The following is a 72,089-nucleotide window of genomic DNA, read 5'->3' as shown; positions in this document are numbered from 1 at the left end:
AACTTCCTTTTGATCCAACAATTCCATTTCTGGGTATTTAACCGAAGAAAAGAAAAACATTAGTTCAAAAAGATATATGCATCCCCATGTTCACTGCAGCATTATTTACAATAGCCAGGTTATGGAACCAACCTAAGTATCAATGCATGAATGGATAAAGACATTATGGTACACACACACACACACATACACACATACTGGAATATTATACAGCCACAAAAAAGAAGGAAATCTTGCCATTTGTGACAACATAGATGGGCCTTGAAGGTGCTATGCTAAGTGAAATAAGTCAGAGAAAGATAAATACTGTATGATCTTACTTATATGTAGAATCAAAAAAAAAAAAAAGCTGAGCTCATAGAAACAGAGAAGATGGCGGTTGCCAGAGACAGGGAGGTTGGGGTGGGCAAAATGGGTGAAGGGGGTCTAAAGGTACAAACTTCCAGTTAGAAAATAAATAGGCTATAGGGATGTAATGTACAGCAGGGTGACTATAATTAATAATACTGTTTTGCAGGGTGCCTGGGTGGCTCAGTCAGTTAAGTGTCTGCCTTCGGCTCAGGTCATGATCCCAGGGTCCTGGAATCAAGTCCCGCATTGGGCTCCCTGCTCAGTGGGGAGCCTGCTTCTCCCTCTCCCACTCCCCCTGCTTGTGCTCTCTCTCTCTGTCAAATAAGTAAAATCTTTTTAAAATTAAATAAAAATAATAATACTGTTTTGTGTATTTGAAAGTTGCTAAAAGAGTAAATCTTAAAAATTCTCATCACAAGAAAAAATTTGTAACTATGTATGGTGACAGATGTTCATGTTAATTATTATGTTGATTATTTTGCAATATATAGAAATAACAATTCATTTACATTGTACACCTGAAACTAATATAATGTTATCCATCATTATACCTCAGTTTTTTTTAAAAAAAAGTTGCCTTAATAAAGCATTTATTAGTGGCTTATGCTGAGGCCAATGGTCTAGAGACCAGTGGTATGCTGCTAAACGTTTACTAATGTTGGCTCTCTGGAAAAACAAAAACAAAAACAAAATCCCTGATTTAGAGCGTTTGTCAATTTCCATGGTATAAACATTCCCATCATGGCCAATTTCAAGCTATCAGTGCGACATCACTAAAGGTGGACTAGGAAAGAGATATACCCAACTGGCTTTCGTGGAGCTGGCTCCAGCACATTCCTGTGCCAAACCCGCTGGATTGCCCTGCTCACCCCTCAGTTCACATTCAGTTCCTGAGCAGTAAGAACATCACAAGGAAAAACAGCTCCAGGTATCAGGATACTTTATATTTTCAGCTTCAGTTTAGGACACAGACATAAATAAACCCTTGTTTACCACACAAAATGTACCACTAAATTCACCATCAGTTTGGAAAAAAAGGTTTTGGAGACGAAATACTGCACTGCAAACTCAATCTCCTTTTCTTACACTCCATTTTAATTCTTCGCCTACTTTAAAACATTCCTTAATCTCAGACTATAAAAGCCACACATGACTTCTAAAGGTTCTAAGTGAGAAAATTAGCAAAAGCAAATTCTGTCTTTTCAATTCCTTAATTCCCATAAGAATGAAATTTGTCAATCAATCATCAATTTAATCGTGGATGAACTCTGAATACAGTGTTCCCATAGATGCTGAAGTTTAGAGTGCCCCAGGGTTCAGAGCAGGGCTACAAATGAGAACCAAGCATGAGCCTGCTTTAACACCTGATACATCTTCTATCAATTGCCAAAGCGTTAAAGCCCTGTAATCCATTCTAGGAGAAAACTCTCAGGACATAATTCACACTGTATTTTCTCACAAGCCTGACATCTTTGATCATCAGACTTTTCCGACCTCAGAGATTTGACGTTGAAGAAACTTTCAAAACCCAGTGTGCTAGTAGGAGTAATGTCAGCTGATATCTGACCGCCCTGCCTTGTACAGTAGCTCCCAAAATTCACCTAAAGATTTAGAAAGGAAGCTCCTACTGACTTGCACCCCAGAAAAGCGTTTAAGGTTCCTAAATTGTCACCCTGAGTCATCATGGAAAGACCATTTTGATCTTATTATCTTCTGTGTGATGTAAAGAAAATATTTATTTTAGAAACATTCTCATCAAGAAGTTTTAGGGGCACCTGGGTGGCTCAGTAGGTTAAGCATCTGCCTTTGGCTCAGGTCATGATCCCGGGGTCCTGGGATTGAGCCAAGTGTCGTGTCGGGCTCTCTGCTCAGCAGGGAGCCTGCTTCTCCCTCTCCCTCTGCCTGCCACTCCCCCTGCTTGTGCTCTCATTCTCCCCCCACCCCACTCTATCAAATAAATAAATAAATAAAATTTTAAAAAGTTTTTAAAAGTACAGTCTTTAATAGCTAAAAAATTTAGGGGTGCCTGGGTGGCTCAGTTGGTTAAGTGTCTGACTTTGGCTCAAATCATGATCTCAGGGTCCTGGGATCTGCCCCGTGTCAGGCTCCCTGCTCAGCGAGGAGTCTGCTTATCCCTCTCTCTCTGCCTCTGCCCCTCCCCCTGCTCGTGCTCTCTTTCTCTCTCTCAAATAAATAAATAAAATCTTTTAAAAAATAAATAATAAATTAAAAATTAAAAATTAAAAATAAATTAAAAATTACTCATATGAAATAATTTATTCCTTGGAAATGTGGTATTGCTGTAGTTCTATACATTAAGGTACTAACATATAGAATGCCTATTGGAGTACAAGGCATTTTGGAGATAAAGACTCATAAAACAATATAGGGAATGTTGCTGTTGTTCTTCCCAGAACCCTTTACTCAGTCCATATATCCAACCCCCACACACCAGTGAGTGTTGGCTGTTAATAGCTTGCAGCTGCCTCCTTCTCTAAAAAAACTGTCATTGTCTAACTGGGAGTCATGTCACTGGGGAGGTCATTCCCTGCAAGAAGCAGCTTATTCCCATTAACTTAGTGACAAGGATGTACAAAAGTCCTCCCATGCCCACATTTGCCTAAAGGTGGAACCAACTTTGTGGTGCAATTTGTGCTCTAGAGCTCCCCAAAGGATCAGACTGAGAGAGTCTCCAGCTGAGATCACAACCTTGCTTGATTCCTTCCCTTGCCCTGTACTGCTCCCCTCAATTCCCTTCTGAGAAAATTTCCCCAATACAGTATTTGCAAAAAAGTCCACATCTCAGGTTCTACTTCTGAAGTATCCAACTTAAAACAGACTTGCACCCTTTTTTTCAAGACTATAAGCCATATCTAAAAGTTAGCTCAACTATTAATTGGCCACTGATTGCATGTAGAGGATTAAAAATAAAAGGGGATTTAGAGGATATGTCCATTCCCAACTAAGACAGAATAATAGGTGCCAGATGTAATTTCTTGACAGATACACCAAAAAAAAAAAAAAAAAAAGGACAAAATGTATGGAAAATGGTTTTATGACATTAATACCAGGTAACAAAAGACAATGATCTCTAAAAGACAAAACAAACAAACAAATGAGATGTACCCTAAGGTTGCTCAAGCTTACTACATGAAGAAAAAAACCCCAGGACTGTCCTGGCAGACTCCCAAGTTGAGAGTATAGAGCTGGGAGGCCATGGAAGCCAAGGCCAGAGTTACTAAAGAAGAAAAGGCTACACAGAAAGAGAACTCTGGAGATCTGCAGAGGGTCCCCCCTGACTATTCAACTGAGTATAGGTCAGTACATACACATGAGGAAAGGAACACCAGAGAAGTTTAAAGGGAGAAATCCCTGAAGATCACACAGGACCAGGAATAGTGCTCATTCCTAGCTGGCTGTGTGGAAAACTTATAATTCACAAGGCATTGGGTAGAATACTAAAAAGGGTTTTGCCTCAGTAGTAGCAGAAAAACAGCACTAGACTACTCAACAATGCTCTGATCTCACCTAACAACACTTAAAATCAATACTCAAAAGTATCAAACTATTTCTAAGTGACTTAACTGCACCCCAGAACAAAGCTCAAGAATATTTATAGGAATCCGAAAATATATAGCACTCTACAAGGTAAAATTTACAATGTTTGACATCTAGTAAAAAATTACCAAGCATGAAAAGAAATGACCCTCCCACCAAAAAAAAAAAAAAAAAAAAATCAATCAATTAAAACTGATTCAGAAATAATACAAACACAAGGATTAAAAAAATTTATAACTGTATTCCATATGTTCAAAATATAGAGGAAAGATTGAATGTGTTAAACAGAGATATGGAAGACTGCAAAAAGACCCAGTCCAAATCCCTAAAGATTAAAATTATACTGTCTGAGATGAAAAATACACTTGATGGAATTAATGGCAGGTTAGCTACTGCAGAAGAAAATATTAGTAAACTTGAATACTTAGGAACAATCCAAAATGAAAAACCCAGAGTTAGAGATTGGGGGGGCAGGGGGACAGAGAATCAGTGGTCTGTGAAACAACTTCAAATGGACAAATATAGGGGCGCCTGGGTGGCTCAGTTGTTAAGTGTCTGCTTTTGGCTCAGGTCATGATCCCAGGGTCCTGGGATCGAGCCCTACATCGGGCTCTCTGCTCGGAGGAGAGCCTGCTTCTCCCTCTCCCACTCCCCCTGCTTGTGTTCCCTCTCTCGCTGTCTCTCTCTCTCTGTCAAATAAATAAAAAAATCTTAAAAAAAAAAAAAGGACAAATATATATATGTAATTGTCATCTCCAAAAGAGAAGGGGAATGGACAAGACAAAACATCTGAAGAAATAATGGACAAAAATTTTCAAATTTGATGGACTTTAAGCTGACAGATTCAAGAAGCTAAACAAACCCCCAAGTGCAAAAATGAATAAAACCACACAAGACACATTATAATCAAAATTTTAAAAATCAGTGATAAAAAGAAAATATTAAAAGCAGCCGGAGTAAAAAATACATTTTAAGTACAGGAGAACAAAGATAACAATGATAACAGTTTTCTCATCATAAACAATGCAAGCTGGAGGACACTGAAATGCTATTTCTGAAGTTCTGAAAGAAAAAACTGTCAACCTAGAATTCTATACCCAGCAAAGTATCTTTAAAAAAATGGAGGCAAAAATAAAGATTTTTTTCAGGCATACAAAAGATGAAAGAAATCATTACAAGTAGGCCTTGTATATAAGAAATAGTAAATAAGAAAAATAATAATAGATGAAAATCTTGATCTACACACATAAAAAAGAGTACTGGAAAAGGTAACCATATGGGTAAATTAAAAGTAATTTTGTCATTATGTAAGTCTGTTTAAAAGATAATCAGCCATTTAAAGCAAAAATAATAAAAATGTATTTGGGGTTCATATAATATGTAGAAGTAAAATATAAGAAAACAATAGCATGAAAGTCAGGAGGGGACAAATGGTACATTGTAGTAAGGTCTTTAACTATATAGGAAGTAGTATAATATCACTTGAAAGCAGACTGGGGTAACATTTTGTGTTACCCCTATGGGTAACTTTTTGTTATTATAAATTATTACAAAGTTTGTGTTATTATAAATAACACAAAAAGTTAAAAGACAAAAAGCCCCAAAAGAGACAAAATGGAATCATAAAAATTACTCAATTAATCCAAAAGATGAGAGAAGAAGAGAAAAAAGGAGCAGATAAAAGATGGTAAAAATAGAAAATAAATAAGAAGATGGTAGATATAGGGGCGCCTGGGTGGCTTAGTTGTTAAGCGTCTGCCTTCGGCTCAGGTCATGATCCCAGGGTCCTGGGATCGAGCCCCGTATCGGGCTCCCTGCTCTGCGGGAAGCCTGCTTCTCCCTCTCCCACTCCCCCTGCTTGTGTTCCCTCTCTCGCTGTGTCTCTCTCTGTCAAGTAAATAAATTATTAAAAAAAAAAAAGTATAAAAAAAAAGATGGTAGATATGAGTGCAACCATATCTATAATCACATATGTGGTGGTAAGACTCTAAGATGGCCCCCAATTATCCCCGTTTCCTTGTATTTATGCCCTGTGCAATAGCCTCCTCTTGTGTGTAGATGGAACTTGTGATTCGCTTCTAACCAAGGGAATATGGGATGTTACCCTCATGATTGTTATATAAGACTAGAACTTCCATCTTGTAAGCAGATTCTCTCTATTGACTATTCCCTTTGCTAGCTTTGATGAAGTAAACCATCATATGAAGAAGTCCATGTGGCAAGGAACTGAAATTGACAGCATGCAAGGAACTGAATTCTGCCAGCAACAATCACATTTGTTTGGAAATAGACTCTTCTTCAGTTGAGTCTCAGATGAGACCCCAGCCCTGCCCAACACTTCGACTGCAACCTTGTGAGATATCCTGAAGTAGAGGACTCTGCTAGGCTATGGCTGAATTTCTGACTCACAGAAACAGTGAGATAATAAATGTGTTTTGTTTCAAGCTGCTAAGTTTGTGACAATATTATTCTGCAGCAATAAATAATAAAACATTAAATGTAAATGGTTTAAACACCCAATTAAAATGGAGATCGTCAAATTGGATTAAGAAAAAAAAGACCCACTATACGCTACTTTTAAGAAATGTACTTTAAATATAGACACAAGTAGATTAAAAATTAAAAGATGGAGAAAGATATACCATGCTATTTTGATCTAAAAAAAAAAAGCAGGAGTTGCTACATTAATATAAGGCAAAGTAGATTTCAGAGTAAATATTAACAGGAATAGAGGGTCATTTCATAAAGAGGATTCAATTCAGCAAGAGGACATGACAATCTTAAATTTGTATGCACCTAATAACAGAATTATTACATGAATTAAAAACTGACAGAAGTATAAGGAGAAATAGACAAATCCATAATTATACTCAGAGATTTACCTTTTCTCAATAATTGAAAGAACAAATAGACAGAAAACAAATAAGGATATAGAAGAGTTGAACACCACTATCAACCAAATGCCTAATTAACATTTGTACAACACCTCAAAATATTGCAAAATACACATTTTTTTTTCAAGTGCACAGAGAACATTTACCAAAACAGAGCATATTCTGGCCCACCAAACAAATCTTTTGTCTCTTTCTTGGTGGTATTCTTAAATTATAGGTGCTAAAATTTCTATCTCTATCCTTAAACTTAATCACTGAAATTGTCAATGGGATTTCATGGGCAGGATGATGAGCCGGGCAAATCTCTAATATAAAGTGTGCCAGATGCTTGCTTTGGGAAAGGAAGACTTTCAAGAGGCAGATAAGATGGAGGTTGAGGGGATACTAGTTCACCTTCCTCAGAGTTCTAAGAGTCAGCTGAGTTAGAGGCTTTAAACATGGTGTGTTCTGAATAGAACTCCAAGTGGTCTGGACTAATCTATGCTCATAACAGATTAAGTCTTCTGTTACCAAAAAGGTTGAAGCCTAGTTACTTTTGGCTCAAAGACATTATGTATATTCCAAAAGTTTGTTCATATAAGATGGCATTTAGATCATCAGTAATACTGTAAGAGTAATAAACAAAAACCTCCAAGAAACCCAATATCTCACTGGGAGAGATATTTCTATCAGTATCTTTCACAGTGACATTACTGTGTCCAGGGGTGGGAAAATAATTTGGCCTGCAAGAGAATTTAAGATGATGCTATATAATTTTACTTGCTCACCCTATGTGAAATCAATCAATAGTCCAATTCAATACTGCTACAATGTTGAATTGATGACTAGCTATAAAACCAAAGCTATTAATGGGAAGATAATTCACACAAAGTCACACCGATAGTGAACAAATGAGAAACTCCATAAAAAGGGAAAACGATGTGTAGAGGCTGCTTTTGGGCAACCGGCTTGAGCGACGGAGACCTGAGTAAGGTTAAAGGGCCCACAGCGGCCACTGGGCTGAATGCAAACAGGCTCATTAGGCGACCCACCTTGAAATAACCATAGACCCTCGCTGACCAATGGGCTATTTACAACCAGGCACAGGTACCAAAAAAGGAAAATTCCATATGTTCCCATATCTCCCTACCTGCCCCCCCCCTTAAATACAGCCCCTTACCACTGCCTCCTGGCAGACAGTCTCTCCTCTGCAGTCCTGCCCCCCACTCCCTTGCCATGTATCCAATAAACTTCTATCCCCTTTGTTCTGCCTCTGGCAAATTATTTTACCACCCATGCCGCCGGCCTCCACCCGATCAGGTTGCTCCAAACGATATTTCTCTTTTGGGTGGCTACAGAAAATCCTCAGGTATGTGCAAAGCATAATCGATTTCTGGAAGTTTCTGGAACAGGTTACAACAATCCTAAAAAGCTTCAGGTTATTCAAATTCACTTTAGTGCTCAGTAACTTTGGGCAATTTTGCAAAGAAAAGAGTAAGATCTGGGTAACTATAGCACAGATTATTTTTTTAAGAGAGAAATCTTTTGCAAATTGGCCATTCTGGAGGACAGTATTTATCCAAATGTAAAATGTGTGTACCTTTTAGCCCCCATATACTCACTGCTCAGATATGTCTCCAAAAATGATTTCTCAGATAGGCTCACGAAAAGATATGTATTGTTAGAACCCTTTTCTAGCAAGTAACACAAAATCAATGCACTCCAGCTTAAACAATAAAGGGGGGTTGTTGGCTCACAGGCTTGGAAAATTTGAGCGCAACATGGTTCATAGCTTGGGCTGTTTTTTGGGAGGTGAAGGAAACACCAATAGAAACACCAGTAGAGAAGTAAGACCAGTGAGTAGAGAGCCAATACAGGGTACAGTATCAAGCTAATTTCCAATGTGGACAACTAGAGTTTAATTCCACTGAGGAGAGGCGCCTGGGTGGCTCAGTCGGTTAAGAGGCTGCCTTCGGCCCAGGTCATGATCCCAGGGTCCTGGGATCAAGCCCCGCATTGGGCTCCCTGCTCAGCAGAGAGCCTGTTTCTCCCTTTCCCTCTGCCTGCTGCTCTGCCTACCTGTGCTCTCTCTCTGTCAAATAAATAAATTAAAAAAAAAATCTTTAATTCCACTGAGGAAACCCTGAGAGCCAGCATAAAACATATGTCTCAGAGGTAATCCACCCTACAGGGGAGAGGTACTTAGTGAGTCACTGGTTGAGAGTCGTCCTTGAGGGACATCCATTCCATTCTGCTGAGTGGATGGCAAAGGGGACTCCAGTAGTAAGAGAAACCCCTCAGGCAGAGAATTCAGTACTGACAGTTAGAAGTCAGGCCAGTGTGCACTGAAGTGGTAAAGACAAGTGGATATGGCTAGGGCACCGATAACATCTGCCTCCGATGGACTTCAGGGTTGGGTGATCCAGCAGCTCAACAACATCATAAAGATTCTCTCCGCTCTGATTTCCAGGGTTAATTTTATCCAACCAATGTTTTCCATAGTGTTCATTAAATGATTATCAGTCCCAATTGGGGCTAAAGATATTGTAGGATATAGAAAGCACTTCAGTGTCCATGTTCGAAGAAACAATGCTTATGTTTAGCCCAAAAGGGCTGAATTAAGGCACAGGCATACCTCTGATTTTGCTACATGATTTAAATCGATCAGAATCAACCCCCAAAGATAAGGATGGGCTGTCTTCCCTAGATAGAAAAGAAAAGCTGGGTACTATTGAGAAGGGAGAAGCTGGAAGTGGATGCTGGGTAGTTCAACCACAAATGTATAGTGATATGTGCGTCAAGATATGTGTGTTAATTGCAACCTTTTTTACAATAGCAAAAATCTAGGAATATCTGAAGTATATGTCAATACGTGATGAATTTAAGCAAATTTTAAATTTGTAAGATATGGGTAACTATAGCACAGATTATTTTTTTAAGAGAGAAATCTTTTGCAAATTGGTACAGCCATTCTGGAGGACAGTATTTATTATGGACAGTATTCTTATTATGGATCCTTTGCAGTGGTGAATCTTTATGCTTCTGATGTAGATGGGCCTCCAAAATATATCATTAAACAAAAAAAGGCATGTGTAATACAGTGTGGAAGGTAAATCACTTATGTAAATTAAAAAGCAGGTAGACAAATACAAAATTTGTTATGTTAAAGCCTAATCAGCCAAAGACTACTAAGGAAGGATAAGCTTAAAATATGACAAGGTTCGATTTATTCTGCCTATGCAGTGAGGGAGGGCCCTCCAGGAGAACTATGGAGTGCTGCTCAGCAACAAGAGGGAAGAGAGAAACATCTTTTATAAGGTTTGGGTTCTCACTGAAGGATTATGAGGAGGGCTTAAGAGAGTGGAGATCAGTTCTGGGTTGGTTGTTTCACCGAGGCAGTGTTGGGAGTTCAGCTAGGGATTGAGTGCTGTCTTGAAGTTAGGGGACTTTAGCAGGATTGGGTCTCTTGATAACAGATGAATGTAGTGAAGTGGGGCTGGGGGCTATCATCAGTAAGAAAGCAGGAGTCACTCACAGGGGGCACCATTATGGCATTTTATAGCTGCTGCACAATCATTGGAGAAAGAATGTTTTCTATTAACTTTGCATCTCATTTCATGTGTCTATCCCCCTAGCTTTAATGATAGAAGGGCTTGCTTTTTTTCCTCCCAAGTCTGAGCTGATTTTTCACTCTTTCAATCCCAGATAGGTTTTTACTCTTTCTTAAGGAATAGTAAGAAACTGTTAACAGTAGTCACCTCTGGAAAAATAAATTGGGTTGGGAAAGTGAGCAGTAAAAGATGCCTGTGCTATTTGTTTGTATCATTCCTTTTTACTTAAATTTTCTAAATGTGTACGGATGTGAATTTTGGTACATTTTAAGTGTTAACATGGATTCTCTGAGCAGTGAGAATATGACCTTTTTTAAAAACAAAAGATTTTATTTATTATTTTGAGAGAGAAAGAGAGGGAGAGAGTGAGCACGAACAGGGAGGAGCAGCAGAGGGAGCGGGAGAAGCAGACTCCCTGCTGAACAGGGAGCCCGATGCAGGGCTCGATCCCAGGACCCTGAGATCATGACCTGAGCTGAAGGCAGACGCTTAACTGACTGAGCCACCCAGGTGCCCCGAGAATATGATCTTTTTTGTTTGTGTTTTTTTCCCCTTCTTTTTATTTGTCTGTGTTTTCTCAAGAATTAGTGTTATTTTAAAATAACAACAAATAGACACTCCCTGCCTCCCAAAAAGTCAACTGTTGCCACAGTCTAAACCTGGAGCTCAGAAATGAACCTGGTCAACCAATCCCCCTACCCCCTTGCCTTCTAATGCTGCTACTTCCTGCTTCTCTTGGGTCATTCGCTCTATGTCTAATCCTTGTTCCACCAGCTCTACCCCTAACAAAGGGTAGCAAATTTGGAGTGAGACCAGTGAGAGAGTGAGCCTATCACGTCACAAAGTGCCTAGATACTGCAATGAGACTAGAGAGCACGGTTCCAACAATAAACCTCAACATTAAGATCTTGCATCTCTTTTTCCCCTAACTCAGCCTTCTCCAAAGACCATACACCAATCAGTACCAGCAAATGATGTGTTATTGTTGCATCCTCCCCCTGCTAAAGACAAACACTTGTAAAATTCCAATAGAAATGTAGACGAGAAAAAAAAAAGAAAAGAAATATAGCTGAGGAGCAGGTATGCTCATTTTGTAATACACCATGAGGTGACTAATAGTATAGATAACTTAGGGGAGAAACCAAAAGACATAAAGATACTTGCACTTTGTTGCCCAAAAGTTCAATAAAGTGTCTCACCCAAGTGCCTTCCCTAAGTGCTTCCCCCATTCACAAAGGGATTCTTTCATTTTAGAAGATTGGCTGAGAATGTTATAATTTGGGGGACTTGCCACAAAAGTATAATGCTTGTAGTCATATGTCTAGGATGAAGAACCAATGGCATGACAAAAGAGAATAACTTTCTTGTTGAGCCATTATAACAAAGCCAATGACAAATATGGGGAGCCCTCTGCGGCAGCATACATTGTGTGGTTTTATGACATTCCCACCAGACCGTTATTTTTAAAGGGACTGATTCAGAAAATTTGCTAGTGATATACAAGGAGCATTATCTACTCAAAAACTGCATGAGCTTTTCCAGAGCCAAGTACAACTATTGTTTATAAACAAACAGAAAAATCTACTATAATATTGAGTCCCTGATATCAAATTTCAACTATTTTGCAAACAGTTGAGAAATAATGACTTCAGTTGTTTTCCTGTCTTTGCTGTTAATAAGGACCCAAATTATCAGCACCTCCCACAATCTGTGACCTTTTAGGCTAGTGTAATGATGTTCTAAAGACAGTAAAGAGTATACACACTGTCATTCTGCCAACTCATAGCTACAAACTTGTTAATTGAAAAATCTCTGTATACTAATGCAAAAAAAGTTCAAGCCATTAAAAGTAAACAAAACAAACTTTTATTTTCCAATGTGCCATTTTCAGTAAACACACCAAATATTTTGAAAGATACTCTGAAGAAGTGAAAATCGTTTCCAAGGAAATGGTTCTTTCACAGATTATCTGTTTCTTCTTTAGTTAATGGGGATATTATCCCAAGGAATTTTTTTTTTAAAGACTTTATTTATTTGACAGAGACAGAGATAGTGAGAGCAGGGACACAAGCAGGAGGAGTGGGAGAGGGAGAAGCAGGCCTCCCGCAGAGCAGGGAACCCGATGTGGGGCTCGATCCCAGGACCCTGGGGTCATGACCTGAGCCAAAGGCAGATGCCCAATGACTGAGCCACCCAGGCACCCCCCAAGGAAATATTTTAATGGGACTCAAAGAAGTACAAGAAATATACAATATATTATTGCATGGTCAGTTTTCAATCATACACTATTGAGTTATTAACAGAAAGGCTTGGGGCACCTGGGTGGCTCAGTCGTTAAGCATCTGCCTTTGGCTCAGGTTATGATCCCAGGGTCCTGGGATGGAGCCCCGCATCGGGCTTCCTGCTCCGCGGGAAGCCTGCTTCTCCCTCTCCCACTCCCCTTACTTGTGTTCCCTCTCTCACTGTCAAAAAAATAAAAAAATTAAAAACAAACAAACAAACAGAAAGGCTTATTCTCAAGTGTTTTTTTGACATAATTGGTTGAAAACCACTATCAAACAGTAGGAGTTATTGTAGTCAGAAGACCTGAGCTAATCTCAGGCCATCATTTTATAACTGTGTAAGTGGGTCTGTCATTCGTTGTATCTGAGCCTCCTCTGAAAAACAGAGACAGTATTTATTTATTTATTTATTTATTTATTTATTTATTTTCAGAGAGAGAGAGCATGAGCAGGAGGGGCAGAGGGAGAGGGAGAGAGAATTCCGAGCAGACTCTGCACTGGGTGTGGAGACTGATGCGGGGCTCAATCTCATGACCCTGAGATCATGACCTGAGTCAAAATCAAGAGTTGGATACCCAACTGACTGAGCCACCCAGGCGCCCCCTAGTGACTTGCTTCTAATGAGTAGAATGGTACAAGTGACAGTCTATGACATCTGAACTTAAGATATAAAAGGCACTGTGACTTCCTTCTTGCTCTCTTCCTTTGATCAACCCCTCTGAGAAGCCATGTCATGTAGATACTCAAGCAGTCCCATGAAGAATCCCACATGGCAAGAAACTGGGACCTTCAACCAACAACCAGCAAGGAACTGAGGCCTTCTTCCTACAGTCATTGCATGACCTTGGCAATGGATTCTCCCACCCTAGTCAAGCCTTCACATGACTGTAGCGCATGTCTTAACTGTAACTTCATGAGCCAATCTGAGCCAAACACATCCAGCTAAACCATTTTTAAATTTCTGACCCACAGAAACTGTGGAGTGATAAACTTTTGTTGTTTTAGGCCAGTAAGTTTTGGGGTAATTGTTATACAGAAATAGATAGATAATACTCTGGCCTAACAGGAAAAATACAGCTGCAAAGACAAGTACAATATGATTCTCTTTTAAGTATACATGGGAAATTTTCAAAGAAATTTAAAAAGAAATGAGAGATTTGACTTAGAAGCTTACAATAACATTCTTTTAAAGCTTCCACATTTTCTGGGTTATAATGCAGTGAGAAGAAGCTGTAATTTTCTGCCAGTCACAATAAAAAAAGCTCTGTAGCCATTAGAAGACCCTGTGAGGAGTGAGAAAACATCTCTCTCAGTGGAGAGTAATCTTCCATGTGGGAGAATGTCACAAGCATCCTTAAACTCAGGCTCTATATTCATCATTTCAGACCAAAAAAAAATCTTAGGCAAGCCTACAGTTATTAAAAATCTATATTATAAATATCCTGTCCCCTCCACACACACACAAAAAAATCCATGTTTACCAAAATGATTTAAGAGAACCAAAACTGCAGAAGAATGGAGTTAAGACTATAGCATGAGCAGTCTTCAAACTGGGATTATACAAAGACTTTTCAAGACATACATGGGCGTAAATAGTTTTGAGGAAATCAATTTCAACTCAACTTCTACATTTATGCAATACTTCCTAAAGTGATCTGCCTGAGATACACATGATATGTGGTCTTCTTTCTTACCTCTCCTTTCACAAGCATCCTTTTCCATGTTTCAGACAAAGGCATAGTTCTATGAATTCCCAAATCTTACCATTACGCCTTATCCCAGAGTGTGAAAACTTCAGGGGCACACAAACAAAGGAATAGTTTAAATATTGGTGTTTGCAAACTTCATTTATTTAAATCACCATAAACTCACAGTAGGATTTGTCTCTTTCTTATACATATTTTTATTGAATGAGAAGGACAGTAAGACTCATGTTGGGATGTTCTATATTAAAAAAATATTGTAGTGTGGGTAAGGGATTGTGGCATTGATAGCAATTTTCATTTAGCAACCTCGCCTCTCAATTCTGTCAACTGTTGTAAAATAATGCATTGCTCCTGAGGATAAGTTCTGTTGAGACTTGAAATCACTGTTTTATGATTACCATTTATAGACAAAAGATCCAGACTGAAAAAAACATCCAACTTTCTTAAATGATGAAAATTCAGAGTATCAGGGAAAAGGTACTGTCATTAGAGCTGGTTTTGGAACGCTTCTACATATTAGTTTTTCTCTCTTGAAAATACTACATGATTTAGACAAGGTTGTGAATCTAGGAGCACAGTTCATTCTTTATACAAATTATTTATTGAGTAGCTTCTATTTATCAGGTACTGTTTTAGATTCCCAGATGCAATGGGACAAAAAATAAGCAAAAATCTATGCTCTCTTAGAGCTTATAGAAAGGAGAGACAAACAATAAACAAAATAAGTAAATGGCATAGCACATTAGAAAGTCATAAGTGTATAGAGAACAAGAGAAAAGGAAAGAAGGTCAGAGAGTGCCAGGGGACATTGGGGATTTTTTTTTTTTTTTTTTTTTTTTTAAAGTAGGCTCCATGCTCAGCATGGAGCCCAGTTCGGGGCTTGAACTCACAACCTTGAGATCAAGATCTGAGTGAGATCAAGCGTCGGATGCTTAACCGACTGAGCCACCCAGGTGCCCTTGGGAATTTTAAATTAGGTGGTCAGGGATGGCTCCATTTAGAAGATGACATTTGCAAAAGACTTAAAGATGAGGGGAAAAGACTTGTGGATATTTAGGTGGGATGTGTCCTGAGGGGGTGGGGGGCATGTGTAAAGGCTCTGGGGCAAAGTATGCTCAGCCTGCTGAAGGAACAGAAAAGAGGCCAGTGTGGAGAGGAGTAACCGAGAGGGAGAGTAGAAGAATGAGAGGTGATGGGGTAATGTAGTGTCAGGCCTCGTGAAATCTTATAGGCTACTGTGAGGATTTTAACTTTTACTCTGGGTGGGGGTTTTGCGGAGTGACACAATCCGACACACTAGCTGCTGTATAGAAAATAGACTATAGGGAGCAAGGGCAGAAGCAACAAATCCAGCAAAGCAGTCATCACAGTAATCCAGAAAGAGGCCATAGATGCTCGGTCGAAGAGCGTAGCCAAGGACGTGGTAAAAAGTGAGATCCTGCATATATTCTGAAGGTCAATAGGAGTTGTTGATGGACTGGATGTAGGGTGTAAAAGAGAATAGCTCCATATTTATTAGAAAAATTAAATTCCTAGTTAAACAGATTTCTGAAAAGGAAACTTCAAGCTCATTTGGTTTCATTTGTAAATTATATCATATTTATGGAAGAAATCACACCACTCTTACCAAAACTTTCAGAAAACAAAGGATGAAAGAATCCTGCCCAATTCATTTTGTGTGGTCAGCACCACCCTCATTCTAAAACCTGATAAAGGCAGTCCAAAAAAGAAGTTTATAGACCAATAACCCTTCATGAACATAGATGCAAAAATGTCCTTAACAAAATATTAGCAAATGGAATCTAACAGTATATCAAAAGGATAATACACGATGACCAAGTAGGGTTTATCGCAGGAATACAAGGTTGTTTAACATTTAATGTCAAGGCAATCCACCATATTAACAGAATAAGGGAGAAAAACTATACCAATTTGAATAGATGCGGAAAAAAAAATCCATTCATACAAACTCGTAGCAAACTAGGAATAAAAAGGAATTTATTCAACCTGATAAAAAATAACTTAAAAACCTGCAACTAACTTCATATTTAATGGTGAAAGTCTGAATTTTTTTCCTCAAGACTAAGAAAAGGAAGGCTGTTCACTGTCATCACTTCTACCCCATATTGTACAGGAAGTTTCAGTCAATTCAATATGGCAAAATTTAAAAATTAAAAGAAACAAGAGGTAGAAAGATTGGAAAGGAATATATTGGCTGATGACAAAACTATGTACAAAAGCCCAAGGAATCACAAAATAAATGCTAGAACAAATACATGAATTTAGTGAAGTCACAGGATATAATGTTAATTTAGAAAGCCTGTTAGTGTCACAAACAGTTGGGAAATGATACTTAAAAATTGATTCCAGGGCGCCTGGGTGGCTCAGTTGGTTAAGTGTCTGCCTTCAGCTCAGGTCATGAGCCCAGGGTTCTGGGATCGAGCCCCTCATGGGGCTTCCTGCTCAGTGGGGAGCCTGCTTCTCCCTCTGCCTCTGCCACACACACCCCCAACCCCCCGCCGCTGCTTGTGATCTCGGGCTCTCTTTCTGTCAAATGAATAAATAAAATCTTTAAAAAAAATGGTTGAAATTAGAAAGAGCCCAGGTGTCCATCAATAAGAGAATGGATAAGCAAACTATGATATATTCATATAATGGAATACAACTCAGCAATAGAAGGATTGAGCTACCAATACACATTACAATATGCACGAATCCCAAAGACATTATGCTGAGTGAAAGAAGCCTTACACAAAGGAATACATATTGTATGATTCCATTTATATAAAGTTCTAGAACAGGCAAATCTTATCTATAGGGAAAATAATCAGGACAGTGGTTTCCTGGCAGAGAAGTAGGTATAAGGTGGGATTGGTGTTTTCCTAGGAAAAGGCATGAAGGAACTTTTTGGAGTGATGACAGTGTTCTATACCTTGATGGGGGTCTGTATGCATCAAAAACTCAGTGGATGTATGCTTACAATTTGTGCATTTCATTGCATGTAAAATTTACATCAAAAGGAAAACTTTAGACAAATACCGAACTCTAATTGTTAGTATGAACACTGCAGGAGATGGAGGGAGTGCACAGATGTTTTCAATTTACTTTGAAAAGCATCAACAAATAAGATGACTTCATACAGGTGATAAAACAATTTAAGTGGTATGATCTAGGTGACAGTATACAAATCATCACCATAAAATTCTTTCAACTTTGCAGTATGTTTGAAAATTTTCAAAATAAAATCATTTTAAAAATTAAGAGCCTATACATAGCAATGCTAATATTCCTTCAAGATAATTAAGGTTTTTTTCCCAAAAAGTACAGTAGTTGTATATTGATCTGGAGTTTGATATAAAATAATTCAGCAGGTCTGATTTATCAGGAACTCATTAATTCAGTCAAACATTAAACAGTTATTTATTGAGCACCTACTAGGTGCCAGGCACCTGAAAGAAAGTGAAAATGCAGAACAGTCCACTCAACTAAATAATTACCTACTTTTATCCACAGTAACCTACTTGTAAAGGAATGCTTTGGGGAAATGAGCTGTGACAAGAAAACCCTTCATTCACAGCTATTCTCTTATGTTACATTTTGCCCATCAGAGAAGCTATTTTCAACATGGAAAATCAATACTGTTAAATAGAAAATAATAGCACAAATGCGGGTGTCAATTTTAAACTGTTCCTTGAACATATTTTCAAACTTGGAAGCAGAAAAATTGAAACTTAAAGAAAGAGAGGGCCTCACAAACATATGATTTTTATTTTTATTTTTTTTAAAGATTTTATTTATTTGTTTGAGAGAGAGAGACACAGCGAGAGAGGGAACACAAGCAGGGGGAGTGGGAGAGGGAGAAGCAGGCCCCCCGCGGAGCAGGGAGCCCGATGTGGGACTCGATCCCAGGACTCTGGGATCATGACCTGAGCTGAAGGCAGACGCTTAACGACTGAGCCACCCAGGCGCCCAACATATGATTTTTAAAGTGTGGGTATTATGCTGACAGATCAAGAGCTCTAAATGTCATTTCCTCACCAGAAGCTATCACGCACAGTGCTTGCACAGGGCTGGAGGACCTAGCAACAGGGGGGAGAAAGGTTTCCAAGGCAAGAGCGCTGTTTGTTTCAGAGCTAAACTTTCAATTGCCGTGCCTGGAGATCTAGACCAGGAAAATGAATAGCCAGCCAGTGCCTCAGCCTAATAACAGGTCTTGTTTCCCTGAATGACACTGGATTTATTAGATACATATTTTAAAATACATGATTTTCCACTGTGGGTCAAGTTACATCTTGAGGCGGAGCTCAAACACTGATGGACGTTTTTGTAGCAAAATAATTCTGGTCTCTGAATCCACTGCTTCTCTCAGATGCAAAAGCAAAGTTTTAAGTCGGGAATCAGAAATAATGCCAGGTACGCACTGCTCTAATTCACATCACAACACCAAACGTGACTCCGAGCAATTTAGATGCTAAGGATCATGGCTGAAGAGACAGAAGTGACAATTTGCCAACCAGAGAATTTGAAGCCCTTGCTTGACACTCACTCTCAAGCAGCACCGGGTGCTCTGAAATGTATTTAGGCTTCATGACTCATTTTCCTCTTCTTTTTCCTTGGGGATGGTCTTACTCCCTGTTTTGCCCAAATTAGCCCTCAAAGCTTCTATTATTCCAAAACCTGACTAAAACATTTCTTTTTCCTTCAAGGGCCTGGAGGAGAAGTGCCTTGAATTTTATCTTTATCATCTTTCCTTTAATTTCTTCTCTCTCCCCTAAGAATCAGGGTAGCTTTGAAGGGGGGAAAATGTGACAAAAAGGGTTATTTTATAGGTAGAAATGGAACTGGGGAGAGATACTTGTCAATGTTTGCTTCAGAGGTGAACATAGGTGGGGCAAGCAATATTTGTGGCTTCTCTAAATTCAAATTTTGAATATTTTCATCTCCTAGGCAATGAAGCCAACCTTCTCTGCTGCTTCTCTGAAACACTACCTGGTGTCTATGGTATGAGCCCAGCAACCAGCTTCTCCCTCTCTCCCTCAATTCACTAAAGTGCCCTCCAACAGACAAAGAGAATGATAACTAAAGTACAATATAGACAGTTCTTAACCCCTGATAAAATACAACACACACAAACACACACACACACCCCCCCCACACAGATGCTTTTCCTATGTTTGTCCGGAGGGTTTCTCCACATCACTGGCTCTAACATATGAGCAGAGACCATAAATAAGGAGATGTTGCTCCATGAGACAAAGGAAAAATCAGGCTCAGAACTCAAACTTTCCTTTTATATTAGTCTGATTCTTTTATCTCTATCTGGCCTGCCAGGTCACAGAATCTTGAGACTTGGTGTCTCAAGTCATAGGACAATAAGACATAGGACAAAGTCATAGGACAAATGCCCTTTATCCCTACCAAACCCCACACTACAATTCACATCCTAAAACTGACCAGGCAACAGGTCCTTATCTTATCCACTGCTCTCATTTCTCCAAATGGCTGTCTTAAAATTCTGTTAACAGAAGAAAATATCTCTCCTATTTAGTCTTGCCTCAAAGCATCTGTGGGCTAAAATCACTAGCTTTCCCCTTGCTCTTAATTCAGCCATTGAGCCAATCCAAACCTCTTTATATTACCAATAGTCTTTGTTTACTCCACCGTGTTTTCCCAATTTTTAGGTATAATATTATTTGTATTATTTTTGTAGCAACTCAAAAAGCCATACTAAGGACTTAGTTTGTTTTTTCTTGGCCACTCTTCAATGAAAAACACAATCAAATTCTTTCCTCAAGAGGTAACATTTGTTTTTATAAACAATACTTTCATCTCATAATTGCTGCTATAATAAGGATCTTTTTGCTCTCAAGTGATCAAAACTCAGTTCAAATTTACTTAAGCACAGGAAGAGGGAATTTGGGGGCTTATTTCATCAACAAATCCAAGAGTCATCTGGCAAGAGCCCAGGAGAGTCTCTTTCCATTTCTTGCCCCTTTCTTCTTCTGTGTTGGTTTTATTTTCTAACAGTTCTCCCCAAGTGGTGACAAACATGACCACCCACAGCTCTGAGACCAAATCCTACCTCCTTAACCCTACCATCAGAGAGAGAGAGAGAGATGCATTCCCAATAGCCCATGGAATCCCAAGGAAAGTAATGGAGATCAGCAGGCAAGGGTTTTCCTCACTGGGTCCCAGCAGAACAGCTGCGCTTCAGGTCAGAGAGAGGAGAACACTGCCGCTAGAAAGACAAGAGGTTCAAGGACATCAGCTCTGATTTCCTGTGGGACACACTTTATCCTACCAGCCTGCTTTTAGGAAAGTACAAGAAGATCCTGTCCGTCTGGCAATTGGGTTCCAAATCAGGAGTCCAGGGATGAACTTACACACCAGTGAGACACAAAATGTGCAAACAATACCTTCTGAAAACAATGCCCTCTCCTTTGTTCTCTGACCCAGAAGAGTGCATAGCCACGAAGATCCCAGACAAAATAAAAATGGTCATGTGCAGACCTCTGGGGACTTGGAGTTCAAGGTTAAGAGACAAGGGACCCGCACAAAGATTATCTGGAATGAGATTTGGTGGTAGTGGCAGCTATTCATTTATTTCAAATCCCTTTTAAAATTATTATGAAATAGATTCTAGAAACTTTCATACTTTAAATTCTATAGTTTTAAATCAAGTTTCTGTGATTTTTATTTAAGCATAGGATGATGGTGGTTTTAAAATAACTATCCCTGAAGTTTTATTAAAATAACACAGCTGTAAGTAAAGAGTATTACTTTCCAGATCTCAATTTGAAATGAAATGTAGACCTTCTAGATTTTAATGCATCATAAGCCACCAATTTCATAAAATGGCATCCACTTTGCAAAGCTCATATCACCCCATGGAAGTAGCCCTCTGGAAAGGGATGAAGTATTTGATTCTCTAATATTCCCATTTAGCCAATTATAGGTAGGTTTTCATATATTGTTTCCTTAAAAATATTACAAAAGCACTTTCTACTATGGTTCTAGTATAGATGGAAAATGTTTTGTTTTTTTTTTTAAAGATTTATTTATTTATTTATTTGACAGGGGCGGGGGGGAGCTAAGGGAGAGAGTCTTAAGCAGACCCTGCACTGAGCACAGAGCCAGGGCTTGATCTCTTGACCCTAAGAGCAGGACCCTGAGATCAGGACCTGAGCCAAAACCAAGAGTGGGATGCTTAACTGTGCCATCCAGGCACCCCTGGATGGAAAATATTAGGCATTAATTGCATGGAAATTAGAGGAAATTTTTCAGAAAATTTCAGATTAGAAGATGATAAAAAGGTTAAAAAAAGAAAACATTTTCCTTATACTTAATGTGGCCTCAATTGCATGAAAACAGCTAAAATGTTGACAGAATGGATAACCTCTAACTTTAGGAAAAGCTACATATAAAAAGAAGATAATTGTTGTAGGGGTGGAAGGCAGTTTTCACTTCAAATGAGACATACATGTATTGAGATATTCATGCCAGAGTGACCAGATAACCTCAGAGTAACCTTATTATTTCTACACAATAAGAATGGACAAACCTCTAAATTTTACCAGTTTCCATAACTTTTAAGAGCTCCAGGCTTAATAAATCTACAAAAGGTAGGAATTAAGGAAAAGTCAAATGTTGATTTAAATAAAAAATGCCATTATGTAAGATAGAAAAAAATGAAAGTAGGGATAAAATTCTGAATTATTGCCTAAAACCCCTTTCCAAACACTAGTTTGATATCTATATCTGAGAATGTGATTGCCAACCTCCAAAATGATCCCCTAGGAATCCCTGTCTCCTTGTTCATGTTCTTATATAGTCCCCACCCACTCTGAATAGGGCTGACCTACATAATCAACAAGATATGAAAATAATAGAGCATGACATCGAAAGTCGGGTCATAAAGACATTGTAGCTTCTGTCTTGCTCTCTCTTAGATCACTCACTCTGATGGAAGCCAGCTGCCATGCATCATGACACTCAAGCAGCAATTGGAGAGGCCCATGTGGCAAGGAACTGAGGCCTTCTGCCAACAGCCATATGCGTGTGCCATCTTGGAAGTGAATCCTCCAGTCACAGTTACGCTCTTGGATGAAATCTTGAGAGGTCCTGAGCCAGAACTGCACAGCTAAGATGCTCTCAAATTCTCAACCCACAGAAACTATGAGATAATAAATGTTGTTTTAAGCCATTAAGTTTTGGAGTAACTTATGATGCAAAACAGAAAACTAATACAGAGGATTTTAGTATACTTTAAGTCTATAAATATCTTAGAACTCACTTATTAAAATCAATTGATGAATCATTAACTTAATGGATAATGTTCTTTCTGTCCAAGGATTTTTGATGATTGTCACGTAAAGCTCTGGCTTGTGAAACTCCTTTTAATAATGACCACAAACTCACAAAATTTAAGATTATTTGATAATCCTTCACAGAACATTCAAATTATTTTATTACCACAACTAACACGTCAGTGGGTGGTTTTCCATACAGCTGGGCTAAGCATTCCTAGTTCTAGAAGATAAAATTGAAGAGGTTTATTTTCTGTTTATGGAAGAAACACCATTTTCTGAATTGTCTGGAAAAGACTTGAGGTACTTGGTAATGATGGCATTGTCCTTAAAGATCTAGTATTTGGAACTGCCAAAGAGGTTTTCATTTTCTCTAATTATCATGAGTTTGATCAGAAGAGACTTGGTAAAACAGTTAAATCCAAGCATAGACTTTCAAACCCCTAATATAAGCATGGCTCTATAGCAAATAAAAAAAGATAAATATAAAACACAGTCTCAATGAATAGGTAGATGGAGCACAGGGGATTTTTAGGGAAGTGAAACTATTCTTCTGTATGATACTATGATGATGGATACTTTTGTTAAAACCTATAGAATATACAACACCAAGTGACCCCTAAGGTAAACTACGGACTTTGAATGATAATTATGTGTCAATGTTGGTTCACTGATTGTAACAGATGTGCTACTCTGGTGGGCCGTGTTGGTGGTGGGGTAGACTATAGGAAGGGAGGGAGGGGGTATGTGGGAACTCTCCATACTTTAGACTCACTTTTGCTATGAATCTACAACTGCTCTAAAAAATGAAGTCTTAATAAGAGGAAAAAAACCAGTTTCTGCCATCCAGAAGCTTTAATTATTTGTTCAACAAATAGTCACTTAGTTTTTCTTTTTCTATCCTTTTGCATTCCACCTTTCTGTGTCTTTATGCTTTACATGTGTCTCTTATAAACAGAACATGGTTAGATTTGGGGTTTATTTACTCTAAGAAACTCTGTCTTTTTTTTTTTTTTTTAAGATTTTATTTATTTATTTTGAGAGAGAGAGAATGAGAGAGAACACATGAGAGGGGATCGGGTCAGAGGGAGAAGCAGGCTCCCCGCCGAGCAGGGAGCCCGATGCGGGACTCGATCCCGGGACTCCAGGATCATGACCTGAGCCGAAGGCAGTCGCTTAACCAACTGAGCCACCCAGGCGCCCAGAAGCTCTGTCTTTAATGAGGGATGTTGAACCATTTATGTGTGTTGTTACTACAAATATATGTAATTTCTTTTTATTGAGTGTTCTATCTATCTAGAGTCTTCTTTGCTTCTTTTTTTCCTCTGTTTTCCATTTACTTGGGAGATGTGCATATTATTTCTATTATTTTAGTAAAAAGATTTAATATACTTACTTGACCTTAAAATTTTGACTATAATCTCATGTTTAGACTCCTCCTGACGACAATTCAAGGTACTTAGACCCCTTTTACTCCATATGGACACATCCCCATTGTTCCATGCTAGGTCATAAAATATTTAATTCCACTTTATTTTGAACCTTCCCTTCCCCCCATAGTCATTATTGCTCTTATGATTGTGGGTGTTTTTTTTTTTTAAACAGTCCTCAGTTATTTAAAATCACCAACATGTTTGGGGTGCCTGGGTGGCTTAGTCGGTTAAGCATCTGGCTCCTGATTTCAGCTCAAGTCATGATCTTGGGGTCCTGGGATGGAGCCCGGGGTTGGGCTCTGTGCTCAGGGAGAAGGTGGGAGGGGCTGCTTGGGGATTCTCTCCCTCTTCCGCTGCTCCTCCTCCCGCTCTCTCTCTCTCTCTAAAATAAATAAATCTTTAAAAAATTTTTAAAAATAAAATAAAATCACCAACATGTTTGCCAATTTATTTGCTCAACATGACTTCTTAGATATTGATCCTTCTTTCTAGGTTCTATTTCCTTCTTCCAGAAGTACATCCTTTAATATTAAGGGTTTGTGAATGGTCAACTCTCTCAGACTTCATTAGGAAAAATCTTTATTTCACCTTTAGTTTCAGTAAATAGTAGTATTTTTTTTTAAAGATTTATTTATTTATTTATTTATTTATTTATTATTTATTTATTTATTATTTATTTATTAATTATTTGAGAGAGAGTGAGAGAGACAGAGCATGCAAGTGCAGGGAGGGGCAGAGGGAGAAGGAGAGAGAATCCCTAGTGGACTCCTTGCTGATCATGGAGCCCAACGCAGGGCTCAATCCCATGACCCTAAGATCATGACCTGAGCTGAAATCAAGATCAGGCACTTAACCAGCTGAACCACCCAGGCACCCCAACAGTAGTATGATTTTTTAAAAATGTTCCTGCTAGCCATTTGATTGTTCTTCCTTAGTCTACATTATCTGACACTTAATTCTCCCTCATTCTTTTATTTATCTCTTTTCTAAACTCACATTAGCATATGTTGAGCATTCTTTTTCTATCCTTCATGTCCCTTTAACCTCTATTTCACAATTTCTCTTCTTTTTATCTATGTAAGCTGAATTCTGGGTAAATATTTAAATCTATATTCCAATTCCCTAAGTATTTCTTTAGTTGTCTTTTCAGTGGTTCAATCTGGCTCAGCTACAAATAGCATTTATATAGTCAAATTATTGAGCTAACTAAAATTATAATGAAACTATGCTGGGGAAAGAGGTTATAAGAAATATTCATGTGTGGGGCGCCTGGATGGCTCAGTTGTTAAGTGTCTGCCTTCGGCTCAGGTCATGATCCCAGGGTCCTGGATCGAGCCCCACATCGGGGTCCCTGCTCCACAGGAAGCCTTCTTCTCCCTCTCCCACTCCCCCTGCTTGTGTTCCCTCTCTCGCTCTGTCTCTGTCAAATAAATAAATAAAAATCTTAAAAAAAAAAAAAAGAAATGTTTGTGTGTAGTGGGGGTGAAGAGATCTGAAAGAGCTAAGTCCTGATCTAGGGGTAGTGGAAAATAATCAGATAATTCCTACAAATTAAAAAAAAAAGTTGAAATATAAGCATGTTATGTAAAGCTATAGAGATAAACACCAAAAAAGCAAAAATTAAGAAGTTGAAAATGTTGCCTCTAAAGCAGGAAAAGGGGTAAAGTGAGGGGTGGGGAGAAGAAACTGATATTTAGTCATAATAAATCTTGGAAAGTATTTGACTCTTTACACACAAAAAAATAACCAATAAAAAAGAAAAATTAAGCTTAAAAGAAGGTGGCTGAGAAACGAAATTATTGAGAAGAGTCATGCAGATTTAAAAATCAAATAAGAGAAATGAGTAGACAGGGCACAGAGGATTTTTAGGGCAAACTATTCTGTACAATACTATAATGATGGATACATGTCATTACACCTTTGTCCAAACCCACAGAATGTATAACTCTAAGAGTGAACCATAATGTGAACTATGGACTCTGGGTGAGAATGATGTGTCAGTGTAGGTTGTCAACTATAATATACCACTCTGGTAAGGGATGTTGACAATGGGGGAGGCTGTGCATATTAGAGATAGGAGAGACTGGGGAGTATATAAGAAATCTCTGTACCTTCTACTCAATTTCAGTATGAACTTAAAACTGCTCTAAAAACTAAAATCTATTTTGGGGCGTCTGGGTGGCTCAGTTTGTTAAGTGTCTGATTCTTGGTTTCGGCTCAGGTCATGATCTCAGGGTCATGGGATCAAGCCCCGTGTTGGGCTCCATGCTCAGTGCAGAGTCTGTTTGAAATTCTTTCCCCTCCTTCTCCCTCTTCTCCTCCCCCTGCTCATGCACGCTCGCTCTCTCTTTCTCAAATCAATCAATAAGTAAAATAAAATAAAAAATAAAGTCTAGGGGTGCCAGGGTGGCTCAGTCGTTAAGGGTCTGCCTTCGGCTTGGGTCATGGTCCTGGGGTCCTGGGATCGAGCCCCGCATTGGGCCCCCTGCTCAGCGGGAGGCCTGCTTCTCCCTCTCCCACTCCCCCTGCTTGTGTTCTCTCTCTCGCTGTGTCTCTCTCTGTCAAATAAATAAATAAAATCTTTAAAAAAAATAGTCTATTTTTTTTATATTAGCATGTTACACCAATTGTGATTTGAAAGTACAATAGCAAGGTAAAATGACATTCTCTAGGTACTTGCAGTAAATTCTAAATTTTTGCTAACTACAAATCTTTTACCATTAATTTGCCATGTTGAAGTTTGTAAAAAGAACCCCCTAACCTACATTTGTTTCTATATCCCATGCTATAATTTATAAAGTTCACAAAATACACAAATGCCAGGGGGAAAACTCACGTTGATAAAATGGTTTGATATTTTTAACTGATGCAATTTTGAAAATGGTTTTGTTAAACACTTTTCATTCTTTAGAAAAATAACATTTTTCAAACTACAGCAGTACATAACAAATTTTACCAGTAACTCAACAAATTTGGAAATACTTGTCCACCATTAAATAGTTCTTTCTACCCGCCTGGTTAAGAAGACAACTTTCTGCCCAAAGTGTCAGAAATGGCTTATGGAAAAACAAGAAGGTGGTAAACTCTGAGAAAGCACCTGTTACGGTTTTTCTATTGACTTGATAGAGGTTTGTTTGCTAATGGAAAACTGGTTCAGTTATAAGATGAATACATTCTGGAGATCTAAGGCACAGCAATGATGACTATAATTAACAGTACCGTACTGTATACTTGAAATTTGCTAAGAGAGTAGATCTTAAATGTTTTCACACACAAAAATGGTAACTATATGAAGTGATAGATGTGTTAACTAACCTCATTTCACAACACATACATATCAAATCATCACATTGCATACTTTAAACTTCCACAATGTTATTTGTCAATTATATCTCAGTAAAGCTGGAAAAAATAAAATGCAAATTTTACCAAAAGAAAGAAAATTCTATTTCCAGGGGCGGTGAGGAGGGAGGGAAGAAGCAAAAGGATTCAAACCAGCCCTGTCCAAAAGGAATAAAACGTGAGCTATATGTGTAATTTTAATTTTTCTAATAGCCACATTAAAAAGTCAGAAAAAGCAGGTGAAATTCATTTTAATAATATATTTAATTTAATCTAATATGTCCTAAATATTGTCATTTCAACGGATAATCAATATAAAAATATTAATGAGAGATTTTACATTTCTTTTGTACTGATTCTTCAAAAATCTGGTATATATTTTACACTAAGAACACATCTCAATTTGCACTGGCCACATTTCAAGTGCGCATAGCCACGTGTGGCTAGTATCTATCATATCTGATAGCTCAGGTCCAAACCATCACCTTTTACGTCCAAGCAAGACTGAAGATTGCAGGAAGAGAATTTACTATGAAAAATGGCAGAAAAGCAGGAAAGACTGATCAGACATGCCCAAGTTAGCCTTTCAGACAAGAGGGCTTCCCTTTCTCTCTCTCTGTCCAAAAGGCCTCTTGATCAGGATTGAGCTAGAGCATCAGCAAACTTTTCTGTAAAGGACCAGATAGTAAATATTTTAGGCACTGCTGGCCATACAGTCTCTGTTGCAACCACCCAACTCTGCTGATGCAGCATGAAAGCAGCCATAGGCACATTCAACAAGTGGGTATGGTTATATTCTAATAACACTTTATTTAGGGGCACTAAAATTTGAATTTCATGTAATTTTCACATGTCATAAAATTTTTTTTTCAAACAGTTCAAAATGGAAAAACCATTCTTGGCTCATGAGCCCTATCAAACCAGGTGGTAGGCCAGATCTGGCCCACTGGCTATAGTTTTCCAACCCCTGACCTACAGGATGGGGATGAAGGAAGGGAGTGCTAAGAGGTTGTTTTACTTACAGATATTTGTTGAAAACTAAAAACTAGAACTTTGGAAGCTAGATAAAAAGAATGTAAAAAGAACATAGAACTTAGTGGCCAGCCATCCCTGTTTTGACCCTAATTCTGACATGGATAAGTTCTTGTACCTTGGTCATATCATTGATCTTCTCTGGTCCTCAGCTTCTTCCTGCCAGCTAAATAATTACCATGGCAACCTTAAGCAGTCCAACAATAGCTCATGTACTCACACTGTGTTAAATCAAAATTGGTAATATTTTGAACCGAGTCTGCACAAATTTACCATTTAAAATACAAAAGGAATGGCTCTGTTGAGAAATGTATAGGATTGCAGAGACTAATAAATAGGTTTAACACTGCTATACTAATTTGGAAACAATTCGTACTATAACTAAGTCAATAATCATTATTGTTTATGCATTGTAATAAAAAGAAATTCTGTGTGACAACCCTGGAGCCTAATTCTAATTGTTATTCATATTTTAAAGAACTAATAGATGAGTGTTTTGAAATATTCAAATTTTCAGACTCTCAACTATACTTAGTCCAAATATGTGTAGTTGTGCAGTAGTTCACACTATTTCTTATTTTGCCTTTTTTTTACAGATCCTCCATTAAATCTCAAGAAGGCAAGCTCAGCCAAACCCTTAACCTAATGTAAAATAACTGCTCAGCCATAAAAACTGAGTTTTCCTTACTGCATTAGATTTCAGAATTAAAGTGCAAATAGAAAGGTAATTTGTTGATCCTATTTCCCTATTAAACATTAAGATGATGATTTTTTTTCATAATGATCTATGCCAAGAATTTCAATAACAACAAAAAAGCAACAGAATTAGCTACAAGTTGCAAGTTAAAGGAGATAGTATGGATTGGCCTCCCACAAACTGTTCTCACCTCTATCCCATCTCCCTTGACTTTCTCTATCATAAAGACTAAAAAGCTAAAGTTGATTTAACTTCGAATGTTGTTCAAGTTGGCCATATGATGTGGTTCTGGCCGTGAGATGTGGCAGAAATCCCTGAGCAGAGTTACTTTACCTGAATAAAAATAGGAGAAGCCCTTTGTCCTTCCTTCTTCTCCCTGCCTGGAACATAGAAGTAATGCCTGGACGCATTGCAGCCATCTTGCAACCCTGGTGACAAAAGCCACTTGCTAAGTGTGGCAGAATAGGAAGCTAGAAAGAGCCTGGATCCTTAGACAGTATCCTTGAGCCCTGGATAACAACCTGGACTGTCTCCCTTGGTATTTCTTGTTTTGTGAGAATATAAATTCTTACTTACACAGCCACTATTTGCTAGGTTTTCTAGGTTTGGGGGGCAGTTTTTGGCAGCTAATTGTATTTGTAACTGATAAACAAGTAAAACAAGGCAGCATTTACACACTGTTAGACGTTAGTGACTCTCGAACTAGAGCATAGATCAGAATCATCTGGAAGACTTATTAAAATTCAGATTTGGGGTGCCTGGGTGGCTCAGTCAGTTAAGTGTCCAACTCTTGGTTTCAGCTCAGGTCTTGATCTCAGGGTTCTGAGTTTGAGCCCCGCATTGGAGCGTACTTAAAAAAATAACCAAATAAATTAAATTAAAGTAAAATTCAGATTTCTGGGCTCCAGCCCCAGGGTTTCTAATTCAGTAGGTCTTGAATGGCACAAGAAATTGCATTTCTAACAAGTGTCCACGTGATGCAGCTGCTGCATCGGGAGCGACACTTTAAGAACCACTGGATTACACAACAGCATTTTGTAACATAACACAACGTAACTTAATGTCGGATCCTACTTTCTGAGTTCTTGTTTCCCCATTGCTTTGCTTTTTAAAAAATAAATTTCTGCCTGATCTCCAGACCAAATACTCCTTAGTAATCTGCACTCCAAGTGTAAAATAAGTCACAAAAAGATCAGCAGATATTACAGTTCTGCTCCTGCCTGAAGCTAGAAGATAGGGAAAGAGCCGTCTAGCACTTGCCAGGCTACACTATTTGCCATGTCATTTCCTGGCTTGCTGACAACTATTCTACTTTCTGTCCTTCCGTAAATTGTAAATGACAGTTTGGAAGCTGTTGGCTGAAAATTCTGAAAAAGAAATCTTTACAAGGAGAGGCAAGGATCAAAATCACGGTCAATTTAGAGTGGTTGCTTATAAGCTGGCCCTGAGAAGCAGCCTCAAGTTAGATCGCTTTGAAAGAAATGGAATTTCCTGTCCTTTCCTCTTCCTCACCTCCACTCCTACCACTTAGAGTCTCAAAGCATGTGATCCACTCAACAATCCAAATTTCACCAGAAAGAGTTCAAAAGTCTCATGCTTGGAAGCCTCCTGCTGCCTGCTAGAATAACACCCGGTTGAATTTTATACTTAGGGTAGAAAGAAAAACTCCTTCCATGTCAATGCATTGCCCTATGCCCACAGCCTGCCCCCCTCCCCATATGACATGTTTCAAAAGTCCACTGCAAAGAGTCATCCTTTGAGAAAAGCAGTTCAGCCATTTTCCAGGTCTAATATTTGGTCAGCTTTAGCTCTCCTCCCTGGAACTGGTCAAAGTAATTTGACCTCACAGCTACATTTTTTTTTTTTTTTAAGCCATGCTTTGTTAACCAACTAGGGGAGAGGGAGCCATCTAATTCATGCATTGCTCATCCACTCCCCATTGTGTTCAGGGTATCAGTGAGTGGGACAAAATAACTAGCCTATGTTAAGTAACTAAGCCTGGCCAGGCTTCATAGAAACACAGAATTCAGGGACCAGAGCAAAGCTCATTAATCTTCCTAGGAATGACATCTAAGACCCTGACCTTCTTTACTACTCAGTAGACTGCCCAGTCTACTGAGCTAACAATTCATAGATTCCCGGAACAGACTTTCATGACTGCCTATATTCCTTCAAACATTTGCAGGCCCTAGCACCAGGTATTGCTGGTTTTAAACCCTTCCCAGTACCTACTTTAGCCTTTCAACAAGGTTTGATTCCTTGCCATTTCCCATGAGAAGCCTGAGAATAAGGAACAGCGTATAGAGCCATCTCTTACTGCGCACCTTCTTGTTCTAACATAGCTTTTCAACTGCAGCCAAAGCTCCTAAGTTTCCCTCTGCACCAACCCCCGCCACCACATCTAGCGCCATCCCTCAGTGTGGTTCAGTGAAGACAGAACATCTCACCTTTCCAGTGAGCTACTTAGGGTACAAAACAGCAGTTCCAGAAAACTTGGGGATATATGGAGAATATATTTCAGATGCGTCTGCTCTTCAGAGCTTGCAAAGTATGCCTAACAGCTGAGTAAACTGGAAAGCTAAAGATGGAGTTTTAAAACAAATTCATGGTAAGGTTCCAATGCCTTTAATGAGGTGATAGAATACACATATTCAGTGTGTCAAGAACATAAAGAAATGATAAATGCACAATGGAACAACACACCAAAGGTAGGTGACTAAACATGAATCATTCCAACTAATCCATAAATAAAAAACATATGCCAATATATTAGTCCCTGCAGGACAACTGGGTATGTCATGTGTTAAAAAAAATTCTAGGTAAAAGTCTGAGGCTTAATGAAAGTTGGATCTTTAGTACCACTAATAAGAAAGACTCTCTTTGGGGCACCTGGGTGGCTCAGTCGTTAAGCGTCTGCCTTCAGCTCAGGTCATGATCTCAGGGTCCTGGGATCGAGTCCCGCATCGGGCTCCCTGCTCAGCGGGGCGTCTGCTTCTCCCTCTGACCCTCCCCCCTCTCATGTACACTCTTTCTCTCTCATTCTCGCTCTCTCAAATAAATAAATAAATCTTTTAAAAAAATAAAAGAAAAAATAAAAGAAATTGACTCTCTTTGTAGGAGTGTTTACTAAGTGCTACAAATCTCCCACTTGCTTTGCATGGATTAATTCGTTCAATCTTCACAACAACTTGTGTGTCAATATTATCACCATTTTACAAATGAGGTAAGTGAAACACAACAATTTAATAAATCATCCAAGGCCTTCTAACTAGTAAGGGCAAGATCTGAGATTCAAACCCAAGCAGTCTTTCTGGAGAAACTGAACTTCATTATTGTTTTTGGCCTCCTATATAAATGTACTATATCTGAGATTCTGCAGAGCTACTAAAACTTTCTGAGGGGCCCCTCAAAACTTGAAGGTGCACCCTAGGCCCAGTATGTTGTGAAGCTCACTCTAGTGCCATCGTGCTCCCCAGCATCTGGCCTGGAAACACTTCCCAGCCTTTAGGTATCACCTTTCACAAAACTCCTAATATAGCTATTTGGCCTCTACCTGAATCAGACTCTGGGAGAGACCGGAAGAGGTCTAAGAAGAATCAGACTGCCCTGCTAACCTTGGGCAACTATCAATAGAAATAAAAATATCACAGACACTGTGAATTAACAGACTTGGGTTCTAGTCCTGACTATGTACTTGTCTGGCTATGTAAAACAAACAAAGCCACCAATATTTATTGAGCATTGTTCTGGCTATCTACTTCTTAGTAACAAAGTACCCCAAAATTAGTGTCTTAAGAGAGCAACAATCATTTTGTTATATCTCATGATTTTGTGAGGCAGAAGTTTGGTCAGGACTCCACTGAGTGATTCTTCTGATCCCCATGTTATCAATTGGGATTCCTCAGTGGTATTCAGCTGGTGGATGGGCAGATCTGGAGAGTCCAAGATGGCTTTTTTCACATGTCTGCAGTGATGGCTGCGAGGCTAGCCTCAGTTAAGACTTTTGAGTAGAGTGCCTGTAGCTGGCTCCTCTAGCATGGTGGAGTCAAAATTCTTAGCAGGTGGCTGGTTTCCCTCAAGGTGAGCATTCTAAGAGGCTTGGTAAGCTGCAAGGTGTATTATGTCCTAGCCTCGGAGCTCCCGAATATCACTTTTGCCATAAGCTATTGATTAAGCAAGTCACTAAGTCTAGTCCCAAACCAAGGGGAGGAGAAATAGATTTCACCTCTCAATGGGAGGAGTCACAAAGAAAGAAGCCATGTTTGATCAACTGCAAGCACCTACCTTGTGCCATGCACTGTTCTAGTTGGTGGGAATTCTATAGAGACAAAGACGTACAAGGCCCCTGTTCTCCTGGGTTAGATGTGCACTTTTCAATATAAAATGGAACATTTTTCTTATGAGACTGTCTTTTCTTTGACTGTTCATTTAAGATAGGGCCCTTCTTGATCCCCCCAGGAGGATAAACTGGTGCTATAAAGAGCCAGATAGTAAGTATCTCTGGCTTTGCAAACCATACCATCTGTTGCAACTACTCAACTCTACTGTTTATAGCCCTAAAGTAGCTATAGACCATTCATAAATAAATGGGCATGACTGTGTTCCAATAAAATTTTATTTACAAAAACAGGCATTGGTCCTGATTTGGCTTGTAGACCATAGGTTGCCAACCCCTGGCCTAGCAGATAATAGATGCTCAAATAAATACTGGTTGAACGGGTATATTTTTTAAAGATTTATTTATTTATTTTAGAGGGAGAGGGCTAGAGCATGAGCAGGGGAGAGGGGCAGAGGGAGAGGAGGAGAGAGAATCTCAAACAGACTCCCTGATGACTGCAGAGCCCAACAAGGGGCTCAATCCCACGACCCTAAGATCATGACCTGAGCCAAAATCAAGAGTCAGACACCCAGCAGACTGAGGCACCCAGGCACCCCAAATGGATGAATTTTTAAAGCCTGGAATTTGAAGAAGAAACTATAAATGAATACTTGTATGAGCTTTCATTCCCTCAAATGCTCATCTGTTCCTTTCCACACAGATTTAGAGAAGCTCAAACTGACATTCAGGTCAGCCCCACAGATCTCATGGACATCAAGAATTGAGGTACAAAGAGATCAGGCCATGAGACCCATAATCTAAGCCTGGATTAGGAAAAGCAGTTAAAAAAGTTCCAAGTAGGGCGCCTGGGTGGCTCAGTTGGTTAAGCGACTGCCTTCGGCTCAGGTCATGATCCTGGAGTCCCTGGATCGAGTCCCACATCCGGCTCCCTGCTTGGCAGGGAGTCTGCTTCTCCCTCTGACCCTCCCCCCTCTCATGTGCTCTCTCTCTCATTCTCTCTCTCTCAAATAAATAAATAAAATCTCTAAAAAAAAAAAAGTTCCAAGTATACACATCAGAATTTGTGAGAGATCAGGAATTCAGGTTAAGAACTCAGGAACAGGGACGCCTGGGTGGCTCAGTCGGTTAAGCATCTGCCTTCGGCTCAGGTCATGATCTCCAGGTCCTGGGATAGAGCGCTGCATTGGGCTCCCTTCTCAGTGGGGAGTCTGCTTCTCCTTCTTCCTCTGCCCCTCACTGCTACTCATGTGCTTGCATTCTCTCTCTCTCCCTCTCAAATAAATAAATAAAATCTTAAAAAAAAAAAAAAGAACTCAGGAACAGAGGGACAGTGTATCAATTCTAGCAACTGATTTTATATACCATGTTTCATCAACTCTAAGATACCATTTATGTGGGGAAATGCTGCCAATTAAATAATGAAACACCTTAGCTGTAAAATGCATCCCAATTTCGGAGGTATTACAATCTGGGGGAAGAAAAGAATGGCAGAGAACTGATAAAATATCATAAATTTCCTTATTCATTTGTCCAGAAAACAAACCAAAGCAAAGTATCATTTACAGAGTGCCTATAAGTCCCAAGCACTTTCCATAAATATTTCTGTGCAATCCTCACAACCATTTAAAGTGGCTCATTATCCTCTCTGTTCTCTGCACGCCTGCCTCCCTAAACCACTTTTGATTTGTTGGACAGGCCATTCTCTTCCCACCCAGGTGCCTGTGAATATTATTGCCTCTCTCTGGACCCCAAGCCCTTTCTCACAGTTCAGGCATCTACCCTTTTGTTTCTGTCTCAAGAAAACATTTTCTAAGCAAGATGCTCATGTTAGTTGTAGTTGAGCAAATCTTAGATGTTATTAACTCTAAGACATACAACCATTATACCACTAAGAAAGAAAACCCCACTGACAATTAAATCATGACCCACTAGCAGGCATAATACACATCCCAATTTCACAGATGTTAAAATGTGGGAGGAAAATGTATGCTTTGGAACTGATGAAATCTGTAGTTTGATACAAGTCAGTGAATTTTAGAAAGACTTGACACACGTGCTGAAAGGTAATGTCACCTTCCGTACTATTTGTCTTTCTGAACAATGTATGAGATGAAGAAAATTTTACTCACAAGAGTTCCTAGCGAAGCTGCAAACAGCAGGAAGGCTCAGGAAGCTTGCCCCTTGTTGGAGAACTTGGAAGGTGAAGGGAGAAACATGAGGGGAGAGTAAGTGGGGGTGAGGAGGGAGAGAAAGTCAGCTAAGAGCTGCTAAGATAATGGAAAGTTCAGGAGGCAGTTGAAAGTCTTCCTCTATGAGAGCCCCAAAGCTGGATTAAATCTCCATGCTAACCAGCCCATATATGGATTAAAAACAACAAAAACAAAACAAACAAACAAACAAACAAAACAACAGGCAGAGGAACCTTGAACTCTGGTAACTTCAGGGCAGAATCAAGATGACCAACATGAATTCAGCCATGGAGATGGAGGGGACCCTGTGGAAGTACAGCCTGGAACTGAGAACACAGTGGGAAGAGCCCCACATTTGCTCACGCTGTGCAACTGTGGGGTCCCAGCCACATTAATCTCCCAGAGCTGGAGATGGATTTGAGGTGATCCAGGACACATAGGTTCATCTTCTTCCTGCCTGGATGGCAGAGGAGCTGCAGTATTAGAATTGTTCTGAAGGTCAAGAATCTACAAGTCAGAGAAGCTAAAGGAATTTGACCCTTGGAATCAATTTAGGGATCCATGGCTGTTGACCACTAATATTTGCTAGAAATATTGATGCTGTGTGCTATAGACTGAATGTGTGTCCTCCAAATTCACATGTTGAAACTCTAATCTCCAATGTGATAGTATTTGGAGGCGGGGCCTTTGAGAGGAAATTAGGTTTAGATGATGTCATGAGGGTGGAGCCTCCATGATGAGACTGATGCCTTGATAAGGAGATGAAGAGACCAGAGTGCATGCTCTCTCTCTCTCTCTCTCCACCATGTGAGCACACAGCAAGAAGGCAGTCACCTATAAACCAGGAAGAGGGCCCTTACCAAGAACCAGACCATACTGGCATGCTGATCTTGGACTTCCACATCCAGAAATGTGAGAAATACATGTTTTTGTCTAAGCCACTGAGTCTATGGTATTCTGTTGTAGCTGTCCAAACTATGACACTGTAATTTGCAATCCCAACGAATGGGTCTTCATGAGACCCAGGCAGTTCTGAAAACGACTGGCCAAGCTATCCAGGCTGAGGTGGCGGAATGAATGTACTTTCTAGCCAGTCTCAAATTAGTCTCACAGTGATTTCAAGTAGAAACAGAAGCACAGAATGTCTCCCTAGCGGGGTCCAGGAAATTAACCCCAGCCAGGAGGGAGCCACAAAATACTCCAAAAGGCAGAAGATGTGGGCTCTGGCTCTGGTCTGTTTATATTCCTCCTAAGTGTAGGTAGCAAGGGCTCAGCGGCATGGGCTGATGGCCCCACAGAGACAAAATCCTCCAGCACTAGAGGGCTCTAGACTGACACAGGGGTTTAGACACAGGATGGCTAGCTAACGGCGGGCAGGTAAAGTACTTGCATAAAGGAAGCCAAGTGGGGACTCTGGAAGCTCCATCTCAAGGGAATCCAGAATCATAGCTTGCTGAGTATTGCCTCATGAAGAAGTAACCATGCACTCTCAGATTTTCTGACAAAAGAGATAAATGGAATTCTGATGTCCACGGTAATTTCCTCGATCTTTAAAAATTGGCAACTAATTTAATTTTTTTCATAAGACTCTGAGACTAGTCTGAAGAACTGATTTATCCATCAGGCTTCCTGTTCACCATCTCCAGGCAGGGCCTTTCAGGGAAGTCTAGCCCTCGCTTCACCCTCTTCTTCTTAGAGGAACCTTCTATAATCACTTCAGAGTAAAGGCCCCAGAAGAGAAGTGCCACTAAATGTACACTATGGCACTAGAGACAAGAGGTAGAGGGGCTAATAGAGGACGCTCTAGCACGCTGCTCACTACCTCGTAGCAAGTGCAATTGATCGCCCCACCTCAAGGGGTGTCTTCCACTGATTCTCAGGAAAGTCAGAAAAGGGCAGGATGGGGATCCAGACAGAGGGCAAACAGAGGCCCTGGCCGCAGGAGGAATCGATTTAAGGATTTTAAGGCCATAAAGCACTCAGTCTACTTAGAAACTAGTGGAACACCCAAGTGGCTGGACCAGGGTAAATGGCTCAGAGTGGTGTGAGATGAGGCTGGAGGAGTGGGCTAAAGCCAGATCACAGGATCTGGGGGCACACGCTACGTGCATGGGCTTCGTCCTAGAGCTGTGGGGAGTTACTGGGTAGACAGAAGCAAGGGCATGGCCTGACCTGATCTGTTTCACAAAGATCACTTTAGAGCAGGATTTCTCCACATGGGTATTATTGTCATCTGGGGTCAGATCATTCTCTGTTGTGGGTGCTGTTCTGTGCACCATAGGACGTCTAGCAGCATTCCTGGCCTGTACCCACTAGACGCCAGTAGCAGCCTCCTCCCCTACTGTGACAAACAAAAATGTCTTCAAACATGTCTAAGTGTCCCCTGAGGGGCAGAAGTGCTGTAATTGAGAACCACTGCTTTAGACGATGGGTCCAAAGGACATCAAATGTTGTAGGGAGACCGGTTAGAAGGCGCTTACAGAAATCCAGGGAAGAAAGAATTGTGACTGAAACTAGTGTGTGGTTTTGAGAGAGAGAGAACAATAATCATAGTTGCTAGCTTGCCTTACAACAGACTATCTGGTAGGTACTCTTAGCACCCCATTACGGACGAGAAAACTGAGGAACAGAGAGTTTAAGAGACTTGTCCCCAGTGGGAGAGGCAGGACTCAAGCACAGGCAGATGGGATATATTTTGGAGCCAGAATCAACAGGACTTAGTGATGGCGTAAGGTGGGAGAAGGCAAAGGGGAATGGAAAGGTTACTCCAGTTTGGGGTATAAGTAATGGTGGGTGGAGGTTACATTTACTGAGCAAATAATGCTGTAAGAGGAACGGATTGTCGGGACACCTGGGTGGCTCAGTCGGTTAAGCGTCTGCCTTCGGCTCAGGTCATGGTCCCAGGGTCCTGGGATCGAGCCCCACATCAGGCTCCCTGCTTGGCAGGAAGCCTGCTTCTCCCTCTCCCGCTCCCCCTGCTTGTGTCCCCTCTCTCACTGTGTCTCTCTCTCTGTCAAATAAATAAATAAAATCTTTAAAAAAAAAAAAAAAGAGAGAAACAGTTTGTCGGGGAGAAGAGAGGAAGTAAAAAATTCCACTTTTGGACAATGTTACATCTGAAGCTCCCGTAAGACATCCAAGTAAAGGGATCAAATAAGCAGATGGGAGTGGCTTAGAATTATTCTGGATAAAAATTCTGGATTCATTCCCATTTAGAGTTTTAGTTCCAGTTGCGGCTAAGATCATCTACACAGAGTGGAGATGAGAAGGAAAGTTCTGTAACCCTCCTATTGCTTTTTCTGCTCCCTTTTGTTTTCTCCTCCTCTCCTGAATAATCATCTGGCTGACCGACAACTCTTTAAGGAGATCATAAAGGCCAGGTTTGGCCCTTCAGTCATTCATCCTATTCCACTATTCAAGACACCACCATTACTTGGCATTTTCTTTCCAGAAGACCTGTAACTCAGAGAGGTCTATAGTCTGTTTTGCATATTCCAGGCCATAAGTAGCTCTCAAACCCTCAGACTGGTTAAGTATAGGTGGTGTAATTAGTGACTAAGAGTTCCATCTCTGAAGTCAGAATGCAAGGGTTTGAATACCAGCTCCATAATATATCAGCACATGAAAGTGGGCAAGTTACTTGAGCTCTCCAAACCTCAGTTTCCTCATCTGTCAAATGGGCTTGATAATAGCTCCTAAAGCTCGTTGGCTTGTTTTGAGAAATAAAGGATGCACATAGCAGGGTGCCTTACCCAGAGGAACTACTAAATAAACATTAGCTGTTCTTATTAATTCAGATGAACCATAACTAAATGGGCCACATTGCTTATAAAAGTAAGTGAAGTCAATTCAAAGCACTGACAGATGGAAAAGATAATGGTAGTTCCTCAGCCTAATTAGGTAGAGAAATGCTAGAAGGAGGCAAGTTTCTGTAGTGTGAGAAGATTGTGGTTACCCATGTGGTCAGATGCTGTCAAGAGCCCTGAAAGAGCTCTTTGCCTCATCCTCATACTTCATATTTCCTGACGCATAAAGTCCCATTTGCACAGGACAAAGCCTTCCATTCCTGTGTTCAAGGATTTGGGGAGGAGTAAGATGGTTAATGTGATCCTCACCAAGTATAACAAAAGCAAACAAGGCAAACCTCAGAAGACAAATCTCAGCTTTTGGACAATAAATGGAATGTCTCTTTGTTGCTGAGATGATAACAAAGATACGGGCCTGGGCATTAAGGCTGGGCCACAGAGGTTCTCATTTCCACTGTGTGTCACAACCACCAAGTGAGATTCTGAATGATACCTATCATTCAGATAGGGCCCCACTCTCAGAGATTCTGAGGCAATAGCTGGGATTACAACCACTTTGGAGTACTGTTTGACAGTTTCTTATAGAGTAAACGTACATCTACCCTATGATCCAGAAAATTCACTCCTAGGTATACACTTAACTGAAATGAGTGCTCATGTCCACCAAAAGACATGCACAAGAATGTTCAAGGCAGCTTCATTTATAGTAACACAGAAATTGGAAACAACGTAAATGTACATGTGTAGTAGAATGGACAATGTAGTAGACACATGCCATGGAATACTACACAGCAATGGATACAACAACATGGATGAATCGCACTAGTAACATTGAGTGAAACAAGCCAGGTACAAGAGTACTCACTCTATGATTCCATTTATATGAAGTTCAAAAATAGTCAGGATTCATCTATGGTGAGAGAGGACAGAAGAGGGGTAACCCTTGGGGGAAGGTGATGAATAGGAGGTGTTCTTCTGAGGTGCTGGGAATGATCTATATGTTGACCTGGGTAATGGTAACAGAAGTGGATACATATGTAAAAATTCACTATGTTGTCTACTTAAGATTTTTGCTTTGTGTGTGTATATTTATCTGTTTGTTTATTTTAAATCTCAATTACAAATACCCTTTAAAATCTCAAAATTATAAGTGATTCTTAATATATGGCCAGAACTGAGAACTGCTACCACCAGGCTACCATGACAGCCACAGTATTGTTCTCCTACCCACTCCCAGCTTTGTCCTCAATTTCACCATGTCATTCCTCGCTCTTATAAAACCGCCCATGAAGCTTCTGAGAGGCCAACAGAGAAAGCACTAAGTGCATCATTTAAAATTCCTAGCAAGGCTATTATCTTCACTAATTCAGCTTTCCTGCATTCTGCCATTGTTAATGAGGGTTGAAAATTCTCTTGTCAGTCTTTAAACTCTGCAGGTGAGGCCCATATGTCTAGGAAGAAATCTATGGCATAGGGGCGCCTGGGTGGCTCAGTCGTTAAGCGTCTGCCTTCGGCTCAGGTCATGGTCCCAGGGTCCTGGGATCAAGCCCCGCATCGGGCTCCCTGCTCAGCGTGAAGCCTGCTTCTCCCTCTCCCACTCCCCCTGCTTGTGTTCCCTCTCTCACTGTGTCTCTCTCTGTCCATTCGCAATAAATAAATAAAATCTTAAAAGAAAAAAAGAAAGAAATCTATGGCATAAACAGCTCTTAACATTCCCCTGGTTTAGAACTTGTGAAATCTCTCTTCTATTCCTGTGTTCAAGGATTTGGGGAGGAGTAAGATGGTTAATGTGATCCTCACCAAGTATAACAAAAGCAAACAAGGCAAACCTCAGAAGACAAATCTCAGCTTTTGGACAATAAATGGAATGTCTCTTTGTTGCTGAGATGATAACAAAGACACAGGCCTGGGCATTAAGGCTCTGTCCATTCGCAATAAATAAATAAAATCTTTAAAAAAAAAAAAAAAGAAAGAAAGAAAGAAAGAAAGAAATCTATGGCATAAACAGCTCTTAACATTCCCCTGGTTTAGAACTTTCCCTGTCTTCACTGCAAGTCCAAGCAAGGAATTATGAAATATTAGAACTATGTAGGAGCCTGAGAAATAATCCACTCTGAGGCCTAGACAGGTGAAGTGATTTGTCTTATGTCACCCAGTAATCTCCTGACATTTGCAGTACCTTGACACCCTGACACTTTGCCCATTAGTGTGCATTTCTGAATATGGAAACTGTCCCCAGAGCCACCTGGTGAATGATGGAAGTGATAGCAGAGGTCTTGGGAGGTTTGGTTTTTGTCTACTGAACATTTTCCCACACAGGCATTAACTAAAAACACACCTTTTATCTTTAGCATTACACTCTGTTGACACGGCACCAATAATCCTAGGGCCCTTGTGTGTGCCTGGTCACTCATCTGAGGGTGCCTGATTACCCCAAACTATCTCAATCTGAAAAGTGAAGAGTGAAAGAAGGGTAGACATGTTACAATGCAAAAGACACTAATCATATAGGGCTGTAATCCAAATTTGCCTCCCAGTTGATCTTAAATCATTAATCAGTTTGTTAATCTATAAAATGGGAAAATGAGGTAGGGTTCAAATATTTCAAATGAGACAAGGCTTATGAAACTACCTAAAGCCTCTACCCAAACACCCAAGGCTTTCTCCCTTTTTTTCATGCTACTAAATGTGCCTGTGAAGTCAAAGGAGGAGGACAGAGTTGGAAATGTGCTGATGGATAGTTTCTCTGCTAAAATATTTTCCAGCAAAAGACATCTTGTTAATAAGCTACTGTGCATACTATAACATATATTTCGCAATTTATCTACCTCCTGCAGGATGTCAAAATAATTGGCCTATAATATTTATTTTTTATTTTTTTATTTTTAAAGATTTTATTTATTTATTTGACAGAGAGAGAGAGAGAGAGACAGTGAGAGAGAGAACATAAGCAGGGGGAGTGGGAGAGGGAGAAGCAGGCTTCCCACTGAGCAGGGAGCCCGATGCGGGGCTCGATCCCAGGACCCTGGGATCATGACCTGAGCCGAAGGCAGACGCTTAACAACTGAGCCACCCAGGCACCCCAAATCACTGTGGTTTTAAAGTCATTTGAAATACTTCTTGTCTCTGTACTTTTGCCACTGACTTATTATACTTTTGGACTTGTTTTATTTTGCCTTTTTACTTTTAGGAAATTCTTTTTAAATTTAATTTTGTTTAGAGTTATGTAAAATATTGACGTGATTCCAAAGTCAAATCTATAAAACATAATATATCAGAAAATCCAATTTCTATCCCTATCTCCTCTACCTGGTTTCCTCCTTCTTCCAATGTGTAGCTATTTTTAAAGTTTTTGGCTTATTTTTCCATTGTTCTTTTTTTTCCTTTTCTTTTAAAATAATTTTAGATTCACAGAAAGTTGCAAAGATAATATGGAGAGTTCTATAGCTTTCATGCAGTTTCCCCAAATGTTACATCTTACTTAACCATGGAAATTTCTCAAAACTAAGAAATTAACATTGGTATAATATTATTGACTAAACTACAAACTTCTTTCAGATTTCATTATATTGTTGTTGTCCCACTGATGTCCTTTTCCTGGGCCAGGACCCCATCCAGGATCCTGAACTAGATTTAGTTGTCATGACTCCTTAGTCTTTTCCAATCTGAGATGGTTTATCAATCTTTCTTTGCCTTTCATGATTTTGACACTTTTGAAAAGGACTGGTCAGGGGGCGCCTGGGTGGCTCAGTCGTTAAGCGTCTGCCTTCGGCTCAGGTCATGATCGCAGGGTCCTGGGATCGAGCCCCGCATCGGGCTCCCTGCTCCGTGGGAAGCCTGCTTCTCCCTCTCCCACTCCCCCTGCTTGTGTTCCCTCTCTCGCTGTGTCTCTCTCTGTCAAATAAATAAATAAAACCTTTAAAAAAAAAAAAAAGAAAAGGACTGGTCAGTTAGATTACGTAAAGTTCCTTGATTTGAGTTTAAATGATGGTCTTCATGGCTAAATTCAGGTTACGCATTTTGGGCAAGAAAACCATCAGGAGGCACATGATGTCAATTAACCCCATTACCAATGAGTTTAATTTGGTTAAGGTGGTGTCTGCCTAGGTTTCTCCACTGTAAAGTTATTATTTTTCCCTTTGTAATTACTGAATATTTGGGGGGAGATACATTAAAACTACGCAAATATCTTATTTCTTGTTAAACTTGCTTTTTTTTTTGAAGCTGGGTGACGAATACTTGCAGATGATTGTATTTGTGTGTGTTCCAAAATTTCCATAACAAAAAGTTTTTTTAAATACCTTTATTGAAGTATAATTCACATACTATATCTGCTTAAACTTTTCTCCACTAATTTTAATATCCATTATTAATTTTTGCTTAAAACAATTATTACTGTAGCTTTTGCCAAATGGTGAGTTTCTATTTCCATCATTCTTTCCATATTTATTATTAAAATTTCATCAAAAAATAACTTTTTCATCTCCTTCATTTATCATTTTACTCAATTAATTACTCATGTCAGTATGGATTCATGGATATTTCTCTTATTCTATAGGTTATAATCCATTACTATCATTATTTGTTTTGTTGCTCATATCTTCTCAGATTTGGCCACTGAGAACTCCAAGTTGACTCACATGGCCTTTCAACCCATCCCCATGATTTTTTAGCACTTTTACTTTCTTTTTTTTTTTTTTTTAAGATTTTATTTATTTATTTGAAAGAGAGAGAATGAGAGAGAGAGAGAGAGCGCACATGAGAGGGGGGAGGGTCAGAGGGAGAAGCAGACTCCCTGCCGAGCAGGGAGCCCGATGCGGGGCTCGATCCCAGGACCCTGGGATCATGACCCGAGCCGAAGGCAGCCGCTTAACCGACTGAGCCACCCAGGCACCCTACTATACACCTATTGAATGACCAAAATTGAAAAACAAAAACTGATAGTACCAAGCACTGGCAAGAATGGAGCTACTAGAACTCTCATACCCTGCTGGAGGAGATACAAAATGGCATGGAAGACGGTGTGGCAGTTTCTTATAAAGTTAAACACACACTTAACACACAAATCAGCAATCCCACTTCTAGGAATTTACCCAAGAGCAATACAAACTTATGTTCACACAAAAACCTTACATAAATGTTTATACTGGTCTTATTCATAATCACCAAAAACTGGAAACAACCCAAAATTCCCCATTGGAGAATATAGAAACAAACCGATACCCTCATATAATGAAATCTACTTACCAATAAAATGGAACAAACTACTGATAAAACATATAACAACATGGATGAATATCAACTGCATCATGCCAAATGAAAGAAGCCAGACGCCAAAGGCTACATCCTATATGATTCCATTTATATGCCATTCTGGAAAAGACAAAACTATAGGGACGGAAAACAGATAAATGTTTACCAGGGACTGGGGTTAGGGTACAGAATAATTACAAAAGGGCACCAGGAAATTTTTTAGGTCAATGGAAATGTTCCATATCTTGCTTGTCACGGTAGTTACGTAACTCTTAAATGTAACAGGTCATGGTGGTTACAAGCATTTGTCAAATTACATAGACCTATATACCAGAAAGAATGAATTTCCCATATATAACTTATTCCTCAGTTAAGAAAAAAAAAAAGGCAGACAAGAAATTCAAATCACATTTCTGAAACTCCAGATTAACTACGTCTTGTCAAAGGCTGCCCACAAACATAACAGGGTGCCATTAAAATTTTCTATACCTTTTTGTGTTTCAGTGATCATAAGCCTGGAAATAGCCATGAAACATCATGTGGCTAAAATGCCGTGTACATTTGGAACAGGGTTTGACAAGAAAAGATGAGAAAAGCAGCTATTCTTCTATGCTGATAAAAGGTGTAAGAAGTAAACCATGTTAAGAGGCTTAAAGACCTGAGCTCTGGCAATCTTAATTTAAGAGATGCAGGTGGGCCAATTACTCCCGTTGAATAAAAGGCAGAAAATTTTCCCCAGCTTTGTTCAAGCCAGTGAGTCATTCTGAGTGAATCTATTCAGAATGATTCCTCAAAGTAACAGGCATGGCTCATTACTGTGGCAGAGAAGAGGTGTCGGTCCCACTCTGAAGACCTTTCTCCCCTCTGTCCCTCTCTAAACCTGAAGTCAGGCATGTTTTCATCCTAATGTCTTTTCCCCCTCTCCCAATTAAACCCACATTTCCTTCTCCATCCCTTACAGCCATTCTGTACTAATTAGGCCAGCAGTTTGCAAACTGTGGCCCACGGACCAAATCCAGCCTGCCGCATGTTTTTGTACAACCTGTGAGTGAAGAATGGTTTTTCCGCATTTTTTAATGGTTGAAAAAAATCAAAATGAGGATATTTCATGAAACAGGAAAATTATATAAAATGCGAATTTCAATGTCCATAAACAAAGTTTTACTGGAACACAGCCATGCCCATTTGTTTCTGTATTATCTATGACTACTTTAGCTCTCCAAAGGCGGACTTGAAAAGTGGCAAAAAACAGACAAACAAACAAACAAAAAACATGTCACCCACAAAGCCTAAAATATTTACTCTCTGGCCCTTTACAGAAAAAGTTTGCCGACCCCTAATTTAGGCATTTTCATTCTCTTGCCTGTATGCTGATGTCTACACTACAAGTTTGTAAAAAGGCAAGGCTCAGCAGCATCCTTTACACACTTGATCATGTCTCTATGACATTATAACAAATTGTACTCTTGCATAATACTTTTTGCTGCTGCTAAGCAGAATAAAGACATGTAACATTGTAGTAGGAAAAGAAATAATTTGAGGAAAACAGTGGATTTCTTCTTTCTAAAACTATCTACTTAAGTATTCCACTGTTAAGAGTATTCCAGTCTTGGGGTGCCCGGGTGGCTCAGTCGGTTAAGCTTCTGCCTTCGGCTCAGGTCATGATCTCAGGGTCCTGGGATCGAGTCCCATGTTGGGTTCCCTGCTCAGTGGGGAGTCTACTTCTCCCTCTCCCTCTGCTCCTCCCTCTCTCTCTCTGTCAAATAAATAAATAAAATCTTAAAAAACAGAAAAGGACCATGAAGAGACAAAAACAATTGGTGCTAGATGCCAACATAACATTATGAATAATGTCAATGCCTATGTACATGAGTGCCAATTTGATTGATGTTGAAAAATGAATGTTGTAACATTTTTATATTTAGAAAATTCACCTATTAAAGGACCTATCAAAGGGTTTTCTTTGATTACTGATTATTGCTGAGACCTATTGCTGGAGAACCAATACAATGAACTTTGGTTTGCCTCAGAGACAGATCCAAGACTATGAAAGAAATAGGAACGACTCAAGCTTATGCTTTCTTTTGAAGACTAAGAGTCCTGGATAGAAGGGCTGAGAATGGCAGGTGCAGGGCAGGGAAAGCTGGGAGGCCAAATTCAGCCAGTTAAATGGTGATTAATTTCACTGTCACCTTTGACCAATCCATTTCCAAACCAAATATCTATTATGAATTCATTTATCCATTCAATAACCATTCCCTGGATGTATACTGTGTACTAGGCCATGTGCTAGGCACTGGGGATTTAATAGCACTGAATTAGGGGCCAGAGGCCTTAAATCTAGTCCTCAATCTAATGTTAACCAGGTGTGTAAAATGGGCAAATGCTGCTTTATGAGCTAGGTTGTTTTTTTTTTAAGATTTTATTTATTTATTTGACACAGAGGGACACAGTGAAAGAGGGAACACAAGCAGAGGGAGTGGGAGAGGAAGAAGCAGGCTTCCCACGGAGCAGGGAGCCGGATGCGGGGCTTGATCCCAGGACCTTGGGATCATGACCTGAGCCGAAGGCAGATGTTCAACGACTGAGCCACCCAGGCGCCCCCATGAGCTAGGTTTTAAGTTCACAAATGTTCTCTCTCTATTCTAATGCAATTCTGTGAGTATGCCTCTTGAGTGTTCTTGGCCCAAATCAGGAGAATCTGTTTCTTCTAAGGCAGTGACTGAAAGGTTCAGAATTCTGGGGCACCTGGGTGGCTCAGTCAGTTAAGCATCTGACTCTTGGTTTTGGCTCAGGTCATGCTCCCTTGGATAAGTCTTGGCCTCAGACAAAGAGATCTGCTTTGCTCTTTAATACCTAAGATGATTAAGAATAATGATCTCTGGGGCACCTGGGTGGCTCAGTCGTTAAGCGTCTGCCTTGGGCTCAGGTCATGATTCCAGGGTCCTGGGATCGAGCCCTGCATCGGGCTCCCTGCTCAGCGGGAGGCCTGCTTCTCCCTCTCCCACTCCCCCTGCTTGTGTTCCCTCTCTCGCTATGTCTCTCTCTGTCAAATAAATAAATAAAATCTTAAAAAAAAAAAAAAGAATAATGACCTCTGAAAAAGAAAAAGAAAAAACCTCCGATATCCAAAACTAATCTGATATCACGATTAGACCTCAATATTTTTACACACTCATCTAATACAGCCAGGCCGTTTTTTTCTCCTGTTGGATATAAACAAACTGACAGAACATTAGCCTCAAACAAGGTTTCTCTGAGATCATGATAAAATGAAACAAAACAAGGCCACTTCATAATTTTGATTAAGCACAACAAAAACAAGGTCACTGTGCCATCCACAAAACACCCAATCATAAAAGTACCCTTGCTTGCTGACAGCATCCAACCTAAACTTCTGCTTCCTTAGACTCCCCACTAACTCAGCAACTGAAGCCCCAATCCTCTAATATATTCTTTCTAACACTCTCTTACTGAGGGTACCCCATGGTTCCCTGCAATAAGTAATAAACCCAACTTATTTAACTAAGTGTGCTTCCAGTGGTCTTTGGCTAAGGGGCACTGACACCTCCAAATACCTCTATTCCTCTCTCATCTGGAGCACCAAGAGCCAGGCTGCTAGAAATATTACAAAGGTACAAGCATACAAAAATTCTCACTACACACAGTAAGCTACAAAGACTTGGCAGAATGACCCTGCACTCCAGTTGTCCCTTTTGTATCTTTTATTTAATTATCTCTTGGAAACGGAATCTCCCAAGCCTGATCCATAAAAAGAAGAAACTGGACTAGAAGGGAATTTCCCAAACCGTGCTCTTTGGGAAATCACTGTCCTTCAAATGCTGATAGATGTTTCCAGAAAGGATTCTGTGGAAAAACAAGTTTGAGACACTCTGCATTCTAGAGTAAATCCCCTGGTATAGCTCCAGTCCTAGCTCTATAAGCTACTTTGAGAGACTATTAAACCTCTCTTTACTTAAATCTCAGCTCCTTATCTGCAGAATAATTCTTAGAATATGCCCTGTCCATTCCCCAGTGTTGGAGAGCAAATGCAAAATGTGACAAGTATTTCAAAAACAGGAGAGCCCTCTGTTCAGGCAAGACACGGAGGCAGCATTGAATCTGCTGAAGAGATCCTTCAGGGCAAAAGCCTAGTCCAGAAATCAGGCCAAGAGGATGCATATGTGTACTAGAACTAGCATATTGAGGAAGGAGAGGCTGAGTCTTCCAGGGCTATGGCTGGGTGACAAACCACCTGAAAACTTGCAAAAAACAGCCATTAATTATATACATGGATTTTGTAGGTCAGAAGTTTGAATAGGGGGTCATGAGGACAGCTTGTCTCTGCTCTAAAACGTCTGGGACTTCAGCTGGGGAAGTTTCAAATCTGGGAGTGACTCCATGACAGGGAGCTCCATTTATTTATCTTGAAGTCTTCCTCACTTCTATGTCTGGTAGTTGAGGCTGGCTATTAGCTGAAACACTTACACATAGCCTCTTCATGGTCTCTCCATGTGGACAAATCTGAGCTTATTCACAGCATGGTGGCTGGGCTCTAAGAGAGCAAGAGGAAAGCGGATGGCACATTTATGGTCTATCCGAGAAGTCACATAATGTCACTTCTGCCATACTTTAATGGTTAAGGAAGTCACAAAGGTTCATCCAGTTCAAGAGGAAGGGACATAGACCCTACCACCTAATAAGGGGAGTGTCAAGAGCACACTCTAAGAAGAGCATGTGGGATGGGAGACATTGTTGTGGCCATCTCTGGAAAATACAGCCACCTTCTCTGGGGCAGATGCAAAGCCAATGAAGGAATATGGATTCTTAGAGCCCAGCTGGAGGAAGAAGAAGAAGAAATCAAGAATGTTCTCAGATTTTAAGTCTAGATGGAAAAAAGAATAACCACAAATAGGAAAGTTTGAGTCAGAGCTAGTTTAGGGGGAAAGATTATTTCAAAAGATGTTCCCAGTAGCTCTGCCCTTTGAATTTGGAGATCTGAGCATGTTTACTGGCAGAGATAATGGAGCCAAGAGGAAGAGTAAAGATAGAAAATGGAAGAGGGAAAATTCATAGGGCAAGATTCTGGAGGAGACAGATATGACCAAAATACTTGGTGGAGGTTTAATTTCACAAGGAGAAACTCTATTTTTCTGCAACAGGAAGAAATAAAAAGAGAAGATGGGAGAAATAGAGCAGAATTCAGAGACAGACAAGACATTGTGAAGTGGAGAGGAGGGAAAACATGGTAGAATGGCCTATCTTCTAGGGGAAGTAAGAGGTAAGAAAATCTATTGAAACTAAGATGAGATGTCTTAAGGTCCATAAGGAGTAGCAATGACCAGGCAAGACACCGAATAGGACCTCTATAAGATATGACTCAAGTATTTCTTACTTTTGAAAGAAGTTGAAGGACTGGAAAAACTACAATTACTGTTGATGCCGGATGATGGATATGTGGCAATGTATTATACTGTTCTCGCTAATTATATGTATATTTGAAATTTTCATAGTAAAATATTTATTTATTTACTTACTTATTTTTAAGTAGGCCTCATGCCCAGAGTGGAGCCCAGCGCGGAGCTTGAACTTAAAACCCTGAGATCATGACCTGAACCGAAATCAAGAGTCAGACGTTTAACCAACTGAGCCACCCAGGTGCCCAGTATACTTATCTGTTTTTTTTAAAAGAAACTAATAAAATTTCATTCTTACTTGTGGGTTGTCAATAAAAATATTTCCTCTAGGTCGATGGCTCTCAACAGAGAAAGGATTTTCTCTTTGTCTTATACATATTAGTGTCCCATACAAAAGTACAATCAATTCAAATGTACCCATAAAATCCTTTGCCTAATGCTTTTCAAAATGCCAGTCACATACCTTAGTCAAGTTCTGAAATAATTTTGCTTATTTCACCTAAGAGCACATTATTACTTTTGTTGAAGTAAAAAAATTTTCTTTTTATTACCATCATTATTATTTCTTTTTATTATTTAAATTTTTAAAAAAGATTTTATTTATTTGAGCGAGCGAGCTAGAGAGAGAGAGAGAAAGAGAGAGAGAGCACGAGCAGGGGGCAGGGGAGGGAGGGGGAAAAGCAGACTCCCCACTGAGCAGGGAGCCCAATATGGGGTTCAATCCCAGGACCCCAGGACCCCAGGACCATGACCTGAGTCGAAGCAGATGCTTGAGTGAGCCACCCAGGTGCCCCTCTTTTTATTGTTATTATTACTTAAGACAAGTTGGTTGCGCATTGACTTCTATTCTATCCTCTCTACAGCCATACCCAAGTGAAGAATATCACAGGGCTTCTACTCTTGCTAGATTTCTTCCTGGCATTGGAGAAACATTGAGCTGGCAAAATAAATAGCTCAAATCTCAGAAACATATTAGAGTGATAAGGAATCCTGTATGCTTGAGAGCTCTAATCATCAGCTCATTTATATTCTTGGGAATTGAAGGAAACATATTAAGAAAGGATATTCCTGCCCTGTACAAAACTGTCACAGTCAGCTGGCAAGAAAGATTGAAGACTGAAGAAATATCCATGAAACAGCCACTTGGTTTCCTGAAGCATGTCAGCAACACCCAAAATTCATCAAGTTCATGGTTCCACATCTTGGACTGTGAAAAGTGACTAGGCAATGTGCATGATTTTGACCTTTAGTCAGTATCTCTTTTCTGCATTATATTAGGAATAATGAGTTGTCATAAACAGCATGTGGCTCAAGCCAAATTCTGAGAAAACTGCTGATGGGTTTTAGAAATTCGATTGCAAGCAACTCAAAACCTTCAGATGATTTTTTGACATACTGCAAGTATCTTAAAAGTAGAGTAGCCTAGCTTTCTAACTTTAGCTCTCACCAAACTACCCATATGATGACCAGGCTCCTGCTCAGGTAAGAAGTGCTAGAATGAAGAACATAAGTAATACAGTGGATGAAAAAAGATCTGAACAGGATAGAAGGAGAGGGAGAGAAAGCCAGAGAGATTGATGAAAGGGAAGACTCAAAAGCATGTACTCGAAGTATGAGGGGTGGAAGATGTCATGCACCCCTTGCTAAGGGATCAAGGTATTTCTTTCATATCAGCACAGCAACACAAAGACAGAAAACAGGAAATGTTTCAGTCGGATACGTTTGACTAGGCAAAATAATGCCTAACTTCACTCTCAATGGTCTTTGACAGTAATTGGAAGAATACAAAAGAAAAATTACTGATATCAAATGACAGCACCTTCTGACACCATTCCTCCCTTGATTGACATTAATCATGAGTTACTGTCCATAAAGACATTTTTATTTAATGAAGAAAGAAGGCATATGCCACCTTATGTTAGCATTTTATTAACCAGTAGTTCTGGGATTCATTTGCATGTACTACGGACTCTGTCTGGAGCACTGAGCCTGATTTTGACGCCTTTTGTAAAGAGGTTTAATACATGACAAATTAGGGAAAAGAGAAAGATTGAGAATGAGGCTGGGGTGAGACTCATGATGATTTCTTCTTCAAGTCCCCTTGCTTCCTTAGTGGCTCTCAATTATCAGCCCAACGTCCATATATACTCTTAGTGGCAAGGGAAGAGTCAGCCCATCCTTTCCTTTTGGGTTTTAGTGAGTTCCCCAAAGAGCTAGTCGAAGAGTTGGTTTTGGACGGACCATATGGAGATGCCACTCATGGTTCTGCCCTTGTCAAATTGTCCCAGGAGAAAGCCTTGTCCACGTCGAGGCACACCAGTACCACATAGCCCTGTGCCCTCTGGGCCTGTGTGACACAGACCCCACGGCCCCAGTATTGGAGGCAGGGCCTATGGTGGTCCAGCTCCAAGGCCTGACAGAGACTAACTCTTATGTTCAAAGAGCAAGGAGTAGGTGCAGACATTATTAACTCAGCAAAATTGATTCCAGGCCTTAAACATGAAGCAAGTGTTGAAAGGCAAATAAAACTTTTGTGTCCAGGCCTCCCTTGCATGGTAGGCTGAATAATGCCCCTCCCTAAAGATGTCCATGACTTCATACAGAGAACCTGTGAATGTTACCTTACATAACAAAAGAGATTTTGTGGATGTTATGAAATTAAGAATCTTTTAAAAAATATTTTATTTATTTATTTGTCAGAGAGAGAGAGAGAGGGAGAGAGAGCACAAGCAGGGGGAGCTGCAGGCAGAGGGAGAAGCAGGCTCCCCACTGAGCAGGGAGCCCGATGATGCGGGAATCGATCCCAAGACCCTGGGACCATGACCTGAGCCGAAGGCAGACGCTTAACTGACTGAGCCACCCTGGTGCCCCTGAAATTAAGAATCTTGAGATGGGAAGACTATCCTGGATTATCTGGATGTGCCCTTCCTATTCACAAGGATCCTTGTAAAAGGGACACAAGAGGAGTGAATCAGAGTGAGAGAGAAAGAGATGTGAAAGCAGAGGCAGAGGAACAGAGAGAAATTGGAAGATGCTACACTGCTGGCTTTGAAGATAAGGAAAGGAGCCATGATCCAAAGAATGCAGGTGGCCTCTAGAAGCTGGAAAACGCAAGGAAACAGATTCACCCCCAGAGCATCCAGAAGGAACACAGTCCTGCAAACCCATTTCGGACTTCTGACCTCCAGAACTGTAAGATAATAAATTCGTGTTGTTGTAAGTTACTAAATTTGTGGTAATTTGTTACAGAAGCCATAGGAAACTAATATGTCAACAGCCTATGCAGACAAGATGAGATCGATTTACTCCTGGTCCCCAAATTATAACTTAAGTCCTATCTCACTTGTCACTAGAAGTCTAGGCTTTGTTTGACTTCTCTCCACAAATAAAAGGGAAGGCTTACTCCTTCTCGGAGTTTGCCCTGGTTGTTTCCCTCTGACTTAGTCCCCTCCTGGTTCAAAGCCACTCCTTCCCTCCACCCTTGGGGCCACCGAGGACCCTGCTGCTGGTCACTGTCCTCTCCCAGGATTCCCTTACCCTGCATTCCTGCATCACTCCCTTGTACTGCTCTGCCCAAAGCATGGTCCTGATCACCTTCCTTAATTTCCAAAGTGAAATGCAAGGTGGCAGCTTGGGGCAACCAGAAACTATTAATAAATAATAATAAAACTACAAGTTGAGGGAGGTACAAAACAGAGGTAACTGTCTTAGGCTGGGTTCCCTAGAAGCAGAACATAAGATAAGAATTCTTGGGCATGTGATTTCTTGGGAGAGAGAGAAGAGGAGTGAAGGAAGCAGGATGGGGCAGAGGAAGGAGTGAAGTAATCATGAGGTCTCACTGGGAATTTAGCTTCAACCTGATCCCACAGGGAACCCTGGAGTACAATTGTCCCAGAGGACAGTAGTACTTTGAAGGCAAAGGAGCCGGCCTTGTGTACCTCTGTGTCAGTCAGTCACTGGCCATTGCCACTCAGGGGATAGGGTAACATAACTTCCCAGATGAGGGGACTCCCGTTCTGTTGAGGACAATTCTCCAGAGAAAGAGGCACCTATGAACCGTTAGCACACCACACTCACAGCAGCTACGGAATGGGGCACAGGCCCTTAAAGAGACAGGGATCTGAGTGGGTACCAACAGCATCCATTACAATGACTAAAACAGAGCTCACAACTGGTCCCGGAAGAGCACCTCTGCCCATCTCACTGGCCTCACCAGTTCTTGACTGAGTTAACCTTATTCATCCTTTTTCCACTTTCTTTCCACTCCACCAACAAAAATGTCTTTGAGCTGGCTCCTCTCCCTGGAGTCAGAGGTCCCAGAGACATTTCTTTCTCGCTTAAAGACATCACCCAAACCTATTTCAATTCCAGGAGTTTCCAAGATGATTGACAGCCCTATTCCCTAATCTTGATCCTAGGACTCCAAGAAGACACTGGAATACAAAAGCTCCACATTAGTACATTTGGCCAAGTCCAACTTACATAAAATTGAGTAATATGCATGGATGGCACTAACAGTCCAATCTAAGTTGAGCCAACGTGAGTAAAAGGGCTCATTTCCCTTTTACAGCCTTTCACTCCTCCTTGGGGAGGTGAAGGTTAGTCCTCCACTTAATTCCTGCCAAACATCTCCATGAGAATAAGAATTAACATGCAGGCACTGAAATCTATAAGCCCCTTCTTAGGGAAGAACAAATCACCAAGAAGTGTTATTCATACTGTAGGTGGCAACCCATTAATAGTCCTGAGAAAAAAAACTAATGAAAAGGGGTAGATCAGAAAAGATCAAAATTCATTTCAAATAACAAATGTACATATTGTTTCATGGAGCAAGTCTTTGTTTCAGTTATACCTTCATATATATATGTATATTCAAACATTTGGATGTTTAGAGTCATGACATATTTCTTATTATGGGCAGGAATCAAAAAAAAGTTGGGGGTGACTGGGTGGCACGGTCCGTTGAGCATCCAACTCCTGGTTTCAGCTCAGCTCATGATTTTGGGATCATGGGATGGAGCCCTGAGTCAGGCTCTGTGCTCAGCAGGGAGTCTGCTTGAGATTCTCCCCCCCCCCCCCCGCTGGCCCCTCCAACTCATGTGCGCTCTCTCTCTCTCTAAAATAAATAAATAAGTCTTTAAAAAAAAGTTGGGGGAAAAAACCCTCACCAATTTAAACACTCATTCTAATACAGGCTTCTTGATGTCACTGGAAGTTTAGAAATCTCCATTTCTTGTTGTGGGTTTTATTTCATGTCTATGAAAGAGAAAGATCCATTTGGGTATTTATTTTCCCCAAAATGACACAGCTCTCAACTCCATTCCACATCCTAAAGGTGAACTGAGCTCTACTTCTCTACAAAGGCTGCTTAAAGCTTTGAAATTATAACATTATGGGTTAAAGTGGGTAGAATTATGTCCCCTAAAAAGATATGCTCAAGTTCTAACTCTCAGTACCCGTGACTGTGACTTTATTTGGAAATACAGTCTTTGCAGATGTAATCAAGTTAAAATGGGGTCATAATGGATTAGGGTGGACCTCAACTCAGTGACTGGTATCCTTACATAACAAGAGGGAAATGTGGACACAGAGACACATAGGGAGAACACCAGGGGACTACAGAGGCAGATATTGGAGTAATGTGTCTACAAGGCAGAGAAAGCCCAGGATTGCTGGCAACAACCAGAAGCTAGGAAGTGGCAGAGAAAGATTCTTCCCTAGAGCCCTGAGAGAAAGCTGGCCCTGCTGACACCTTGATGTTGGACTTCTGGCCTCCAGGACTGTGAGAGAGCAAGTTTCCATTGTCTTAAGCCACTCCGTTTCTGGTAATTTTTTATGGCAGTCCTAGGTAATTAATACATGGCTTTTCCTATTTCTACCCTCAGCACTGAATTTTCAAAGATCTTAGGAAATATTTACATGTATCTGCTTAAATATTCATAAAGCATCTCTGAAAAGAAACTGACAACATTGGCTGCCTTTGAGAAATGAAATGGATACCTGCAGGATAAGGCAGAAAGACTTTTTTTTTTTAAAGATTTTTTTATTTATTCATTCCAGACACAGAGATACAGAGAGAGAGACAGAACATGAGTAGGAGGAGAAGCAGAGGGAGGGGGAGAAGCAGGTCCCCCGCCGAGCAGGGAGCCCCATGCGGGGCTCGATCCCAGGACCCTGGGATCATGACCTGAGCTGAAGGCAGACACTTAACCATCTGAGCCACCCAGGTGCCCCAAGGCAGAAAGACTTTTTACTATAACACCCTTTTGGATTTTAAAGATTTTATTTATTTATTTATTTATTGGGAAAGAAAGAGAGAGCGGGGGCAGGGGCAGAGGGAGATAAAGAGAGAGAATCTCAAGCAGAGTCCGTACTGAGCTTGGGCTCCATGCAGGGCTTGATCTCATGACCCTGAGATTGTGACCTGAGCCAAAATCAAGAGTCAGAAGCTTAACCACCTGAGCTACCCAGGTGCCCCACCCTTCTGAATTTTAAAGATTTTTTTTTTGGAGAGAGAGAGAGTGAGAGAGAGGACAAAAGCAGGGTGAGGAGCAGAGGGAGAAGCAGACTCCCCACTGAGTAGGGAGCCTGATGCCGGGCTCGATCCCGGGACTCCAGGATCATGACCTGAGCCAAAGGGAGCCACTCAGCTGACTGAGCCACCCAGGCGTTCCCCCTCCGCACCCTTCTGACTTTTAAACCATGTGATACATAGGGCACCTGGGTGGCTCAGTCGGTTAAGCGTCTGCCTTTGTCTCAGGTCATGAGCCCAAGGTCCTGGGATTGAGCCCCAGGTCGGGCTCCCTGCTCAGTGGGGAGTCTGCTTCTCCCTCTCCTTCTGCCCCTCCCACTGGTCCTTCTCTCTCTCTCTCTCTTGCTCGCTTTCTCTCTCAAATAAATAAAATCTTTTAAAAAAAGAACAAAATAAAAATTTAGAAAATGTATGACTCAAACTTGACCTACCTAGCAAACTTCCTCTCTTCTCCCCACAGAGCACTGCTGATGGAAACCCACTCCATGTTTTTAAACAAAAGGCTAAAGTCTTGGGGTGCCTGGGTGGCTCAGTTAGTTGGACGTCTGCCTTCAGCTTGGGTCATGATCCTAGGGTCCTGGGATCAAGCCCCGTGTCCAGCTCTCTGCTCAGCAGGGGGCCTGCTTCTCTCTCTCCCTCTGTTGCTCCCCCTACTTATGCTCTCTCTCTGTCAGATAGATAAATAAAATCTTTTAAAAAAGAAAAAAAACAAAAGGGTAAAGTCTTAAGAAGATGGATCTCCCTCTTTCACAGAGAACCCATGGTTCATGCCATTTCCCTTTTGTACCACAAACACAGGAAGGTTAACTGTCCAGTCTTTTTTTTTTTTAAGGTTTATTTATTTGAGAGAGAGAGAAAGAGAGAGAGAGAGAGCAAGCATGAGCACGGGGAGGGGCAAAGGGAGAGGGAGAGAGAGAATCCTCAAGCAGACTCCATCCATGCTGAGTGCAGAGCCCAACATGGGGCTCGATCTCATGACCCTGACATCATGACCTGAGCCAAAACCAAGAGTCAGATGCTTAACCCACTGAGCCACCCAGGGGCCCCCAACTGTCCAGTCTTATCCAGAAATATCTTTAGTCATCTGCCTCTCTCTTCCAAGCTATTTGCTTGAGGATAGAAAGGTACAATGCTGGCAGCTGAAATAATGTTGCTCTCCATGATATTCCTTAATTACTGACTTAAATGAAGAGCCATTCTTACACTTCCTCATTTAAAGACATATGAGCAGATAATTCACATGGATGAATTAAGAAGAACAACTCATCAGACAGTTTGAGACTGAATCCAACAAGGTATGCGTAGTGAATTATATAACTTGAAGTGTTGGACAAAATGGGCCTGAGGGTCTTTCAACATCAAAGCCTCCAGTGGAGAGGGATGCAGTGTAACTCAGGCCCTTCAGCAAAACACTCCTGTAAGACAACTCTACACAATATTGGTGATCGATGCATATTTTATGAATCGAATCAAATTAAAAGGCTAAAATGAAGAATGAGAAGAGTCTTTAGAATTCTCAAGCATGTTTCCTCTGTAATGCTCTAAAAATGAGCATCAGGCTCTCTGGGTTGGAATACTGACTTAACTTTGCCACAATTTTTCTATGCTTCAATTTCCTCACCTGAAAAATAATCATAATATCTGTCTCTTAGGGGTTGTTGAGGAGATCAATCAAGGTTCAGTATATGTAGTAGCTGCAGTTGGGGCTCTGCCTGGCTCCATGTGGGGCTCGATCTTCTTTCAGCTGGATTCCCAGCTGAAAAGAATGTTGGCTACCCCAGCTGCCCTCCTCTGCAGAACTGCCCTGGGTTGAGTAGCCATCTCCTGCTTGAAGTTACCCCCCACCCCATGGCCCACAGCCAATGACCAACTGATATGGAGTGCAAAAGAGACCCTCTCCTCTCAAGGCAGGAATAACTCAAAGGTATGCCTTGCATTTCAGAGCCTCTCTTTAAGGAAAGGAGATCACTTCCTTGTTCAGCTTCCCTCACTCCTTTCCCTTCTTGCTTTCCTCCCTTCTCACAGGTTATTCCTGAAGAACACTCCTGCAATACATCCCATACACTTGACTTTCTGCCTCAGGCTCTACTTCTAAGGAACCCAAGCTAAGAGAGGAGTCAAAGAACTTCAAAGTTAAGTGTATAAAGAGTCAATCATTTTCACTGTTATTACTTAATCATTCAAATTTAGGGCAAGCACAAAATCAAAGGACCTCTGACATGTTCTAATCCAACCCGAAGGCTTACATAGCAAAGTGGCAATATAAAACCCAAAAAGAAAGAAAATTACTTGAGTGAGCTTACTCCCAATGTAATGCTGAGGACATAAATCAGGAGCCAGAAAGAGCTAGACTAGCCCTACTTAGATTTTTTTTTTGACACTAGAGACCCTGGGGGCACCTGGGTGGCTCATTCGGTTGGGCGTCTGCCTTTGGCTCGGGTCATGATCCCAGGATCCTGAGATCAAGCCCCACGTTGGGCTCCCTGCTCAGTGCGGAGCCTGCTTCTCCCTCTGCCTGACGCTCCCCTGCTTGTGCTTTCTCTCTCTCTGTCAAATAAATAAAATCTTAAAAAAAAAAAAATAAGACTAGAGACCCTGTGATATAACACCTAAAATTAATATTATGTGCTGCTTTGACATCTGGTAAAATCAGGAAGTGGCTGACATACAAGTTTGTTTCCCCACTCTGCTATGGAGGATAATGTCCTCTAGCCAAACAATTCTTATACAGGGATTGAGCACAGCTCCTGAGTATCCCTGAGTGGTGGGTTGCCATTCCCTGCCAGCCATTAGAACTATCCAAATGAGCCAGTCACATACTCCCACAGGAACCAGGAGTCACCTCACCTTCTTGATACCATAAAGCCTGCCTCTCACAGTCCCTGGTTGTTCACTCTGCTCCTGAATGCAATCCCCATGTAACCCTACATGGCATGTGGTATTCTCCTCTGCCAGACTGTGAGTATATGTGACCAATAAACTGTTGTCCATCTCATCTACCCAGTGGCGGGTGTTGTGTGTTCAGCCATCCCCAGAACCCTAGGTTGGAAATTCCTCCATTACGAGTGGGGTGAAAAGGAGGCAATTAAAACAGACCCTCATTATCAGGGCTTGTAAGAATTCTTACAGTTTTTTAAACTTTGCCATTGTTTTGTTGGACAAATGGAGAATTTTTATTTTCATATATGAAATCGAAAAAAGGTGTGTGTGTGTGTGTGTGTGTGTGTGTGTGTGTGTAAAAGAAAGAAAGAAGGAAAGATGGGGTACCTGGGTGGCTCAGTCAGTTAAGCGTCTGCCTTAGGCTCATGATCCTGGGTCCTGGGATCGAGTCCCACATCGGCTCCCCTGCTCAGCAGGGAGTCTGCTTTTCCCTCTGTCCCTCACCCTGCTTGTATTCTCTCTCTCTCTGTATGTCTCTCAAATAAACAAATAAAATCTTAAAAAAGGAAGGAAGGAAGGAAGGAAGGAAGGAAGGAAGGAAGGAAGGAAGGAAGGAAGGAAGGAAGGAAGGAAGGAAGGAAGAGAAAGAAAGAAAGAAAGAAAGAAAGAAAGAAAGAAAGAAAAGAAAGAAAGAAAAGAAAGAAAGAAAGAAAGAAAGAAAGAAAGAAAGAAAGAAAGAAAGAGAAAGAAGAAAGAAAGATAGATTAGGGTAGGAGAAGTTGGAAGACTATCTCTGTAGCAAACACAGGAAAGAGGCTCTCTATGTGTGTGAGAAGAGGGGGTGGATGAGGAAGGGCTCAGCTCGGGCCAGAGAGAGAAAAGAAAAAACGAACAAGTTGATGCTGAGACGAAGGTGTGGCCCAGGTCAAAGCATCACTGCTTCTTGTTACACCAAAGTGCTTCCTATTGGAACAAAAACTAAAATTCAGTGGGAGAAGACCAGTGCTCAAAGGTGAAGGAAGTAAAGGCACTTGGGCAGAAAAGAAAAATCAATGAGGAACTGGTGAAATATCCATTATTTGTCAAGAAATCCTGACACTGATTCTTATTCATGCAGAATTTGAGGGATGAGATATGGCTTCTCTCACCACTTTTAGCTAAGGTCATCAAAAATGTTGGCTGCCTCTTAAGTGTGCAATATCTCAACCTTGGTATCAGCACAGTTATGAGATCACTGGGGACAAGCTGAAGAAGGTGCCCAATTTTAGAGGCTTACAGGAGAAGGCTTTCTGATAATTCCCAAAGCAAATCCCTCCTGGACTTCTAATTCAGTACAACTCACGAATTATACACTGAGCGCCTATATTATACAATACCTAATGTACAGTGTTTCTCCATGTGTGCACCTATGATAGATGAGAGAATCTGCCCTGTTAACAAGTCCACGGGTGATTGTTATGTGTGAGAAGTAATCATTGAAAAGATACAAAGGAGAAAAAGACACAGGTGAAGCCCTGACATTAAAATACAAGAGCATTCTTAAAAAAAAAAAAAAAATGGTTAGAGGGAGGGGGTAGTTGTTAAAGAAATAAGTAAAACACAAGAACACATAGACTGAGTCACAGTACTAATGGACCAAGAGGAAGGGCAGAAGCAGTCAAAAAGGGGATGAAGGTGATTGTTCAGCCTCCTGAAAGGTAGGGAGGTTAACCTGGGCTTTGAGGATGAGGAGGATTTAAATAGACACAGAAAGCATTCCACACATCCACACAGTGATGGAAATGTGCATGCAATTCAGCAAATATTCATTAATTACTTAAAAAAAAAAAAAACAAGCATCACATCAAGTACAATGGTTGCCATTTTAATTTGGCCGACTCCTTATATGAGGGAGACATTTTTGGTTACAACTGACAAAAAAAAAAAATCCAATTTAAACTCACTCAAATCATAAAAACTACAACTAAGTGGCCCCACAGTATTTCTTTGTTCAGGTGAAACTCGACCCACTCAGCTCATGCAGTGCCACCAAGGACCTGGTTTCTTCTAGTTTCTTCTCAGCCTTCCATGGTGTTGGCACCATCCTCAGGGCTTTCACACTGATCCCTTGGCTTGCCCCTCATTGTAGCAAAAGGGCAGCTCAAGGGGCGCCTGGGTGGCTCAGTAATTAAGCGTCTGCCTTTGGCTCAGGTCATGATCCCAGGATCCTGGGATCGAGCCCCACATTGGGCTCCCCACTCCGCGGGAAGCCTGCTTCTCCCTCTCCCACTCCCCCAGCTTGTGTTCCCTCTCTCGCTGTGTCTCTCTCTGTCAGATAAATAAATAAAATCTTTAAAAAAAAAAAAAAGGGCAGCTCAAGTCCAAACCTCACATCTTCACACCAACTCACTAGGATGACAGATGTTCTCTTTCTCTAGCCTCTATCTTTCAGCCCCATCCTGAATCATGTTGTCACTTGCTCTCTGCAACCCACTTCCATTGGTCTATTTCAAGCTCATCAAATATGCCATCTTACTTCTATCAGAGCACATGGATTTCCATGGTGTATTCTTCCTCCTCTTTGCCTGGTTCATGCACACTCAAACTTCAGCTCCCAGCTTAAATCTTAGGACCTAAAATAAGACCTCCTTGCCATCCCCACCTACCAGACAAGGTCAGCCCCTGGCATATGCTCTCAATACACAGTGGAGTACTCCTTGGTGGCAATATATTATTATAACCATTTGATTAGTGTTTGTCTCTCCCATGAGAACAGAAACCATGTCTGGTTTTGTTCACCACTGAATCCTCAAAATCAAACGTCTGGATAGTAGGAACTCAATAAATATTAGTTGGTTGGATGGATGGATGAACTTGGCTTCGAAACTTGGCCATGTAACTAATTAGCTATGTAACCTTCAGCCTTTTTGAGATTCAGTTCTCTCAACTGTGAAATGAAAAGGTTGGACTAGTTGACCTTTAAGATCTTTTCTGAATTTAAAACACTGAATTAATAAAGTGTTACTGGCAAATATAACTGCAGGTATCATGAAACCAAACTAAATACTGATGCTTTTGGTTACTCCGCTATCCTTTTGCAAATGTTTTTGTTTTTGTTTTAATCTAATTCTGACTTTGTGTGGTCTCGTGCGGTAGTTAGCGGTCTGGAGAAGGTGGTACCCTACAACTGTTACCAAGCAGCTGGAATTGCCAGATAGCTAATACAAGTCAGAAAAAGATATGCTGACAAATGAAATGTTACTGAGAGCATTTTACACATGTTCCTTTCCCCACCCCACCCAATCCCACCCCAAAACTGGCAATATTCAAAGTAAAGGGTTGATTTGATTTAATGCACTGTTAAAAATAAAATTTCCATCTTTGAGTGATGTTTAATATGGAACATTATGATACTGAAATAGTTTTATTTTGAATTTATAAAATACCCTTATTGTATTCAAATTCATAGAAATATGATTAGATCCTAAATATATTTTCATTCAGGGTCCAATTCATAACCATCTATTTGTGTATTTAAAAAGAAAATACAATTCATCTTTTCACTTGACATGCCTATGAAGCACAAGATAAAATTTCCTACCTCCTCCCCCATTCAACATCTGGATCTGAACTATAATCTGTCTATAAATAAGAAATGAGAATTTTGATCAGGCAGCTTTGCAATCTGTTCAAAGCAGTCTGGGAATACTTGATTGCATAACAAATCTCCAAGTAAATTAAGTGGCGTTAAGGCAGTTTAACTATCATAAAATATTTTATTATATTCTATATTCCCTTAAAAATGTATACTTTGTAATGAAATGATGCAGCCAGAGTACTGATAAAGAGAAAGTACTATATGGAACTGTCCCTGTAAAAAGAAACTCCCCTTTCTGAGGAAACCGAGGCCCCATTGTTCCTTACATTTCCTCTTCTAAGTGGCTGGGGCAGGAACTGGCTAATTGTTCCCCAAACCCATTTCCATTTCCTCCTTGGCTCCCAAGTAGACTACATTTCCCAGCCTCCTGACCAATGGAATATAGACAGGAAGTCCTACACCCCATTTCTAGGCCCAGCCTATAAAATCCTCCCATGTAATCCTCTACCCTCTTTCCTCCCACGTGTTGAAGATGGCAGAGCTAGGTCTGCCTTGTTTCCTGAACACTGTGTGGTGCAGAGCCTCTCTTTCTCCACTTTCTCATATTTTCTCTTTTTAAGATTTTTTATTTGAGAGAGAGAGCAGGGGGAGGGGCAGAGGAAGAGAAATTCCTGAAGCAGACTCCCTGCTGAGCATGGAGCCCAATGTGGGGCTTGATCCCAGGACCCTGAGATCATGAGCTGAGCTGAAATTAAGAGTTGGACACCTCACCGATGAGCCACCCAGGTGCCCCCACTTTCTCATATTTTCAACCAAATTAGAGCTAGCAAAGAGGGACTGCATTATCATATCTCATTCTTAGTATCTCAAGCTTCAGAGCATAGCACACTACCAAACCTACAGACTTTTTTTTTTTTTTTAAAGATTTTATTTATTTATTTGTCAAAGAGCGAGAGAGAGCGAGCACACAAGCAGGGGGAGAGGCAGAGGGAGAGGGAGAAGCAGACTCCCTGCTGAGCAGGGAGCCTGATATGGGACTTAATCCCAGGACCCGGGGATCATAACCTGAGCCAGAGACAGATGCTTCACCAACTGAGCCACCCAGGCGACCCCAGAGTGTTGTTTTTTTTTTTTTAAGGTGACATGAGTTTATCCATCTTATCTGTATATCATTTTGTTTTAATAGATTTTAGCCACTATGAAAACATAAAAGGTCAGGACCAGAGCAAACTAATCTCAGTGATGGGTCTTGTTACCAATTTTGTTTTTATCAGTCACCATCATTGGTGACACAGTGCTCCCTCCTTGAACAGAAGCTCCTTAACCAAGTTCGGATCTACATTCAGCTGCTAGTTATGGAGACTAGAGATAAAAATGGTTTAACTAAGACAGACATCTATTTCCCTCTCCACGTAAAAGAAGTCTGTAGCTAAGCAGTGCAACTCCATGCTGTCATCCTGGACCCAGTCACCTACTATATTTCTATTCCTTCATTATTAGAGTATGACTACCATCGTCAAGGTCACCTCATGTTCCACAATGGGCACTGGGGATCCAGTCATCAGAATGTTCCAATCAGGATGAAAGGGAAGGAGTGAAAAGTATAAAGTATATATACTAGCTATGTGCCCCTTTCGTAAACAACAAAAAACAAAAAACCCCACCTTTCTCTGGGAAGTCCTACTGCATGCAGACAATTTCAGCATACAACTCATTGGCAACATCTTGCTTCACAGAAGACTGAGAAATGAGTTCTTTTAGCTATGCAGGAAAATGCCCCAACTGTTTTAATAGAAGAAGGGGATAAATACTTCCCTTAGAAGTGGGTATTCTTTGTTACAGCCATTTCTTAGGTTTGGTTCTGAAAAGAAAGTTTTAATTAAAAAAGACTGATGAGATTTTTCCTGTGCTACCACATGAATGCGTTCTATTTATGAGAGCTATTGATCGAATTCAATTGCCTTCCATAAATTTGCACATATTGTTTATTGATTGCCTTGTCTATATAACCTATTCATTTTGTACTTTCTTTCCTCTCTGGGCAAAAGTAAATTATTATTATTATTTTTTCATTGTATTAGAGGCCTTCTAGGCTATCTGCCCAGCCCACCAGCTCCCCTCTGTGAGAACTGCTCTCTCAGACAAGAGCGGTCCCTGAGTCATATTTATGACTACCTAACCTGCCCGTTGGCCCTTGAATATTGGGTCATGGATAGAAATTTACCTAAGCTGAGCAGACCTGTTTCTTTCTTATGACAGTTTGGATCTGGGATCAAATTCACAAGTCAGTCTCCACTGGCCATTTGAACAAAGGATATGTAACTTCAGAAATGATAGGGGCAGACATCTTCTGCCATGTTTATGCCAAGAGAGCCAGTTTGCAGACAGAGGAGAGGGAAGCAGGGATGGTGCAGCCCTTGTTTTGCAGATCAGTGCTGTCTGCAGATATCTCCCCAAATATTACATCCAAATAGAGGAACTGGAAGGACCATAAATAGCTGGTATACCTAGTGTCAAGGGCTTACCTTTACTATTATGACCTAACCAATACAATCCCGAACCTTTCCATCTGTGCTCTTTCCATGTGGTACATGAAAGCATGAAATTTGCTGATTTTTTTTAATGTGTTCCCCCATTCCTATCCCTAGTGCATATTTCTTTGAGTAGGTATCATTACTGCCCACCAGTAGATTCATCCTGCCTGCCATACGTTATCACAGGTTATCAAGGGATAAAGATAGTGAAAAGGGGTTGGGCTATTGGTTTGGCTTGTTAGATTCGATCTGAGAAAGTGAGTTCAACTGAGGTTCTACCCTGTGCTAGGTCTTGCGACTGCACAGATGATTAAGACGTGGACCCTGTCCAGGAATTTATAATTTGCTATCATAAGTGACTCTCAACCAACTCCAGTATCATATATGCACATAAGTCATCTCTAGCAAGAGGGAGTTCAGATCTCTCAGGTGGAAGATGACTCAAGGGGGAAGATGAGAAGGGGGAGATGATTCCATTGATTTCTTAGAAGAAGGAAATCCTTTCAAAGGTTTTTTTTTTTTTTCCTCTCTGACCTGATTTTTACCAACTCCCCTGTTTTTCTGCACTCTGTATAGATAGCTCCATGGAAGAGGGCATGAAAAAGAATGCCAAAGCAAAGTAAGCAAAAGAAAAATATCTATACATAACTATTTTTAGGTAGTTTTTGAATCAAAAAGCTCAGAATTATGCCAGGTTATGAAAGCCTATAAAACTTTTAATGTAGACACAAAAAAAGAGCAATACTTTTTCTTCGTCTTCACTTTACACTCTGATCTGCTTTGCTCTTAAAAAAAAAAAAAAAAAAGAATTCCCTGCCTTCTGGAACTTTTTACCAGCAGGAGGTGAGAAATCATATAAATTGCTGGAAACGAATGGTAACAGTCAGTCAGTTCTTTTATAATGGACCATTAGATTGGTGTATTTGCATGTATCATTAAGATTTATTGCAATGGAATAAACTCTAATGGAATGACAATGCTAGAGATATAGTCTGTCTAATACAATTAGAATGTAGGCTTCTGGGGCAAAATTACTACACATTTTCCTTGGAAGGGAAAAAAATGTGTATCTTCTGCCATGAAAATACCAGTGAGAATAAAGAAGCTATTCCAAATGCTTTTGTCCAATTCTGCCATTTTTCTATTGTAACAAAATTCTTATGAATTTCACATTAGCTGGTGAATCTTCTGGAGTGATTTTTCTTTTTTTAATGCAGAACACAGGATAATCAAGATTAGGAGTATTATCTTTTATTCGTTGATGGGAAAGGCAAATGCTTTATGGGTACAATTATCAGTGAAGGCCAATGTTATGTCTCCACAAAGAACTGTAGAAGTGTTCACCTTGGCAATGCTTCCTTGTGGCAGATGAGAGATGGAACTAGGTACGAACTCTCAAAGGGGACAAAACAAGAAGTGAGGCCTCGTTCAGAGATGCACCTGGGTCCATCCCAACCTTGAGGTTGATTTTCAAGAGCTTCTGGTGCCAGATTTAATTTTCACACCTCCTTTATCAGTACTTGGAACTGCTGGTCATACACCCCCTATCCCCAGTGGAAGGCCTCCCCAGTGAATACTGCTCCCTTCTACTCCTTGAAATGACAGAACTTTCCCATCACTTCTTGCATTGTTGTCACAGCTCCCTTGGCACCTGACTCACTCCAGGGAAACCATAAAACCATATGGAAATCAAATCCAATGTAATTCTACAGATCTGGAAGAGTTTGGGGACTACCTCCCCAAGCCTATAGTCTTACACTGATTTTTTTAAGTGAATCTAAGCATTTTGGAGACTGTATTTTTTAACCACAACATTAATTTAACATATTAAATAGTATGCTTATATTCTATAGAAAGGTAGGAATCGTAAAAAGGGGAAAGAGCTGGGTGCAAAAACCAGTGGCTTTAACATGTATTTTTTAAAAATGAATAACTTAAATCTGCCTCCTGGCATCAGAAAAACATTGTAGAATATTTTCCAGAGGTGAATTTTGGTTATTTGAAATTTAGTGATATGATGGGTTTTAGCTATTTTCAAATGGATCATTATAAATGGAGTATGGCTAACTCAGGGTATGCCAGAACCCTGAAGGAAAGAAAATATTAAAGAAAAATATGTGGTTTATTACACATTCAGAGGCTTTGAAAATTTCTAAGTTATACTTGAAATGTCTATGGTGTACTTTATTACAAATGAAGAAGAAATAGAGTGTGAAATTATGTGAATTACTGAGTGGTCAATCAATTTAAGTATATAAAGTGGAATATTCACTGAACTGGTTATATAGTATTACTTGCTGTAGAGAGAGCCATCATGGAATGCATATACTTTGAAAACAATCCTGAAGGGTGTAAAACCATGTCGACCACTGTTTTCTGCAGATATTCTCCCAAATGTTACATCCAAGTAAATGACCTGGAAGAACCACAGATAGCTGGTGGCTCTAGTGTCATGTGCTTTCCAAACTACTCTTTTATTATTATGACCCAACCAATACAATCGCAAACCTTTCTCTCTCTGGTCCCTTCCATATGGCACATTGAAATCAGCATGCAATTTAGTAATTTTCTTTTGGCTACCTCATCCCCAGCCCCACCCTTATCTCCAGTGCATGTTTAATTACTCACTTATGCATTTATATATCGATCTGTAAGTAACCTGAGGACAGAGACTGTATGTAGTTCATCTCGGTATGCTCAGTGCCTGAGACATGGTGGGTATCCAGCAAATGTTTGATGATAGCCTAATTATAAATCTTAGTCATTTATTAGTGTTGGGATCTGGGGCAGTAAATGGAAATCTCTGAGGCTCAAGTCTCCTCATCTATAAAGTGGGGATTAACAATAATACTTGCTTACATCATGGAGTTATTTTTAGAAATAACATTGTCAGAATATTTGGTTTTTATTACGTTGTCATCATTGTTATTACTATTATTATTCTCATCATGGATTTTCAACTATTACCCAAGAACAGTGATTGACTCAGTCCTCTCAAATGTATATGGCTGAATTTAAACTTGAAAGATGAAATCTGACTCATGAGAAGAGGATAATAATGGGTGATATGTTTTCATTGGAATATTTGTGTTAGCATCAAGAGCCCTGTTTGTTAAAATTCAGACATGGATACACAGTGAGTATGGTGCAGGAATAATTGCAGCATACCCATGGTTACAAAAAATCTTGTCAACATCCATTGTTCTATTTATACCTTGGGAGACATGTCACCACATTTCTATAAATAGAGTAGAAATTAATTCATTTCCACACTGATCATCTGCAAGCTTGCAATCCTCTGAGGAATAAGGGAACTGGACATGAGTGTAATGGAGGAATATGTAATTTAATGGGTGTAATGGGCCATATGTCTGAGAAAGAGTCAACACAGCAAAGAAGAAAGAAAGTTTATAAAGGCAAATGAGGCTTCCTAAGGTCTTTAGCAAGCGACTGCTTGGGGAAGAGTGATCCTGAGAAGCTGAGCAACCTTATGCCCCAGTTTCTCCTGACCGCTCATTCAGTTGAGATACAAAACAAAATGATGATTGGGAGGTTTCAGATTAAACATGGCAGGAAAAATGATTTTCTAGAAAGGCTATGAGGTCAGAAAGAATGAGAGAGTAGACAACAGCAAATGAGCGATGGCCATAAAATTTTGAAAGCTGGGAAACAGATGGCTAGGTGGTAACCAACTTAGCATAAAGCTAAAACTTAAGTGTCCAGAAGGATTCAGGGTCAGGTAGCAGTGGCAAGAAAAAGCCAATTTGAGCTGCAGAATCCCAAGGACACTCAGAAATTGGGAGGACCAGGTGCTTCCGAAGGTTTCGTGGCAGAAGGCCAGAAAATAGCCATAGCTGAGGGCAGGGGTGCTGTGCTAAAACCAGAGGGATTACTTCAGTTATTACATTCCAAACAGTGATAGGCTCCCAACCCCTTCTCCTACTTGGCTCTGAGCATACCAGCAGCTGCTCACTTCCTTCCCAGGTAAGATCATGATCCCTGAGAAAGAACTCACAGATACTAGCATATGGGGGTCTCCAATGGAACATCCAAGCCCCCTCTTAATCAACGTATGGTAACGTCCATCAACTGTCAAGCCTGACCAATGTACAGTTTCCACTAAACTAAGCTTTTCAGTGTTTCACTCCTAGACTACCAAGAATTTTCATTTATTTTTTTTAAAGATTTTATTTATTCATTTGAGACAGACAGATACAGAGAGAGAGCATGAGCAGGGGAAGAGGCAGAGGGAGAGCGAGAAGTAGACTCCCCACCAGCTGGGAGCCTGACGCAGGGCTCCATCCCAGGACCCAGAGATCATGACCTGAGCTGAAGGCAGCTGCTTAACCATCTAAGCCACCCAGGCGCCCCAAGAATTTTCATTAAAAGGAAGTTTCTAATATGAAAGACAAAGAACTAAAATGGGAAAAAAAAAAAAAGGAACCCAGAGAAAACAAAAACAATGCAGAGTAGAGGAAAACTACACCTCACTATAAATAATACTCCAAAACGATAAAAGAGATTACATCATCCAAGGAGCAAGAACAGCATGCTATACAAAAAAAAAAAAAAAAGAAGCAATCTAAGAAGCAATAAAGAGGTCTGTGAAATTAAGATTTAACAGAAAATAAATCAATGGAGAAGCTATAAGATAAAGTGGAAGAGGGGCACCTGGGTGGCTCAGTTGGTTAAGCAACTGCCTTTGGCTCAGGTCATGATCCCGGAGTCCTGGGATCAAGTCCCACATCGGGCTCCCAGCTCGGCGGGGAGCTTGCTTCTCCCTCTGACCCTCTCCCCTCTCATGCTGTTTCTCTCTCTCTCTCTCTCAAATAAAATCTTTTAAAAAAATAAAGTGGAAGAAATTTTATAGAGTTAAATAGATAGAAAAAGAAAGAAATGGAAAATACAAGAAAAAAATAAGAAAATCAGAGGATCAATCTATAAGGTCCAAGATTGAATCACAAGAGTTCTGGAAAGAAAGATAAAAATGGAGAAGAGAAAACAATAAAAAAAAAAAATTTAAAATTTCCCAGAACAGAATAAGGGGCCAGCCTAGTGCCTTACCCTTGCTAAGGTATTACTATAAAATTTCAGAACACTGGGTATATGGGGAAGAGTTTAAAATCTTCCAGGGAAAAAATACAGCTCACAAATAAAAGCCAAAGAAGCAGATTGGCTAGAAGACAGTGGAACGATGCTATCACAATTCTAAAAAAAATAGTTTCAACATAGAATTCTATACACAAGCCATCTCATCAATCTGTTTTGATGGCGGTTTAAAAATATTTTCAGACATGTAATGTCTCAAAAACATGTAAGATCTCAAAAACTGGAATGTTGTGATATTGTGATTTATATTTATATTTATTCTTATTTCTTATTAGAAATATGTATTTGGTCTTTGTCTCAGTCCTGGCACAGAGCTCCTCAAACCCTTGGAATTTCCTGTGATGAGAAAGATAAAGGTGTCATTTGTTATGTTAATGAGGTGACTTTTGGAAAGACCTAAGGATGTGGGCTGGTTGCCAGTGGAGCCAATCATGTGATCAGAGGAGTGGAACTTTCAGTCCCACCCCCCTAATCTCTGGGGAGGGAAGTGGGGCCAGAGATTGGTGTTCAATCACCAATGACCAATGATTTCATCAATCATACCTATGTAATGAAGCCTCCATAAAAAGCCAAAAGTACAGTTCTGAGAGCTTCCGATTGGTGAACGTGTGAAGATGCGGGAAGAGGGATGCACTCAGAGAGTATAGAAGCTCTGTGCCCCTCTCCCCATACCTTGTCCCATGCATCTCTTCCAGCTGGCTGTTCCTGAGTTATAGCCTCCTATAATAAACCGGTAATCTTGTAAGTTAAATGTTCCTCTGAGTTCTGTGGGCCACTCTAGCAAATTAATCAAACCCAAAGAGGGGGGATGGTTGTAACCTCCAATCTATAGTCAGTAGGTCAGAAGCACAGGTGACAGCCTGGACTTGAGATTGGTATCTGAAGTGGGGAGTGGGGGCAGCCTTGTAGGACTGAGCCCTTAACCCATGGAATCTGATGCTATCTCCAGGTAGATAGGGTCAAAATTGAGTTGAATTGTAGGACACGCAGCTGGTATTGGAGAGTCGCTTGGTGGGGTAGAACCTCCACCCTCATGTTGGAATTGGTATCAGAATCGGTAGATGTGCCCCACCAAACTGAAGGAGTAAACTAAGAAGATAAAGGACCAAGAAAAGGAATCAGGGGTGCCTGGGTGGCTCAGTCGTTAAGCAGCTGCTTTCGGCTCAGGTCATGATCCCAGGGTCCTGGGAATCGAGCCCTGCATCGGGCTCCCTGCTCAATGGGAAGCCTGCGTCTCCCTCTCCCACTCCCCCTGCTTGTGT

The sequence above is a fragment of the Mirounga leonina genome, unplaced genomic scaffold (genome assembly GCF_011800145.1).
Source record: "Mirounga leonina isolate KUSES-001 unplaced genomic scaffold, KU_Mleo_1.0 Mir_101595, whole genome shotgun sequence".
Classification (NCBI taxonomy): Eukaryota; Metazoa; Chordata; class Mammalia; order Carnivora; family Phocidae; genus Mirounga; species Mirounga leonina.
Note: the sequence above shows the minus strand (reverse complement) of the source record.